This window comes from Meles meles, chromosome 8, assembly GCF_922984935.1.
Source record: "Meles meles chromosome 8, mMelMel3.1 paternal haplotype, whole genome shotgun sequence".
NCBI classification, from domain to species: domain Eukaryota; kingdom Metazoa; phylum Chordata; class Mammalia; order Carnivora; family Mustelidae; genus Meles; species Meles meles.
In genome coordinates this window covers 14,871,805-14,927,894 of record NC_060073.1, presented here as the reverse complement: position 1 = coordinate 14,927,894, position 56,090 = coordinate 14,871,805, and the positions used below count along the sequence as shown (strand labels likewise).

General features: G+C 36.3%; 4 protein-coding genes and 1 pseudogene across 4 annotated transcripts in view; 3 read left to right on the top strand and 2 right to left on the bottom strand.

Moving 5' to 3' along the window:
• Nucleotides 1–7,767: 7,767 nt before the first annotated feature.
• Nucleotides 7,768–8,719, bottom strand: LOC123949579 (olfactory receptor 10AG1-like). Its single transcript, XM_046017113.1, is given in 2 exon segments — nt 7,768–8,371; nt 8,373–8,719. Coding segments are annotated over 2 exon segments (948 nt in total). The 5' UTR covers nt 8,717–8,719.
• Nucleotides 8,720–26,975: 18,256 nt separating this feature from the next.
• LOC123948025 (olfactory receptor 5F1-like) lies at nt 26,976–27,920 on the top strand. Its single transcript, XM_046014425.1, has one exon. The coding sequence runs from the start codon at nt 26,976–26,978 to the stop codon at nt 27,918–27,920; it is 945 nt and encodes a 314-aa protein (XP_045870381.1).
• A 10,411-nt stretch (nt 27,921–38,331) lies between these two features.
• On the top strand, nt 38,332–39,288 carry LOC123949585 (olfactory receptor 10AG1-like). Its single transcript, XM_046017120.1, has one exon. The coding sequence runs from the start codon at nt 38,332–38,334 to the stop codon at nt 39,286–39,288; it is 957 nt and encodes a 318-aa protein (XP_045873076.1).
• Nucleotides 39,289–46,365: 7,077 nt separating this feature from the next.
• Nucleotides 46,366–47,357, bottom strand: LOC123948601 (annotated as a pseudogene).
• A 6,631-nt stretch (nt 47,358–53,988) lies between these two features.
• The window catches only part of LOC123949584 (olfactory receptor 10AG1-like), a 7,443-nt gene continuing 5,341 nt past the window's right edge, over nt 53,989–56,090 (top strand). The window contains exon 1 of the mRNA XM_046017119.1: nt 53,989–54,003. The gene's annotated coding sequence lies outside the window, so the exon portion shown is untranslated. The remainder of the gene's footprint in view (nt 54,004–56,090) is intronic.

Genomic DNA, 56,090 nt, shown 5'->3' with positions numbered 1-56,090 from the left:
TTGAGATAGAGTGAGAATCAGGAGAGGGGTAGAGGGAAAAGGAGAGAAAGAATCTCAAGCAGACTGAACCAGGCTCCGAGCCTGATGTGCACCAGTGCCTTATTCTTTTTTTTTTTTTTAGCTGGACTTGAGTTTAAATCCTAACTTTATGATTTATTATCTGTGTGACATTAAGCAATAATTTGATTTTTTTAAGTTGCTTTCTTATTTGTGATAATTAAATGAGATAATATTGGTAAAATTACCTATCAGTTTTATTCTGATTTATTATTAGTTATGGTCTTATAACTATAATTAATGTGCTATGAATATGATAATATGTTCTTAAGTCCTTTGTCTCTGGGGTTGTAACACATTTATTTTTTTTTTTAAGATTTTATTTATTTATTTGACAGAGAGAGATCACAAGTAGGCAGAGAGGCAGGCAGAGAGAGAGGAGGAAGCAGGCTCCCTGCTGAGCAGAGAGCCCGATGTGGGACTCGATCCCAGGACTCCGTGATCATGACCTGAGCTGAAGGCAGAGGCTTTAACCCACTGAGCCACCCAGGCGCCCCTGGGGTTGTAACACATTGTTTAGCAGAATTGTGTTTAACACAATTATTGCATTACTTGTTGTTGACCATGTCTATTTTTTCATTCTTTCCTTTCGTCCAGGCCAGGACTAAGTTAAGGAGAGTGAGACTGCTCAGGTACAAAATTTGAGAGGTACTCACTCATTCTCAGAGCTGAATCTGTGTTGTTGAATCCTGAGAATGAATGAATCCTTAGATATTTTACTTTCGGAATTTCTTGGCTCAAGATCAGTCCCAGGTCTGCCTTTCATTTCTCCATTCTGGTGGGTTTGGTCTTTGTCCACCAAACAGCACACTATAATGTCATGGATATGGAATCCACTGCCAAGATGGGCTGGATTTAAATCAAGGGTCCATCACCTGCTAGTTCTGTGACCTCATAAGAGATACATAATCTCCTCATGCTATAGTTCACCCAACTGGAAAACTGGCTAAGTACTGTACCAACACCTAGGATGTTTATATTAACGTCCTCATTTCACACATGTAAAACAATCTGAAGTCCTGGCACTCATAAAAGTCTCTCTAAAGATAGCTGTTATCATTGTTATTAAAAACTAAAACCTATTCTTCTGAATTGTACTCTCTGTTCTAAGCAGCATGAAAAAACTCCCTAATTTACTTTTTCTTTGTATCGAGTGATTAATTTGGAAATGGAATGAGACCTCAAAGCAATCATCAGAATGTCATAAAAAATGTCATGTTGTGCAGATACGAATTCTCCTCCAATAGTTTTGTGTATATTATTATCTCTTTTCTGTGAACCTAAGTCCTAGAATACCTATCACTGTTCAGCGAAGATTGTTGCAGTTTGGCTAATTCCTTTTGTAAGCCTTTCCTTTCACTAATAGTGTAGGACCTGGGAAGTAAAGACCGTGACTGTTTTCCCAGTTAGGATCACTTATAGGTGTTAGAAAATGGCTACACACATAAGATCCTGACAAGTATTTGATTCTGAAGTTAAGCATCACACAGAATAGAATAAAATCATATTCTAGGAGAAGGAAAGGAAAAGAAGTGAGGGAATCGGAGGGGGAGATGGACCATGAGAGATTGTGGACTCTGTGGGGGGATGGGTGAGCCTGGTGGTGGGCATTATGGAGGGCACGTATTGCATGGAGCAGTGAGTGTGGTGCGTAAACAATGAATCTTGGGACACTGAATCAAAAACTAACGACGTATTTTATGGTGATTAACATAACAGAATAAAAATTTTTTAAATAAAATAAACAAAAAATCATATTCTTAAAAGGGAGAAATGGATTAATATATGAAAGAATAAAATTCCAATCTTTATGCATCTCTTTTACAAATGACATTTATTTAATATAAATGATTTCATGCTTATTATTGGAAGAAAATTACTAACCATGCTAAATAAAATATAATTTCTAGTTGTACAAACTCAACATTTTGGTGATGAAATCATTGATCTATAACATGAAATAAGACGATTTGTGTATGTATTTCTCAAGAGTGGAGCAAAGCAGAAAGAGCAGAGGTTTGCTCCATGAGCTCTCACAATATTATACTACTTTCTTTCTTATAAATATTTAAGTTCTTATTAATAAAGGGAAATAAAACTTAATGTTGTAAGAGTTTTCTTTAACTCCAAGCCTCCATTATGTGAAAAACTCCAAATGATTAAGAGAAGGTAAAACAGCACTCTACTTCAACTAAATATTGGAAGTCACCCAAGCTTCAGTTATATTTATAGATTTGGTATATATTAGCAACTTAAAACTTAAATTAATTTAAAAACAATATTGAATTTGAAACCGTTTTTCATTATCTTGCAAGTCCTTAATTCTATCACTTGTTTTCTTTAAAATAAATGTTTTTGGGTTCCCCAATGGTTGTAACATGATTTCATGGATTACTGTGCTTTAAGTCTCTTATTACATTATCAGGTTGAATACATAAATATAACACTTCTTAGTTACAGTGTATTGGTGCAAAATGAAATTTCGAATAATATTACATATACCTAGAAAAATTACTTCAGTTATTACAGTTTTCAGTATTTCTAAATGACTTAATCCCATTATTTATTAACATTATTTCATTGTAAATTTTATTTAATAAAATCAGAAATATATAGAAGTCACTGTGACCAAATGATATATGTGTTACTTTGTGTTAAATACAAGTTTTAAATTTAAAAATATCATCGAAGCCTAGTATCAGTATAAATTAACTTGTATTTACCTTTCTTCTTTGGGTTGTTGCTGATTTTTTTCACTATAGAGGGTTGAACGGTTCAGTTACTATATTTGAAAATCACTTGTGTCATCAAAGATATGTAAACCACCTTTATAATAACCTGCTCTTTCTAAACATGAACTGTTCTTTAAATTAAAGTTAGTTAACTCTACCTCAGGGATCTCTTCCCCCGACAAATTTAGATTTCTAATTAGAAGCATCACTATGGCATCTCTGATGTGTTGTATTTTTTTTTTCCATTTTTTTTTCTACATAGTTCTTAGTCTTCCCAGAATACTTTCTCTTCAGTCCCTATACGGACTGTATGGACTATATGGAGCAGACAGCATATTTCATTTCTTAGGCATGGAACATAGCACTGAACACTACCATCTGAGACCATCCAACATAGACACACATCTGATTCTTACCTTATCTATTCTATTATAAATGCGCCATTGGGAGTCTCTGTTCCTATTAGACCAAGATGTCAAATTTGTTTTTCTTATGTTCTCCTCTACGATAGGTTCCTTGATCACTAGTTAGAGCTGGCCTGTGTAACCGTAGTATCAAATGTTTTGATGAAAAATGTTATTTTTATACAAGAAATTATTATACTATTGGTTTCTTCATGGCCACTTGCAGAACTTGAGATTTAGCTGTTGAATGAATTACACATGGTTCAAAAAATTAAAATTTTAAGCTAAGGGTAATCTGAAAAGGGGAAATTTTTCCTTCCTTTGGCAGGCATATCAATCTTTTCCCAATTTCCTTTTACATCTTTAAGGTGTGAATATTTTCAAGCTTTACTTAGGGTAAAAGGAGAATCTGAAATAAATCTAGCTGAGATCATGGGAAAGACTCAGAGCAAAGAGTCTGTGAATTCTAAGCTTCAATTCCAGGAAAGGCAATTTTATTCCAACAGATTGTTTAAGAATCATGGCTTGGGAACAATTTCTCATGTCAACAATAGGATGTTGCTTTCAATTATTTAGTACATAGTGATTTCTATGAGTTTAGGATTTGGGAAGGAAACTATTTCAGAGAGAGAACTCCTACAGCAATGTGGTAACAGGGAATGATTAGGAAATTGACTTGAGATCTATCAGGAGCACGTGCCCCAGATCATGGAAGGCGGTGAGGAGGAGGGTGGCAGATCTCACAGAGGAGCCAGATGAGAGTTCCACAAGGGACTGAGAATATCAGCAGGCTGGAGCTACAAGGATGTATGTCCAAGATATAACTCTACTGAGGACTTCAAAGCCTCAAAATCAGAAGGTGTAATACCAGGCATGGGTACAGAGGTCTGAGAAATTGTCATTCAATAAAGATAGCCTACCAAATGGTGAAGTACAGACATATAAAGTACATGCTCTTGAGACAACTGGGCAGCCAGGTTACAGACAACAGGAAAGAACAATGAGCTTTTGTGACAAGCATATATTATAGCAGGAAAACTTCCAGTGCTAACACAGTTTCAAATACTTTAGTGACTGAAGTAATGAAAACATTCTAAGGAAAAGGTCTTATAATTTTGGAATAATCAAAGTTTATGACTCACAGTTAAGAAAGCAGGACACAAAATTTGGAAAAAAAAAAAAAAGGATGTGTCAAAATAAATAATTCTGCATGATAAAAGAAACAACCTCACAAAATAAAGTCAAATAGAATTGATACAATGGGAAAAATAATTGCAAATAAAATCTTGGGACACCTGAGTAGTTCAATTCATTAAGCATCTGCTTTCAGCTCAGGTCATAATCCTAGGGTCCTGGGATCTAATCCGACACTGGGATGCTGCTCAGAGGGAAGTAAGCTTCTCCCTCTCCCTCTGCACTCCAATGGTGCACTCTCTCAAATAAATAAATAAATAAACAAATAAATAAATAAATTTAAAAAATGATATCTCAAATAAAATGATCTTGGATTGTTCTTAAATATCAAAAAATGTCCAAAATATAAATAGAAAAATGTACTAAACCTAATAGTACAATTGCTGGGTCATATGGTAGCTCTATTTTTAGCTTATTGAGGAACCTCCATACCATTTTCTTGAATGGCTGCACCAGTTTGCATTCCCACCAACAGTGTAAGAGTTCAGACTGCTGACACCGTGCTCCTGGAACTTTTGGTATTTCCTAAGTGATGAAGCACAGTTGGAGCATCTTTTGTTTTAATATTTGGTCTTTGACCCTGGTTCCTGACATGGTGCTCCTGAAACTCCTATAATTTCTTGGGCAGTAGGAGTGTCTTTTTTCTAGCGAGGCAACCTTGGATGGGCTCCTGGATGGCTTTTGCCTGAGGACTGATTGATCAACAGAAGAACCAAGCCATGATTAGAAACTTAGAATTTTCAGCTTTCCTTCCCTCCATTCTCTTTATAAGAGAGAGGGACTGAAAACAGAGTTAATGGCCTGCCTTGCCTGTGTGATGAAGCCTCTATAATATCCCTAACGCTGGGGCTCAGAGAGCTCCCAATGGGGTGAACATATCCATGTGTCTAAAGAGTGACACTTCCCCCTGCATGAGGACAGAAGTTCATACATTTGGGAGCCTCCTGACCTCACCCTATGTATGCACCTTTTCATCTGGCTATTCATCTGTACATAAAATTTATCTCCATTCAAATTCCAGCATTTGATATCCTAGTATCAAAGAGCAAAACTGAATCCAAAGACCAATATATGCTAAATTCTAAACATACCAACATTGTTAACATATATTAGTAGGTTTGAATTTTACAGTGTTCTAAAGTAAGTGAAGAATATTAATACAAAATCATATTGACATAAAATAATTCAAACTTTCAGGCACCTGGGTGGCTCAGTGGGTTAAGCCTCTGCCTTCTGCTTGGGGCATGATCTCAAGATCCTGGGATCAAACCCTGCATTGGGCTTTCTGCTCAGCAGGGAGTCTGCTTCCCTTCCTCTCCCTCGACCTACCTCTCTGCCTACTTGTGATTCCTCTCTCTGTCAAATAAATAAATAAAACCTTTTAAAAAATAATTCATACTTTCTCTTCTAGGTTTAGTTTTAGTTACTTTTTCCTCCCTCAGTAGAACAGTTTAAATACATACATTATATATATATATATATAATATGTAATATATAATATAAATATTCACAAATGCATATATAATCATATATATGGAAGAGTCTTTGTTTTGGGACACCTGGGTGGCTCAGTCAGTTAAGCATCTGCCTTCTGCTCAGTTCACAAATGCAGAATCCTGGGATTGAGATCCACATTTGGCTCCTTGCTCAGTGGGGAGCCTGCTTCTCCCTCTGCCTGCTGCTTCTCCTGCATGTACTCTCTGGACCTCTCTGACAAATAAATAAATAAAATCTTAAATTTTGTTAAATGTATGAGATTATGGATTGTTAACCTTCTTTGTTTTATAAACATAGTTATGTTTTATGCATACATTTACTTTCTCACATGTCAGGAAAGCTTGGAAATTCTTCAGTGAAGGGTACCTAAAACACTGTCTTGAATGTCTGTCTTGTATTATGTGGTGTAGATGTACTCCACTATCTAAGTATGTTTCAACTGAGAGCACCTTCCCTTTGCTTCTTGTTTCCTTTTGCACTATAAAAAAAAAGTCTTATAAACACTCTTGAACAATCACAATTAATAAAACTTCTTGAAAGAATACAGGTAATAATTATTCTTGGAAAATATTATTTCTACAAGATGAGTTTTCATTGATACGGTTTTTAAAATAAAAGGACAAGTACTTTAATTTTTTTTTCATTCAAAAGAAAAAAATGCCAAATTACTTCCCAAAAAAGATACAGAATTTATTCCAGAGGATTCAAATAGAAGAACTTCAATGAAAAGACTATTTACATACTGCAATATTTTCCTAGATCTACTTTAACAAAATACCAGCAATTGAGGAGCTTAAAACAACAAAAATTGAATCTCTCATAGTTCTAGAATGCAGCGTCCAATATCACAGTGTTGGCAGTCTCTCTCCATTCCCTCTACAAGATCTAAGGGAGACTCATTCTTTCTTTCTTCCAGCTCTTGGACACTCTTGATCTCTTTTTGGTTCTTGTTTGCATCACTCCCATCTCTGCCTCCACCTTCACATGACATTCTTCTCTGTGACTCTATTTTTAAACTGTGTTTACCTTTCTGTTTCATAAGGCCACTGGTCAAGGGATATATTGCCCACCTCAAATCAGGATGATCTCATTTCCTTGACTTGATTACATCCACAAAGTCCTTTTTTTCTTTTCTTATCTTTCCTTTCCTTTTTTTTTTTTTTTCAAATAAGGCGCATTTGTAGATTATAAATAGACATTTATTTTAGAGGGACCAACATTTCAATGTGCTACACATCCATTTGGATATTTTATAGTGAAAATTCCAGAGACTTTTAATACTAAATAGATATCATCAAAGCAAAACCTGAAACTACAAGGGGAGGGAATGATGTCACCAGAGTAAAGGGAAAATTCGCAGGATTTGTGATCTTAAAGCAACATGGACAATGACAAGAGATAGACAGAAGGGCAAATGCAAAGAAAATACTGATTCTCCTGCTTCCACCATTTTGGCTGCTGCTGAGATTTGTCACTGGCTAAATTCAATCACAAGTACAAAGAATGGCAGCAAATATATCTGAAGGAATGGGAAAGTTAAAAAAAAAAAAAAAAAGATCACAGCATATGACCCTAATCCTTCATTATAAAACACACCAAGCTAGTTATCATTGTATTGTTCAGGCAATCTCTTTACTCACTAGTTCACAGTAGAGGACAGATGGATCTTCAAATTGGATTGTTGCAATGGAGATAAATTGTGCTTTGATTATACAGAAGCCCTTAACTCAATCATATAAAACTAAGGTTCCTTAATATAATGTGAGGTTGCTATGATGACATTAATGATCATTATTGAGAAATAAAACTAGAAGTTACTTTTTCTCTTGTCTCTACATGATGAACACATAAGCAAATTCTTTCCATAATTTCATGTATTTGAATCACATTAACACCTTTTTTAGTAGTTTTCTCAGTGCTACCATGATGTCTTTGTTCCTCAGAGTGTATATAATGGGATTCAATGCTGGGATCAAAACAGTGTAGAAAAGAGAGATCAATTTTCCAACTCCTTCAGACAGATTTGGTTTGGGCTGTAAATAAGTGATGGTACCCGTTCCATAGAATAAGACTACAACTATCAGGTGAGAAGAGCAGGTGGAGAAGGCTTTAGCTCTCCCTTTGTCTGATGACAATTTCAAAATGCTGGATATAATTTTTCCATAGGAGAAAACAATCAACAGGCATGGAACCATGATGAAGACCACTGCAACTACATAGATTGCTATCTCATTCACAAATGTGTCCCCACAAGCTAGTTTGAGTACTGGAGGGATGTCACAGAAGAAATGATTAATTGTGTTAGACCTACAAAAGGGCAGTGAGAAAATCTGGCATGTTTGCCCAATTACAACTGGAACTGTACTGATCCATGACACAGTCACCAGCTGGACACAGACCTTGTGGTTCATGACTAGAGTATAATGCAGAGGGTTACAGATGGCCACATAGCGGTCATAGGCCATCACCGTCAGGAGAAGACACTGAACCTCCAAACATAAGGACAAAACACATTTGTGCAGCATAGGCAAAGAAAGAAATATTTCCTTTCTTGGTCAATAGGTCCATGGGCATTCTTGGAATAGTGACTGTTACATAACAGATTTCTAAGAAGGAAAAATTGCTGAGGAAAAAATACATGGGGGTCTGGAGAACAGAGTCAATTCTTATTATCAATATTATGATGCTATTGCACATCAGAATAGTTAGGTAGATGACTAAAAATACCCCAAAAAGAATCCACTGGAGATTGGGAATATCAAAAAACCCCAAGAGAACAAATTCCACAATGGCAGTTATGTTCAAAATTTCTGTTTTTAATTTGTCCTCCATCTGCAGATATAGTAAATTCTAGATGGTTAATTCAATAACTTTTTTTTGTTGTTGTTTTTGGAGTAAGAGTGGGTGCAAGTAGTGTTGGGAGGGGGGCAGGGAGAGAAGAGAGAGAAAGAAAATCTCAACCAAGCTCCAAACTCTGCACCCAGAGTAGAGCCTGACACATTGTTCTATCTCATGACTCTGAGATTATGACCGGAGTGAAAATCAAGGGTCAGACGCTCAAACTGACTGAGTCACCCAGGTGCCCCAATTCACTAACATTTTTGAACCACATTTTTCTCTCCTGTTACCTGGAGTAGATGGATGAATGTATTTATGTAATCTCAATTTATTTCCACCATTACTTTAATATTTCTAGGAATGATATGGGAAACCTCAGAAATGAACTGATGTACAGTTAAAATCAATTCAAGAAATAAAATCCTAATACATGGGTTTTATACTTGCATGTAATAATACTAGAGATACTGAGAAGTGTGCATTGTTATTTACCACATAGTGTGCAGGAATAATCTGTAGTTATTTCACCCCTAATAAAAGTGAAATTATTTTTCTATTGTTTTTGTCTGAGTTCATCATATTTTTCTGTATTGCTTGACTTGTTCCATTTCCTTTCAATTTAAATATTTTCTCTTAGAAGTTTTTAAATTCTTATTCAAAATGAGTTTTAAATCTTCTGGTTTATATTCCAATGAGAATCACTTTTTTTAGCCAATCCTTTGTTCCTGAGGGAATAAATATATGCAATATTATTGTTCTACTTTACGTACCTCTCCATCACTTTTGCTAAATACTGAAAGCTTAATCTCATCATACTGCTCATTAACCTTCCTTATTAACACATCCTGTGCAATGCATGATTAATATCAAGTAAGCTTTAATCCAATCCAAAAAATGACCCATTCAGTGCAATCTTTTTCCATATATTGCTCCTTAACTTTGTATGATTCCACTGCAGTCAAATGCAACTCCCTTTCTTTATATTCCTTTTTTTAATTTAACCTATTAAAGTGTAACTTTCATCAATCCTAATTATTATTTATTCTGAGCATGCAAATGGTCAGAGCATAAGAATGGGACTCACACACACACACACTCTATCTTACCTCACTTAATAATGTCATCTAATATTAGGCAGTAAAACTGCTTAATAATTTCATTATACTTTAATATTTGTTCTCCAACTTTCCAAAACAAATATTGTGTTTCCCTACTTCACCAAATCCACTATTCCAATCTCCACCTTATATCCCTGTCAGCTGACATTTTTGCCTTAATACATTGATAAAAAATACTGAGTAAAAATTTTTAAAAAATAAATAAATTTTAAAAACTGAACAAGTTCTCTCATATATTTTTTTAAGATTTTATTTATTTATTTGACAGACAGAGATCACAAGTAGGCAGAGAGGCAGGCAGAGAGAGTGAGAGGAAAGCAGGCTCCCTGCTGAGCAGAGAGCCAGGATTCAGGACTTATTCCCAGGACCCTGAGATCATGACCTGAGCAGAAGGCAGTGGCCTAAACCACTGAGCCACCCAGGCACCCCCCAAATGCTGTCATCCTTTAAAGTGAAGAACAAACATTAGACTCTTGTTCTTTCTTGGACTAATTCTTTTACCCCTTTTAAGAGTGATGATTCTTAAATAGCATCACATCTTCAGTTCATTGTAGAATCAAATATTGAGCACTGTGATACATTTGTTGTATTTTTTTTTTTTTTGGTCTGTATGTATCCCTAATAGGAAAGAGATTACAGCCCTTCCTATCAGATAATTTAGTGTCAGTGAATAAAAAAGCAAACAAAAGGAATTTAGCAAATTGCAGCACTAAATCTTGAACCGTTATGTATCCTGTAGGCAAGGTTGATAGTTCAAAAACTCTACATATTGGCAGAGAATTCAGGAGAATTTGCAACTTGAGTGTTTGATTGTTTGGGATGTTTATAACATTTGGTGATCGCTTTAAAGTCTGACTGCATTTCTCTAATAATTGTGTGACACAAAAAAAAGTTATTTACAGGGCATTTTCCAAGTTGTGTAGAACTCTGAGTATAATGCACAAGAATAAAACCTAGTTTTTAGTTATAATGATCATAACTAGCACTTGGGTTAACTTTTATAAACGCCAAGGCTTCTTCCAGTTTTTTTGCGTATATTGAATGATTTAATTCACATAATGACCCAAAGCAGTGGAACAACAGCAGGATCACTTTTGACTGAGAGAACAGAGTAACTTTTACCAGTCACACACGAGCAGTGGAGTGGCCAGGCTTCAGTTCCATCCACCAGTGGAGGACTGTACTCCTTACCTATGACATTGCACAGGTGTCCAATCCCATCAAGATGGAGAGATGAGGGACAGGCTGGTTGGACCTTGTCAGCTAAAAGACATGAGTGTGCAACAATCAAGGAGGGGCTCATATGGAGATAGATCTGTACAGGCCCAGGAGCAGACGTGAGCATGATTGTGCCCCCCTTCCCCCTTAAAATCACTCTCCAGAGCCTCCTTCTCCTCACTAATCTTGGCCCTGAGAAAGGGAAGAGTGGAAAAGAGTGATCACCAACAAGAGGATGCAATAACTCTATGACATGACATTCTGCTGGCAATGCATGGTGACACTTGAGAATACAGTCAAAGAACAAACTCTAATCCTCGCTGTAATTATTTAATCCCGACTAATAAGTAATCAGCTTAAAGTTGATAGGTAATAATGTGATCAATAGTCTCCTGTTCATTTCTCACAAATGAAGAAGCAACATTTAGAAAGTTTAAATGATTATTTAACATTACACAAATGATAAATCATGGAAAAAGGACTCAAAGATGAAAAAAAAAATCACTAGTTTGCAGTTACAAACATGTGCAACTGGTCAACGACCCACATTTTGTGAGGCCCAATATCCTTATCTTTAAAGAATGGTGAGTTTAGAAGTGGTGATGAGGGACTATGTCTGGAGGGCCAACAAAGATAATGGAGGGTGCACATTGTACAGGGTTAAATGAGATGTAGACATCTTTTCTCCCCGCACCCACACACATACAGACCACTGGTAGTGAACACATTTCTAGCTATCCCTGTTTTCCCAAGGTCGACCGCCTTTAGAGTTTTTTATCTGAATCAATGTTCTCTAGTTAATATTTTTGAGTAAAACCTTCTTATGTTTTCCACCTAGAAGCCTCCTAAAAGATATTTTCATGAGATGATAACAGTTCTAACAATTAAAAAAATCTAATAATTTGAGCTGAATAATAGGGGCATATATGCTCAAGGACAACAAGTGAGGACAGAGGAATGAAGGCCTGAAATAGGTGGCTGAAAATATATGTGAAAAGACACTTTATGAAAAAGTGTTCCTGGGGGCGCCTGGGTGACTCAGTGGGTTAAACTTCCGCCTCGGTTCTGGTCATGAACTCAGAGTCTTGGGATGGAGTCCCACATCAGGCTCTCTGTTCAGCAGGGAGCCTGCTCCCCCGACCCCCGCATGCCTCTGCCTACTTGTGATCTCTCTGTCAAATAAATAAATAAAATCTTAAAAAGAAAAAAAAGTGCTACTAAACAAAACACTGCATGCAAAAGTATAATAGGATTGTCAAAAAGTGCAGTCAGTTAAGAAAGTAAGGTCATATGGCAAAGCTTGGAGTCTGTTTCCACAATAGCCAACGTTCCAGAGCCTCTGCTGAATGGGGTGTAGTTTCTTTATCCTGGATTGTTTTCAGAAAGTGTAATGGAATGACCCTCAAGGAATTTTCAGGGGAGATTTTACAGTGATAATCCACAGGATTTAGTTGTCTATATCCTTATGCTGATGGACAATGGTGCCATTATTTCTAAAAAAGAAAGAACTGGGCCCCATTGTCCAGGTTACCATGTAGATTTTGTTTTTAAACTTTTCCTAATAAAATCTTTGAATTTTCTTTTCCTTCTTGGAAATCTGCTATGTATCCATCACCCTCCCAGAATGCTCATGAATCTTGAAGAGTTCTTAGGTTAGTCATGCAACTGTTTGAGCTGAAGTACTTCCACCTATAATGTACCATGAAGACACCAACATAGAATTCAAGATCATTTTAGACTACGTGAGAGATCTTATTGCACGTTCTTGGTCAACACAATGTCACTTAGTTAAAATCACTTTTGTCCTTTGTTTTCTCAGATATTTTTAATGGTATAATGTTATTGTCTTTCTTGTTTAAATTTCTATATTGTCCACCTATATCTCAACACATGAGATTATTGAGTCTCTGTAGGTCTGTCTTGTTAATTACTCATGATCAAAATACACTTGCTCACTCTCTAGCTAAAGTATATATTCTCTGTCTTTGGTATTTCTGGAAACTAATAATGATATTTTAAAATGCTTTGTAGCATTCCATTATGATTTTTTATGTTTTTCATCGCTGCCATATTATTAAAATGAAATTTGTTCGATGAAAATGGCCAATGGCAGGTAGCAAATCACTGGAAGATAGATTTCCTAGGCAGAGTTTTAGAAATAATATCATCAATGTAATTCCTTTCATATTGTCATTGTTAGTTAAATAATCAATAGGTCCAAAAACACTCAAACATTTACTGCATCTTTGAATAAGATAAATAAAAGATCTTGCATTGTAATACCTGATGACCATGTTGTTTATTTTATTTTGATAAATAAATGAAACCAGGTTTCAAATAAAATGCATGCATGAATAGTAACAGCTACAGCTGTACCATGTGGAAAAGAAAAGCATGCCTTATACTTGGAAGAGTGGAGAAATTACAAAAAAAAATAATAATTTGAAGTATGATGGTAATATACCACTGAGAAAATGTGATGTAAAAGTTTCTGACTCAGCATTCTGCTTTTTTTTTCTATAGTCAGCCTGATTTTCTCATTGACATATGCTTTTTCTATGTGACTGAATCATGACCAGTGATGTTTTGATAATTTCTTACCTTACATTTTATTAATGCAAAAAATGAGTGCACTGTGCTTTTCAGCCATACAATACATATGAGATTGCACTATTTTGTTCCCAAAAGGATTCACCCTTTCTCTAAGATTACTTGACCGAATTTTTTTTTTATTCTTTTGGTGGAACATATAATTGAGATGAATATAGAAACGTTTCTGATATTTATTGCATTATTTTGCCAAGTCTTTCTGGATGAAAGGAGGATACATGAGAAAAGAGAATCATTATACTAAATAAACAAAAGTTACTGTTAAGAAGGAAAAGTCTTATATTTCTTAGATGTTTCCCATTAAAATACAGAAAACACATCTGGGTATATTTTAATTTATTCTTTTTCTTTTTTTTAATTAAAATTTTTTTATAAACATATAATGTATTTTTATCCCCAGGGGTACGGTCTGTGAATCGCCAGGTTTACACACTTCACAGCACTCATCATAGCACATACCTTCCCCGATGTCCATATCCCCATCACCCTCTCCTGAACCCCCTCCCCCCAGCAACCCTCAGTCTGTTTTTTGAGATTGGGTCTTTTATGGTTTGTCTCCCTCCTGATCCCATCTTCTTTCCCTTTTTCTTTTCCTACCCCCCAACACCCCCATTTTGCATCTCCCCTTCCTCATATCAGGGAGATCATATGATAGTTTTCTTTCTCCGATTGCCTTATTTCACTATGCATTATACCCTCTAGTTCTGTCCAGGTCATCGCAAATGGCAAGATTTCATTTCTTTTGATGGCTGCATAGTATCCCTATATATATACATATATATACATATATATATATATATGTATATATATAAATATATATATATATACACCACCTCTTATTTATCCATTCATCTGTTAATGGACATCTAGGTTCTTTCCATAGTTTGGCTATTGTGGACATTCCTGCTATAAACATTCAGGTGCACGTGCCCCTTTGGAGCACCACGTTTGTATCTTTAGGGTATATACCCAGTAGTGCAATTGCTGGGTCATAGGGTAACACTATTTTCAGTTTTTTGAGGAACCTCCACAATGTTTTCCAGAGTGGTTGCACCAGCTTACATTCCCACGAACAGTGTAGGAGGGTTCCCCTTTTTCTGCCTCCTCACCAGCATCTGTCATTTCCTGACTTGTTAATTTTAGCCATTCTGACTGGTGTGAGGTGGTATCTCATTGTGGTTTTGATTTGTATTTCCCTGATGCCGAGTGATGTGGAGCATTTTTTCATGTGTCTGTTGGCCATCTGGATGTCTTTTTGCAGAAAAGTCTGTTCATGTCCTCTGCCCATTTCTTGATTGGGTTATTTGTTCTTTGGGTGTTGAGTTTGTTAAGCTCTTTATAGATTTTGGATACTAGCCCTTTATCCGATATGTCGTTTGCAAATATCTTCTCCCATTCTGTCAGTTGTCTTTTGGTTTTGTTAACTGTTTCCTTTGCTATGCAAAAGCTTTTGATCTTGATGATATCTCAATAGTTCATTTTTGCCCTTGCTTCTGTTGCCTTTGGCAATGTTCCTAGGAAGACGTTGCTGCGGCTGAGGTTGAAGAGGTTGCTGCCTGTGTTCTCCTCATGGGTTTTGATGGATTCCTTTCTCACATTAAGGTCCTTCATCCATTTTAAGTCCATTTCATGTGTGGTGCAATGAAATAGTCCAATTTCATTTTTCTGCATGTGGCTGTCCAATTTTCCCAGCACCATTTGTTGAAGAGGCTGTCTTTTTTCCATTGGACATTCCTTCCTGCTTTGTCTAAGATTAGTTGACCATAGAGTTGAGGGTCTTTTTCTGGGCTCTCTATTCTGTTCCATTGATCTATGTGTCTGTTTTTGTGCCAGGACCATACTGTCTTGATGATGACAGCTTTGTAATAGAGCTTGAAGTCCAGAAGTGTGATGCCACCCACTTTGGCTCTCTTGTTCAATATTCCTTCGAGGTCTTCTGGTTCCATATAAATTTTAGGATTATTTGTTCCATTTCTTTGAAAAAACTGGATGGTATTTGATAGGGATTGCATTATATGTGTAGATTGCTTTAGGCAGCATAGGCATTTTCACAATATTTGTTCTTCCAATCCATTAGCATGGAACATTTTTCCATTTCTTTGTATCTTTCTCAATTTCTTTCATGAGTACTTTGTAGTTTTCTGAGTATAGATTCTTTGTCTCTTTGGTTAGGTTTATTCCTAGGTATCTTATGGTTTTGGGTGTAATTGTAAATGGGATTGACTCCTTAATTTCTCTTTCTTCTGTCTTGTTGTTGGTATTCAGAAATGCAACTGATTTCTGTGCATTGACTTTATATCCTGACACTTTACTGAATTCCTGTACAAGTTCTAGCAGTTTTGGAGTGGAGTCTTTTGGGTTATCCACATATAGTATCATATCATCTGCAAAGAGTTTGACTTTTTCTTTGCCAATTTGGATGCCTTTAATTTCTTTTTGTTGTCTGATTGCCGAGGCTAGGACTTCTAGTACTATGGTGAATAGCAGTGGTGATAATGGACATCCCTGCCATGTTCCTGACCTTAGTGGAAAAGCTTTCAGTTTTTCTCCATTGAGGATGATATTTGCAGTGGGTTTTTCATAGATGGCTTTGATAATACTGAGGCATGTACCCTCTATCCCTACACTTTGAAGAATTTTGATCAGGAAGGGATGTTGTACTTTGTCAAATGCTTTTTCAGCATCTATTGAGAGTATCATATGGTTCTTGTTCTTTCTTTTATTAATGTGTTCTATCACATTGATTGATTTGTGGATGTTGAACCAACCTTGCAGTCCTGGAATAAATCCCACTTGGTTGTGGTAAATAATCCTTTTAACGTACTGTTAGATCCTATTGGCTAGTATTTTGGTGAGAATTTTCGCATCTGTGTTCATCAGGAATATTGGTCTATAGTTCTCTTTTCTGATGGGATCCTTGTCTGGTATTGGGAACAAGGTGATGTCAGCCTCATAAAATGAGTTTGGAAGTTCTCCTTCCATTTCTATTTTTGGAACAGTTTCAGGAGAATAGGAATTAGTTCTTCTTTAAATGTTTGGTAGAATTCCCCTGGGAAGCCGCCTGGCTCTGGGCTTTTGTTTATTTGGAGGTTTTTGATGACTGTTTCAATCTCCTTACTGGTTATGTGTCTGTTCAGGTCTTCTATTTCTTCCTGGTTCAGTTGTGGTAGTTTATATGTCTCTAGAAATGTATCCATTTCTTCCAGATTGTTGAATTTGTTGGCATAGAGTTGTTGATAGTATGTTCTTATAATTGTTTGTATTTCTTTGGTGTTAGTTGTGATCTCTCCTCTTTCATTCATGATTTTATTTATTTGGGTCCTTTCTCTTTTCTTTTTAATAAGTCTGGCCAGGGGTTTATCAATCATTTCAATTCTTTCAAAGAACCAGCTCATAGTCTTGTTGATTTGTTCTATTGTTTTTTTAGTTTCTATGTCATTGATTTCTGCTCTGATCTTTATGATTTCTCTTCTCCTGCTGGGTTTAGGGTTTCTTTCTTGTTCTTTCTCCAGCTCCTTTAGGTGTAGGTTTAGGTTGTGTACTTGAGACCTTTTTTGTTTCTTGAGAAAGCCTTGTACTGCTATATATTTTCCTCTCAGAGCTGCCTTTGTTGTGTCCCACAGATTTTGAACTGTTGTGTTTTCATTATCATTTGTTGCCATGAATTTTTTCAATTCTTCTTTAATTTCCTTGTTGACCCATTCATTTTTTAGAAGGATGCTGTTTATTCTCCATGTATTTGGGTTCTTTCCAGCTTTCCTCTTGTGATTGAGTTCTAGCTTCAGAGCATTGTGGTCAGAAAATATGTAGGGAATGATCCCAATCTTTTGATACCAGTTGAGACCTGATTTATGACCCAGAATGTGGTCTATCCCAGAGAATGTTCCATGTGCACTAGGAAGAATGTGTATTCTGTTATTTTGGGATGGAATGTTCTGAATATATCTGTGATGTCCATTTGGTCCAGTGTGTCATTTAAGGTCTTTATTTCCTTGGTGATCTTTTGCTTGGGTGATCTGTCCATTGCAGTGAGGGGAGTGTTAAAGTTCCCTACTATTATTGTATTCTTGTTGATGCGTTTCTTTGATTTTGTTATTAATTGGCTTATATAGTTGGGTGCTCCCATGTTAGGGGCATAGATATTTAAAATTGTTAGATCTTCTTATTGGACAAACCCTTTGAGTATGATATAGTGTCCTTCCTCATCTCTTATTATAGTCTTTGGCTTAAAATCTAATTGATCTGATATAAGGTTTGCCACCTAAGCTTTCTTCTGATGTCCATTAGCATGGTAAATTGTTTTCCACCCCCTCACTTTAAATCTGGAGGTGTCTTCGGGTCTAAGATGAGTTTCTTGTAGGCAACATATTAATGTTTTTGTTTTTTGTGGGTTTTTTTATCCATTCTGATACTCTGTGTCTTTTGATTGGGGCATTTAGCCCATTTACATTCTGGGTAACTATTGAAAGACATGAATTTATTGCCATTGTATTGCCTGTAAGGTGACTATTACTGTATATTGTCTCTGTTCCTTTCTGATCTACTACTTTTAGGCTCTCTCTTTGCTTAGAGGATCCCTTTCAATACTTCCTATAGAGCTAGTTTGGTGTTTGCAAATTCTTTCAGTTTTTGTTTGTCCTGGAAGCTTTTTATCTCTCCTTCTGCCAATGAAAGCCTAGCTGGATATAGTATTCTTGGCTGCATGTTTTTCTTGTTTAGTGCTCTGAATATATCATGCCAGTTCTTTCTGGCATGCCAGGTCTCTGTGGATAAGTCTGCTATCAATCTAATATTTTTACCCTTGTATGTTACAGACTTATTTTCCCAGGCTGCTTTCAGGATTTTCTCTTTTTCCCTAAGACTTGTAAATTTTACTATCAGGTGACGGGGTGTGACCCTACTTTTATTGATTTCGAGGGGCATTCTTTGCATCTCCTGGATTTTGATATTTGTTCCCTTTGCCATATTAGGGAATTTCTCTACAACAATTCTCTCCAATATACCTTCCACTCCCTTTTCTCTTTCTTCTTCTTCTGGAATCAATTATTCTAATGCTGTGTCGTCTTATGGTGTCACTTATCTCACGAATTCTCTCCTCGTGGTCCATTATTTGTTTGTCTCTCTTTTGCTCAGCTTCTTTATTTTCTGTCATTTGGTCTTCTATGTCACTAATTCTTTCTTCTGCCTCATTTATCCTAGCAGTAAGAGCTTCCATTTTTTATTGCACCTCATTAATAGCTTTTTTTATTTCAACTTGGTTAGATTTTAGTTCTTTTATTTCTCCAGAAAGGGCTTTTATCTCCCTGGAGAGGGTTTCTCTAATATCTTCCATGCCTTTATCGAGCCTGGCTAGATCCTTGAGAATCATCATTCTGAACTCTAGATCTGTCATATTACCCATATCCGTATTGATTAGGTCCCTAGCCTTCAGTACTGCCTCTTGTTCTTTTTTTTGTGGTGAGTTTTTCTGCCTTGTCATTTTGTCCAGTTAAGAATGTATAAAGGAGCAAATAAAATGTTAAAAGGGTGGCACAGACCCCAGGGAAATGTGCTTTAACCAACTCAGAAGAGACCCCAAATCATGGGAGGGAGAAAGGAGATAAAAAAGAAGTTTTAAAAAAATGAAAAGAAAAGAAAAGAATGCAAGTAAAGAAAAAAATATTAAAAGAAAAAAAATATATATATATACATATATTAAACTGGTGACTAGAACGAGGTCACTCACTTAATTTTGGGAGTATTTTGGTCTCTTAGTAGGAACTACCTCCCAAAATTTTAAAGGATGAAAAACATATATAAGGGTAGGCACAATGAAGAGATGGAATAAGCATATAAAGATGAGTTTTGTTTTTTTTTTTCTTTTTCTAAAGAATGAGTTGATAAAGCAAGTTGGTTGGGAGAATAAAGAAAAGGAAAGTGGAGAGAATTTGCTCAGGCTGGAGACTAGTACAAGCCTGGAGCTAGATTTAGGGTATACTTTGATCTATTAGGAGAAGTTGTACCCCAAATTTTTAGGAAGAAAAACCCTATGTGTATACAAAAAATATAGTTAGATACAATAGATGATAAAATGTGACTATAATAATGAAGGTTAAAGAAAAGATTATTATTTTTTTTCTTTGTAAGGTATTGATAAGATAAACTAGTTAAAAAATGTTAAAAGAGGAAAGGCTAAGATCCTTGTTAAAAAAAAACTAGCAGAAGAAAAAAGGAAAAAATATTAACTGCAAGACTAAAGAATTATGGGGAGAAAACCATGGATTCCTTGTTTGCTTTCTCCTCCTCTGGTATTCCGCTGTTCTCCTTGGTAAGTGAAATTGGTCTTGACTGGGTTTCTTGTTAATCTTCTGGGAGAGGGGCCTGTTATAGTGATTCTCAAGTGTCTTTGTCTGAGGTGGAACTACTGCACCCTTATCAGGGGCCAGGATAAGTAATCTGCTCAGGTTTGCTTTTGGGAGCTTTTGTTCCCTGAACGCTTCCCGTAGAGTTCCAGAGGACGGGAATGAAAATGGCGGCCTCCCACTCTCTGGCCCAGAGGAGCTGAGAGCCCGGGGCCCTACTCCTCAGTGTGCCCTCAGAGAAGAGCGCTCAATCGCTCCCATCTCTCTGGCCTCTGGCTGCGCCTGGAGAAAAGCACTCATTCACTCATGCTTGGAGGAAAGCGCTCGGTTGGTCCCATCTCCCCAGCCTCCAGCTGCGTGCTTGGAGAAAAGCACTCGGTCACTCTGTCTCCCCAGCCTCTAGCCGCACGCTTGGGGAAAAGCGCTTGGTCGCTCTGTCTCCCTGGTCTCCGTCCTCGCTCTGAGCTCACCCAGCCTTTGCCCAGTTCAAGGTAACCCTGAGAAGAGAGCTCACTCCTTGGCTCTTGTCTCTACAGCCGACTTCCTGTACCTGTTCCTAATACCTGTGAGTTCTGTGACACTCAGACACCCCTGGTCATTCTGTGACCCCGTGGGAGCTGGGGCTATGCTGTCCCTGCATGGGCTTCACCTCCATTTAGCCTCTGGAGCAATGTCCCTCAGTGGAGCAGACTTTTAAAAGTCCTGATTTTGTGCTCTGTTGCTCTGCCGCTCGCTGGGAGTCGGCCCCTCCCCACGCAGTCTTCTGCGCGTTTGGATTCCCTTTTCCGCCAGTCCTACCTTTCAGAAAGTGATCAATTTTCTGTTTCTAGAATTGTTGTTGTTCTTCTCTTTGATTTCCTGTTGGATTTGTAGGTGTTCACAATGGTTAGAGAAGCTATCTAGTTGATCTCCTGCTACCTGATGTCGTCTCAGCCTGCTACTTCCTGCCATCTTGACTCAGCACCCTGGATATATTTTCAATCAAACTTCATTGGAAAATAATGCAGTCTATATACAGTTTTTTCTTGTTTTAAGGCATTTGTTTATTGTATCTCTTCTCTATAAGTTTAAAGAATATCCATAATTTATACATCAGTTAGTTCTCTTCTTTAAAGAGGTATCATGGCATCAATAAAGACATCTAAAAATACAGAACAATTAAGGTACTCCTTTCAGAGAAGAGAATGTTCAGAGAGCAACTGTGATTAAAACATATTAACCATCTAGAGAAATAATGGAAGGAAAGGTAAGAATGTTGATTTCATAACCATTTGGAAGTGTCCTGCTTCAGTTTTTTACTGTTGCCTTATAAATCACATCCTAGGTTTGTAGCTTAGAACAATATTAGTTTATGTTTATTTATTATTAATAATATTACTAATATTACTAATATTATATATTAGTTTATTAGTTTACTCATAAGTGTATGGGTCAGGAATTGGGGAAGGATCCACTGAATGATTCTTCTGCTCCATGTGACACTGACTAGGTCACTAAAAGAGTATTCAGATGGTAACTGGTCTGATCTGTAATATCTAAAATAGCTTTGTATTACTATATATTATTTTGTGTTACCGTATGATATCATTACAATTGTGGATTTCAGAGAAAAAAAGTCTAGTTGTTATGTAACTTACATATACATGGGAAGAAGCAGTTAAATACTTCGATAAATATGTTAGTAAGAGCGGAGGCTGGGTGCCTAAGTCAGTTGAGAGCATCCAACTTAGTTTCAGCTCAGTTCGTGATCTCTGGCTTAGGACTCTACACTTGGTGGAGAGTCTGCTTGGGGATTCTCTCCCTCTGTCCTTCCCCTCACTCGTGCTCAATCCCTTCGCTCCACAATAAATAAATAAATAAATCTTTAGAAAAATACATTAACAAGATAGTCTAAAATTATGAAGTAAATCATATACAGTGAAGTGATTGAGATTGCATTTGTAATAGAACACTTTTTAATTTAGTTTGGTAATCAGAGGTTAAAGAATATTTTCCATCAGGGCAGGCACTAAGGTTTCCTTTTTTTTTTTTTTTATCTCACTGATAGGACTCACCTACAGAAAAGAATCTTACATATTATTAAGTTAAAAATGATAAGTGAAGACAAGAAATGATAAATTAAATGAGGAGAGGAAGGGTCTCATACTCACTGGCTTATATAAGGCTCAGTAAATATACATGGCAATAAGAAAGAGACATGTTAGTATATGAGCTAATAAATGTAATTATGTATAAAAATATTGAAATGTGTCTTTCTGCAGTTGAGACCAAGAAAAAGATTGTCTCTTACAGTTTGTGTTCATCATTTTACTGGCAATACTAGATTCTGCAGTGACAAAGAAATAATGTGAGATTTGGGAAGATAAGTATAAAAGTAGTTATTGGAAAATTATATAAATGTAGATATAGAAATATTCCAGAATCTCCATTGAAATTACTAGAGTTAATAAATTAATTCTAGGGGCGCCTGGGTGGCTCAGTGGATTAAGCCGCTGCCTTCGGCTCTGGTCATGGTCTCAGGGTCCTGGGATCGAGCCCCGCATCGGGCTCTCTGCTCTGCCGGGAGCCTGCTTCCTCCTCTCTCTCTGCCTGCCTCTCTGCCTACTTGTGATCTCTCTCTCTGTCAAATAAATAAATAAAATCTTAAAAAAAATAAATTAATTAATTCTATATATGTGCTGAATGCATAATCAATAAACAAAATTAATGTATTTCCACACAAAAGAAACAAACATAAGTTAACATTAAAGCACACTATGTAAATAGGATCAAAAATATCAAATTCTTAAGAGAAATCTAGTTAAAAAAAAACCAAACATGCAGAAAGTCTACCCAGTAAACTATAAGATAATTTGAAGAAAGTTTCAGAGAAACAAAGTAAATGGATTGCAAGGACATGTTCATGGATTAAAATTCAATATTTTTCAATAATTGAAAATATTAATAATAATTTTCAGGTGCCAGTTTTCCTCAGTATGAGCCACAAAGTCAATCCAATACAATAAAATCCCATCTGTATGTGTGCAAGATATGTGTTTGTAATGTACCACCTGGTTCTAAAACTGTTGTGGAAATGAAGACAGCCAGCAATAACCAAACCACTGCTGGGGAGAAGTCGAGTGGGAGCACCTACTCTGTGGGGCATCATGACATATTATAAACTGGGAATTCAGACCAGAGGAAAGAATTCAACAATTGATAAAGAGACCAGTGGCACATAATAGAGAGCCCAGTACATACCAAGCTCATGAACTCACTTGAATATGTAAAAATTGCAGAATAAATAGAAAAGATGAGTTTATATAAATTGTACTAATTTAATTAGAAATGAATATATTTTACAAAATAAACCTATACCTCACATTATTTATAAAAAAAATCAAAGTAGTTTGTATACCTAAATATGAAATGCAGCATAATAAAGCTTTAAAGAAAATAGGACTATGCTATGACCCAGCAATGACACTACTAGGTATATATCCGAAAAATGAAAAATACTGATTCAAAGGGGCACATGCACCCCTATATTTCTTGCAGTATTATTTGTAATAGCCAAATTATGGAAAGAGCCCAAATGCCCATTGGCTGACAAATGGATAAAGAAGATGTGGTATAAATATACAATGGGATATTACTCAGCCATCAAGAAGAATGAAATCTTACCATTTGCAATGGCAGGGATGGAGTTAGAGAGTACAATGCGAAGTGAAGTCAGTCAGAGAAAACAAATACCATATGATGTCACTGATAGGTGAAATTTAGGAAACAAAACAAATAAGCAGGGGGAAAATAGAGTGTTCATGAGTGTTCTGTAGTTCCTCGAGTACAGGTCTTTTACCTCTTTGGTTAGGTTTATTCCTAGGTATCTTATGGTTCTTGGTGCTATAGTAAATGAAATCAATTCTCTAATTTCCCTTTCTATATTTTCATTGTTAGTGTATAGATAGCAACTGATTTCTGTGTATTGACTTTGTATCCTGCCACACAGCATGCATTCCTGATTAAAAACCCTTCAAAGTATAGGGATAGAGGGAACAATCCTCAACTTCATAATATCTATCTATGAAAAACCCACAGTGAATATCATCCTCAATGGGGAAAAGCTGGCAGCCTTCCCTTTGAGATCAGGAACACGACAAGGATGAATACATGTTTCTCATGTAAATTTTGATTATTTCTTTAATCAAAACTACTTATAAAAACATTTTAATTATCCTAATTTCTTGTCTATTGCATTTATGTAAAAATGTGCAATTATTATATATTTTATGTAACTCAAGATAAATTTAAACTACAAAAACATCGAGCCTTCTCATTATTATAGAGTGGGGATTTATCATTCTCCTTTGTCTTAAGTCCTTGACAATATTTAGTAAAACCTTCTTCATGAATGTGATAGTGTTTTTGCCTCTTTGATATACGATGTCATTGCCTTTCACTTTTTCTGTCTCCCTCATTCTTTTGTTTTGGTTGAATTTCAATTCAAATTCATTACCCAAATATACAGGTGTCAACCAAAATTTTGCCTCATTTAATGATTTTTGAGTAATTTATTTACTAAAATTAATGAATGATGTTTAAAGTGTGTGCATTTAGGCTTTGTTTTGGCCAGTATTTTCATCAGTGATTAGGTGAGGCCAGGAGAGGCGAGCTTACAAAACCTGTTAGCATCACAAAGTTGAAAAAATAAACAAGCATAAGAAATAGAGATGATGTTATTAGAAGTTGAAGTCCTGCATTTAGGTAGAAAAGATGTGTACAGAGAGTTTAATCTGAAAATGCAAATATTTATTTTGATTTAGTTTGTTAAATGTAAACTAACATGCACAGTGTTATTTTCATGGCTCTATTGAAAATGAGAAGTGTGCAACTGTAAACGGCAAATAGGTGTTTACTAGAAGATGCACACGCACACATTACACATGTATGTGTATATAAGTGATTAGGATAAAAGGGGACTGGACAAGGAAATTAAGAGGCTGGGTATTATTTCCTTCTGCTAGGATTGTGTTCCAGATGATTCTCGTACTTTCTAACAGTTCGTCTATTGAAAAGTCATTTAATAATATGAAATCTCAGCTGCAAAATGCATAAAATAATAATGTCAACCTCCAAGACTGGCAGGGAGAATTAACTGAAGATTTAAATGGAAAAGAGCTATATGTTTTGAGTTCTCAAAGCAAATAGGCTCTCCATGCATATGGACCCCCATATGAGGTTTATTTCACCTAGCTTTCTTTGTATTTAGATCTGGAAAATCTGTCATGTCATCCCCTTCTAGGTACAGAATCATAGGCAATATTTTCAAAATCTAACACAATTCTGAAATCATAAAAACATGAGTTCGTTTTCTTGTCCATTGTATTATTTGCCCAGGGTTTAGTATTTCTTTAAATATTGTGCACTTAAGTTAGTTTCTCCTTCTCATTATTTTCACTCAAGAGAGAGCTGAATGGAGAGATACACTTACTCAGACAAAGGGCGTGTGTGGGGGTGCCTGGTGGCTCAGGAGGTTAAGCCTCTGCCTTCGCTCAGGTCATGATCTCAGGGTCCTGGGATCAAGCCCTGCATCAAGGTCTCTGCTCAGCAGGGAGCCTCTCTCTCTGCCTGCCTCTCTGCCTACTTGTGATCTGTCTGTCAAATAAATAAATGAAATCTATTGTATTGCATGCACACACACACAAATATGCAAAAATACAATTTTACACAAAAGGAAACAGAAAGAATATTCTTTTCAATTACTAAAATTTTGAACAAAGGAAGAAAAATAATTTGGTACTGGATTTTGTATACATTTGGGATAAGCTAAAAATATAAAGGGAGAAGCAGTATCAGCAACCAATTAAAAGTATTATTACTTAATTTTTTTTACTTCAGTAAGACTTTTTTAAAGTAACATAGAGATCAGGAATTACTTTGTGATGCAAACCCCATATAATGTTTGATTCCATATATCTACCTGTGATCATATACTGTGTACTTTTGAGACTGGAGTGTCTGTCTCTAGAGGTCTGACTCACAATTACCTATAATCTAGTCCCATGGTTACTCATTCTTCCTTACGAAAACAAAATAAAAGTGTGGCGGTGTGTATTTACTCAGAAGCCATTTGAAATGTTTACAAAAAAGTAAATTGAATGCTTACTGTATTTCATTTACTTTTAAAAATGAAATTTTCTTCCTTTTTCTGCAAACTCCATTTGATCGGAGAACATCTCATAAAAAAAGGAAATCCTAGACTCCCCAGGTAAGACACTGGGAAGAAAGTGATCAAGATTTTGTGCTGAAAAACTCACTTTTTCCAAAAAACTCACTGAGTTGGACAGGTTGCATGTCTCCTGCTAAGGATGTTATTTAGAAGTGAACTTTGTAATGGGAACAGATTTGGGATCACTTTTAAAACATAAGAAAATCATTTTTAAATAAATGATAGGAGTCTAAATACTGATTATTAGAATTGGTCAGTATGGCTGCTGCTTCAAATGGTAAAGAGTGATTTCTGGAAAGGAACGCATGAATTTTAGAGTTAAAGAATATTCAGAGTGGTTTTGAGGATAAAGGGAAAGGATAAAAAATAGAGCTAAACTCACATACCTGCTCAGTGAATGAGAGAGATGTCAGCAAGGATATTTTTATAGTTTCATTTGGACATAGATTGTACTGAGAGAATATTATCATGTAAGTAGCTTTGGGGAAACTGAATGGGGGTGTGTGGTCCTGCACTAGTGATTTGAGAGATCCCCAATCTTGATTGAATTCAGGCACTTGTTCATTAAATTCAAAGGCTGGTCTATTTGTCACCCAATTTCCTCTTCCTCCATCACTCAATTTACTGTGTTGTATTATCCTAGGTTGTGCTTCTCCCCCATGGGTGAATGACCTCATTAACATTTCTATTTCTTATAAACTTAGGAGAGGAAAATATTTACACCTGGTGCAGGCTTAAGCAAACTATATGTGCAACAAATGACCAGAAGAAACCACACTTCACCGACCGAGTTCATTTTGTTGGGATTAGCAGACACGATGGAGCTACAGATTGTCCTCTTTTTGCTTTTTCTGGTGATTTACACTCTTACAGTTCTGGGGAATGTGGGGATGATCCTCTTAATCAGGATCGATTCCCAACTTCACACACCCATGTATTTCTTCCTGGCTAACCTGTCCTTGGTGGATGTTAGTTACTCCTCCACCATCACCCCTAAGATGCTGGTGGACCTATTATCAGAGGAGAAAACCATCTCCTTTGCTGGCTGCTTTCTGCAACTGTACTTCTTCATCACCTTGGCTACAATTGAGTGCATCCTCTTCGGGTTAATGGCCTATGACCGTTATGTGGCCATATGCAACCCTCTACTTTACTCCCTGGTCATGTCCAGGACAGTTTGCCTCAAAATGGCAGCAGGGGCTTTTACAGCAGGATTCTTGAACTCCATGGTTAACACAAGTTATGTGAGCAGCTTGCCATTCTGCAGTTCCAATGTCATTCGTCATTTCTTCTGTGACAGCCCTCCACTTTTTAGGCTCTCATGTTCTGACACACGCCTAAATGAAAGCATTCTTTCCACATTTGCTGGTGTGAATATGGTGGGAAGTCTGGTGGTCATCCTCACCACCTACTCCTACATTCTCTTTTCTATCTTCCATATGCATTCGAGGGAGGGGAGGCGCAAAGCCCTCTCAACCTGTGGGTCCCACCTGACAGCTATAACTCTGTTCTATGCCACTGCCATATATACCTATCTGAGACCTAGTTCCAGCTACTCCCTGGGTCAGGACAAAGTGGCTTCTGTGTTCTACACGATGGTGATCCCCATGTTGAATCCTCTGATCTACAGCCTCAGGAATAAGGAAGTAAAGAAAGCTTTATGGAATGTAACTACCAGAACAAGGTTCCCTTCCTTTCTCTGATAGGCTTGGTACATTTTCTGAACTAGGTATTAAATGAACTATCTAGGTTGATTGAATCCTACATTTTTCATTAGGATATTTCTAAGTAATTGCTTTCTGTTAATACTCAAGTGCGTGGACCCATTTATGTACAAATAATTTACCAGTCTTATATATGGACTCAGGGATTTCATGTAATTATTGTCTATTTTTGCTGGGTTTTCTCAAATAGGGCTTACTTCTAATGAAATCTTGGTTAGAGAATGAAAGAGACTCAGTGTTTAGAACCAAAAGTCCCAATATCACACGAAACTAACCATATAGAATATTTGCAGTTGTTCACTTATTTTTCTCCTGCATCTTTATTTCACCACTTGTGGTTTGTAAGAGATTGTTATATGTCACTTATGTGTAAAACAATTTGAATTTAAAATAGATTTACATTTTAATTTATTGAGTAATCTTATGGGGGAAAGGCTTAAATCAAATTTCAGGACTACTGTTTTAATTGCAGCTATCAACTCACTATCTTTCTTCCCCCATATCATTCTCTGCATATACTTTTATATTCATTAATAAAGAAGTGTGAGTTTGTCCAAAATATGATATCGGGAGTGGTGTCATCTCATTAGAATGCACCAGTTACAACTCTCATATTCCCTTCTCTGGTCTTCAAAATGTTTAACTTTTCTTTCCCTTCCATTCTCTTGGGCTGACACATAGGGCCAAGTTACATACACATGCATTCAGCTGCTGCTGAGTTTAATCAGTGCATAGCTCCATAGGAGGTACATCAACGTTCAGTGGATGAATCTGACTTACATTCTTTATAATAAGCTTATGGATTTCCTCTTATAGATATCTCTCAATTGCCCAGAGAGGTGTTTGTGATGTCATGGGTGTTGTCTATGCACCTGTGGGCTTTACTTTCACTCCCAGGTCCTGAGTGGTTGCCTGGCCTGGACACCCCGCAGTAGAATGACAGTTTGTTCTCTGAGATCATTTGTCCATCCTCTGAGTAGCTTGCCTACAATCTTCTGCACCAGGTGGCTGCTCATTGGCTAGATTCATTCTACATTCCCCGTCCCCAGTATCTGGTGGGATCATATATTAAGACCAAGATATTTCATAAGTAAATGGCAATAATATATTCCTTCCACTACATGTTTTATTTTCTAGTAACATTAACAATTGAAAGAATGTTTGGGAGAGAAAATCCAGTTATCCTGAGATTGATTTTTAGACATATCCTATTTTAGGTCATGTTCTCTGCTCTCTAATGGAGCTTTTTTACACTTACTTTATCTTATGTACAGAGTCTACAAATACTTTATATTTTGGGGGCTATAATCACTTAATTTTCTTGTCTGCTTTTTAATTACTTAAATATGGGTTTCTGATTATTTCTTCAACCCATAAATTGGTAAAATTATTTTTTAATTGTCATAATTTTTTGTATAGCGTACAACACATTTATGTGAAAAATGTTCCAAATATGGTTTATTTTCATTAACTCAAAATTAATTTAACCTGTGAAACCACTGAGACTTCTAATTATTATATTGAGTGAGCAGACAAGTTGGAAGTAATGAAAAATAGGTATTCAAGAATCATATAGGTCCAAATAAACAACCAAAAGAAGAAATATTGCTGTTATTGAAATCCTGCATTTGGGCAAAAAAAAAATTATACAGTTTTATATTATGTACAAGAATAATTTTGGATTTATTTTGTTAAGTGTAATTTAACATGGACCATATAATTTCCATTAGTCCATTAAAAGTGGCAGGTATACATTTGTAAATGATAATTAAGTAAAAGCTAGGTGCTGAAATAAGTGAAGTAATAATCCATTTAATTTCATGCTGCTAAAATAAAAGATACTATGTTAACTCATAATAAGCCTCCAGAGGATAGAGATAAGTGAAATTTTTCAAGAAGATAATGCCAAAATGGCTGGGTGAACAGGAAAATATTTTTTAAAAAATTAGTTGAGCTGATGTGAGAAGATGTAATCTATAGAAAAGGGATGTACAAAGAGCTGTATTGAAAATTTATAGCTTTGGGACACCTGGGTGACTCAGTCTACTGAGCTTCTGATTCTTGATTTCAGCTCAGGTCATGATCTCAGAGACATGAGATCGAGACCAATATCTGGCTCCACACTCAGTGGGGAGTCTGCTTGAGATTCTCCCTCTCTCTCTGCCCCTCCCCACAAAATAAATAAATATTAAAAAAAAAGAAAACATATAACTTCATGGAAATATACAGCTTTATAGAAACAATTTAAAATAAGTATGTTTATTGAAAACATAGAACACACATCAAATAGAATATGTTGCAACAGAAAGCAGAAGTGTGTTCATTGTTGTTCAATTTATATATAATTTACCATTTAAAAAAAATATATTTATTTGACAGAGAGATCACAAGTAGGCAGAGAGGCAGGGAGAGAGAAGGGGGGGAAGCAGGCTCCCTGCTGAGCAGAGAGCTCAATGCAGGGCTTGATCCCAGGACCCTGAGATCATAACCTGAGCCCAAGACAGAGGCTTAACTCACTGAGCCACCCAGGCATCCCTATAATTTACTATTTTGACTGGGAACATGGTGTGTATTATCTTTAAGGTTCTCTTTAAATTTTGTGATTTTAATCTTAAATGTGAAAACATTGTATATGCCCATGTACCATTCCAAAGTCTCAGAAGAATTCTTGATGTGTTTAAGTCACTTAACAAAAATTATTGCACCCAGATCTTCCCTAAAGAGGAAGGTAGTGAATATGGACCAGATCATGGTGAGTTTTGCAAATAGGAGATAGCTGGATAAAGAACTATATCAAAAGCTGAGTTTCCAAATTGGGCTCCAAACCCTCAACCTCCTGAAGTTTTATGATCATTTTAACCATGCGTTGTAAAGTAAAATTAACAAAATATAACTTATTAGCTAAGGTTGTGCTGAGAGTGTGTCAGATTCGTTTATACACTGATGAGAGAAACAGATAAAAAAGTAACAGATTTGGAGAAGATATGGAAATAGAAGGTTTATTTAGTTTGGAAACAGAAAAAGCCGCATTAAAAACATGCAAAATAAAGACTGAGGTTAGATTTCACACATCATAACATTATCATGCCCAAATAATGTATTGCAGAAGAGAACTGTGTGTCAGAATTATCCTAAATGCTAGATTTGGTGATAGTAGTCAAAAAGAACGTCATGTTTAAGAAGCAAATGCTAGGGGCGCCTGGGTGGCTCAGTGGATTAAGCCGCTGCCTTCGGCACAGGTCATGATGTCGGGGTCCTGGGATCGAGCCCCGCATCGGGCTCTGTGCTCCGCAGGGAGCCTGCTTCCTCCTCTCTCTCTGCCTGCCTCTCTGCCTACTTGTGATCTCTCTCTCTGTCAAATAAATAAATAAAATCTTAAAAAAAAAAAAAAAAAGAAGCAAATGCTAAAGATATCTCCACAGCTGACTGCAGTTACATACTTCAACTTTCAGTGATTGGGTCCAATACAGACACCCAACATGGCTCATAAAATGGTACCAACAGAGATTAGAAGCAGAGTGACAAGACACAAGTTTTATTTTTAAGTGGCTATGGTCAGTGATTTTTTTCTAACATGCAAACAAAATTGTAATACACACTCTTTGCTTATTTTTTACTTTTTATATTTCCCTTTAAAAAATATATGTGTGTTAAATTTATCCCCTACGATAGGCTGATAACTTCATATGAGACCTATATGAAGGACTATCTACTATTGATCTGTTCAGATGCACAGAGCATAATGTATTTGATGTGAAAATATCCCTGATTCTTACAATGATTCTTCAATGGTGAAAATTGACATTCCACCACCAACACAAACAAACAAACAAACAAAAACAATGTTTTACATTTGTCACCAATTCGACTTACAGGAAATCTTTCATACCAATAATATGTATATGAAGATGTTTCTAGTGATGATTACTAAATTAGCTTTCTGTCCATAGCATCAAAAATATATGGATCCATGCGATGATGAATGATATTAATAAATGATCTAAATTTTTTCAATTAAAAAAAGAAGAAATAAAAGGAATACAGAGGACTTCTATAATCGGGGCCAAGGTCCTCTGTGAATCACCATGTCTTTAATAAAGCAAAGTATACACGAAAAAATGTTAAATCAATTTTTAGAGCTCTAGATATCAAGCAAAGGTTAGAAACAAGGTGAGGAGAGTTTACTTTATAAAAACTGATGTTATCAAAATAATTAGCTAATACATTCAGCTTTTCTTTATTTATTAAAGCATTCAAATGTATCTAACCATGAAGGTGTTATGCTATACACTACATGAGGCACAGAAAACTTTGTACTCTCTAGACTACCCAACCTGTGTTCCTCTGTGAAACTGAGCTAGTGTGTCATATCCCATGATGCATGACCCATTTAATTTTTATTTCTGAATTTGACCTTCTCTCCTAGTCATTAGCTCCTTGCTTCCAGGGCGTTTGTGTACATTTTACAAATGTTACTGTTGTTGTCACCTGTGTTTTAAATTAAGAAAATATATGTTATGGTATGCTAAATATTATTCTAAATAGTGCTTTTTCATGCTGGCAAATGCTCTACATCTGCCAAAGTGAACAATTATTTTTGCTGGCCAAAACAGTTCAAACAAAAACAGAAGTAAGCCACCATTTTTTAACATAGTAAAGTTGAAAATTACAGCAACAAAAAATTTACCTTCCTCTCCTAATGGCTTTCAAGCCCTCATAATATCATTTTCCCATCTTCGGCTTCACAATATAGAAAACTTGAGGGGCGCCTGGGTGGCTCAGTGGGTTAAAGACTCTGCCTTCGTCTTGGGTCGTGATCCCAGGGTCCTGAGATCCAACTCCACATCAGGCTCTCTGCTCAGCAGGGAGTCTGCTTCCTCCTCTCTCTCTGCCTGCATCTCTGATACTTGTGATCTCTGTCTGTCGAATAAGTAAAATAAAATCTTAAAAAAAAAAAGAAAACTTGGGGCGCCTGGGTGGCTCAGTGGGTTAAAGCCTCTGCCTTCGGCTCAGGTCATGGTCCCAGGGTCCTGGGATCGAGCCCCACATCAGGCTCTCTGCTCCGCAGGGAGCCTGCTTCCTCCTCTCTCTCTGCCTAGTTGTGATTTCTCTCTGTCAAATAAATAAAATAAAAAAAAAAAAAAGAAAACTTGAAATTCAGTGTATGTCTTGTCAAAAATTCACTTTTCTTCTTATGTATGTATATGTAACTAAAAAATTCCACCTACAGCATGAGCAGAGAAGAAATATGTTAACATGTAAACAACTTAGATGATGCATGAAATCTAGAAAATTTTGAACCCGCATTATTTGAGTTTAAGAAATGGCATTTTAATAATTTCAAACTTAGTATTCTGAGATTTTGTGCATAAATATAAACCAACTTTAAGTCTTTGAATGTCCTTGTAGGGGAATTACTCTATTCTCCAAAGATGAAGAGGCTGGGGAGAAAGGTAGAGAGGAGTGGCCAGGAGGCTATTGTTCCTCAGATTATACTCCATAGGGACAGTACCTTCAAGGCAGCACTGATCCAACCACAGACAAGCCTAGTTATTCTCTAAGTTACCACTCGACAGATTATTGAGCTTAAAAATGCAACATGTCATGGAAAGAAGATGCCTCTTCCATGAATAGGGTGCTCTTTTCTACCAGAGTTCCACTGACCTAGCTAAGTAAAGTATAAGTTTCGCAAAAAAACAAGGATGGCTGGAAACTGTTCCTTGAATAATTCAAAACCAAAAGTTACATCAGATAAGACCACAGTCTTTATAAAAGAGTGACAAAGTGTTTCTTTCATAATATAAAAAGGTAAGCATTAATTATTTTACCCTGTTTATTTTATTGAACTGTATTTTTAATTTAAGAATCAAAAGTCAGGAAACACTTTCTTCCAATCAGATTCCTTTATGAGATAAATTTTCTGAATGTATAATATATACACTGTATAATTATAAGTAATCAATCTTTCATTTTTATAAGAGTAAATGAGGTATAAAATGGACAGGATATCTTTTTGTGATTATGAAAAGTATTATATTTCTTAGTTATATTGATATTGCTAAAATATTAAATTCAAAATGGTATTATCTGTTGAATATTCTATGAAGCCCACTGAGTTTTTTTGAGTATAGTTGACAAACACACAAATTACACTAATTATAAATGTACCATACAGTGATTCAACAGCTCTATACATTGTTCAATGCTCATCACAAGTGTAGCTACAATCTGTCACTGTACCATTCTATGAAGCCCATTAAGTTTTGAATAAGAAAATGGACCATTGAACACCACATCAAAAACTAATGATGTTCTACATGCTGGATCACTGATCATAATAAACACACAAAAGAAAAGAAGAGAAAAGGAATGGAAAGAAGAGAAAAGAAAGAAAAAAGAGAAAAGAAAAAGAGGAGAAAGGGAAAGAAGAGAGAAGAAAAGGAAAGAAGAGAAAATAAGGGAAAAGAAAGGAAAGGAAAGGAAAGGAAAAGAAAGGAAAGGGAAAAAAAAGGAAAGAAAATGGACCCTGACATTACATGGCTGAGTTTGAAGTCAAGTCACATCCTAGCTTCCTGACATGGGGCACATTAACTTAATCCCTGTATGCCTCTTGCTCTTTATGAAAAATGGGAGTAGTAACAGCACCTACTTCATTCAGAATGTAATACATGAGCTAATACGGGGAAAGTCATTAACACGGTGGTTAGCACATAATAAGTGTTCAAAACCTAACAATAATGAAAAGAATTTCAAATGATCAGGTCTCTCAACTGTCCACAGCTATTCCCATTCTTACTAACTAGCAGCAATATCTGGGGGAAAACCACTTTAATTTACTGGACTTTTATTTTCAATTTGGTTTGTTCGTTTTCCCTCTCATCTCTGCCAGTCTCCTGTACTTTGAGCAAATAAGAGAAGTAGGCTTTGTTATAGATGTATAAGCAAAATTAACTTTCAAAGCCTAACTCAAATCCCATTTAATATATGAAAGCATCCTCAGCAATAACTTTTCTTGGCTATTTTCTTTTCTGAAATTGATCTATTCTCTTTATTAACAATGAACAGCCTTTTGCAATTTTAACATGAAAACTTCAGCTCCTTATTTACTAATAGTTCTATGTTAGCATCTATCCAGCATAGAAGAGTCTACTGATAATCTTGGTTTTCCTGCAAAATACTACCCCATACATCCTCTCCTCCCCAGATTAAGAAAACTCTATTCCAGAGAGGATAGAAGATAAGCAAATTTCAAAAGAAGAAAGCATACATAAATTTAAGTCATAATGATAAACACAATGAGGAGGGTACTTATCATATTAGAATCTAAGTAAAGTGATTAATACAATTCAAACTACTTAGTCTTCAAGAGAGCTCCTTGAGTTTCATATCAGCTTTATAGCATATACTTTTGAACAAGGAAAAATGAGCTCTAGTCATTTAACTAAGGACATGTTGCCAGAATATACTTAATTTCCATTGTAATTCACTCAAAATGAGATTGTTTGGTCAGTGAATTTGAATCTAGTTGAATGCAGCATGATTGCTGAGATCAGGAGGAAAACTTCATTTTGCCATTACCCATGAGGAAATATTTAAATATTTAAAAACTATTTAAAAATATTTAAAATTAAAATAAAATTAAAATTAAAAATATTTTAAAAACCCCATGCAAGAAATTGATTAGCTATTGGGATATAAAACTGAGGAGCACACAAGAACCTTTTGTTCCTGGGATATGATTTACTATTTTTACTTAAAAGTAAAAATCACAAAATGATTTTTCTGATACCTTAAAATTTAATGAAGTACTAGATTAAATACCATGTTCATATTCATAAGAAATTGTCTGGTGCTTCCCGAACACCTTGTAATTCTCTCTTCATAGACCGTGCACATTCCCAGTAACACCTGACTGCTGACTTCTGCAAACTCTGTAAAGATGGAAACTGAGCTCATTTATTGGTCATTAGTATCTACTTTGTAGTGAAGACACTCAGTATTTACCCTTAATAAACCACACAATTAGGATCGATGAGAAGTAGGAAATACAAAATAGACATTGGAAATTGTTTTGGTCGACTGGGATCTGTCACAGGCGAAAGGAATCAGGTCTTAAAAGAAGAAAGGGCGGCCACATGGTGGAGGAAGGAAGGCAGATTTGGAGCCTGGGAAATTGACAAAGAGACTTCAAAACCCATAGCAATCTGGGTTTCAGAGTATGTGACAATCTGTGGAGAAGGTCCCAGGTTAGCGTTAATGAAGACTAGATGGAGGTCACAAAGAGGAATATGGGGTCTAAGGTGAACTGCATGGCAGAGAGACCTAACTTAGGCAGTCAAAATGCTTGATTCTTGAAACAGCTAGCTGGGATCTGTCTACACTGCATTTATCCCCATGATTCCTGGTGATTAGTGAGCTGTAGATATTTAGAATACACGTGGCCCTTGAACAACACGGATTTGAACCTCATTGGTCCACTATACTCAGATTTTTACAGTACACACCTTAACTGTTTTCTGTTTCTTATGATTTTCTTGGCAACATTTTCTTTTCTCTGTCTTACTTTATTGTAGGTAGATAGTATATAATACATACAACATACAAAACATGAGTTAATCGATTATTTTTGTTAGCAATTAAATTTTGAAGGAGTCAAAAGTTATATGCAAACTTTTGACTGCCTGGAGAGGGATTGGTGCATTCGTTGCTCAAGGGGCAACTGGATATATTATATTCATAATACACTGCATTAATTCAACATAAACTGGAATATATACTACAAAATCTATATCAATTGGCATGTTAATAATATATATTTAAATGAATAATATAGTGTATATCGATAATAAATATTATATATACTCAGCAACTCAGAGATAAGAAAGGGTACACAAAAACAGACTTCCATTTTGTCTGGCATCAGGTATATGAACCCTAAGATCAAATTCTCTTGCCCATTTTATTTTTCCTTTTCCTCATTTAATTATCCTGTAAATGCCCTAAACATATCTAATTATTCCTATAGCATTTCATAGTCATAGTCATAGCATTTATTTTTTTAAAGATGTATTTATTTGTCAGACAGAGAGAGAGAGAGAAGGAAAGAGCAGGGGAATCAGCAGGCAGAGGGAGAGACAGGCTCCCTGCCAAACAAAGACCCCAATGTGGGACTTGATCCCTGAACCCTGGGATCATGACCTGAGCCGTAGGCAGACACTCAACTGACTGGGCCTCCCAGGCATCCCCAAAGTCATACCATTTAGAATAAAAGCAGAATTACTAAGATTTTGGGTGTAATGATAGGTTTAAGGACATATAATAGTCAAACCTTTTATAATTTGTTTTACATTCTAAGCACATGACTTGCTATGATGCATGATTTCTAATATAACTTTGTATGATATCTTCAATGAAATGGTTTGCTATGACAGAGGCTAGGTAATATTCCTTGTTTTCCTGATCAGAGTCTCAGTCTCTTTCCCAGATAATGAGCATCCCAGGATGGTCTGAGCTGGGCCTGGCTATGCATTCTTACTGACCACCTTGCCCTGTGGTTATGTGAGAAGCAGGTCACAGGGGAAACATCAAACCAAACATAAACTAATCAAATATTCAGTTGCAACAGTGTGGATGGAACTAGAGGCTATTATGCTAAGCAAAATAAGTCAATGAAGAAAGACAATTATTATATGATCCCACTGATATGTGGAATTTTAGAAACAAGGCAGAGGATCATAGGGGAAGAGATGAAAAAAAAATGAAACAAGGTGAAACCAGAGAGGGAGGCAAACCATAAGAAACTCTTAAACTTAGGAAACAAACTGAGGGTTGCTGGAGGGGTTGGGGGTGGGAGGGATGGGGTGGCTGGGTGATGGAGATTCCAGATGGTATGTGCTATGGTGAGTGCTTTGAATTGTGAAAAACTGATGAATCACAGACCTGTACCCCTGAAACAAATAATACATGATAGGTTAATTAAAAAATAAAAAGGTGGTAGGCAGAAAAACATACAAGTGCGTTAGATACCTTATTGACAAGGAAGGAGAAACATTTCTCATTAGAGAATGTCTTGTGTTAACTAACACAGGAGAATAGGCTATTCGACATGTTTTGCTTTTATTTTATTGTTGTCTGTTTTAGTGTGTCATTCATTTATATACACTATTAATATTAGCAGGGAGATTAGAGTTGATTCCTTTCTGTTTTTATCTACCAGAATTTGAGGTATTAGGTTTGAAGTTTATTACCAAAAATACAAAACAAAAAAACTAAAAGCTGAATATCTATCCTTTGTCAGTGGATTTGAAATCATCTATTTAATATGTCCCATTCTGCAACTGGGCCCAGCAACTGAAGTGAATTCTAAGCCTTGAAATCATTTTGTTTATAGATGGAATCCACAGGACAAAATCCTCTGCAAGGGAATCAGACTCCATTAATGGATTTCATCCTGCTTGGCTTTTCTGATATTCCTGACCTCCAAGGATTCCTTTTTGGGGTGTTTTTGACCATGTACATGATTATTCTGATGGGAAATAGCCTCATTATCATAATAACCAAGGTCGATCCCTCCCTCCAGACTCCCATGTATTTTTTCCTTGGAAACTTTTCTTTCTTGGAAATATGCTATGTGTCGGTCACTGTCCCCAGATTATTAACAGATCTTTGTAGACAAAATAGAAGTATTTCCTTTCTGGCCTGTGCTACTCAAATGTATTTCTTTCTGGTGTTTGGAGCCACTGAGTGCTTCATTCTGACCACAATGGCATATGACAGGTATGTTGCTATTTGCAACCCCTTACTCTACCCTCTCATCATGAACAACAGGCTCTGCATGCAACTGGCAGTTAGCTGCTGGATCACTGGAATTCCAGTACACATAGGGTTCACCTACCTGATCTTCTCTCTACCCTTCTGCGGGTCCAATCAGCTGAATGACTTCTTCTGTGACATACCTCCAGTACTTAAGCTTGCCTGTGGGGATACTTTTATGATTGAGATGTTGGTTTATGCGGTTGCTGTTCTAGTGGTCACTATTCCTTTTATGTTGATTCTTGGATCTTATGGGAAAATAATCTCAACCATCCTGAAGTTGCCATCAGCAGCTGGGCGAGCCAAGGCATTCTCCACTTGTTCCTCGCATCTCATGGTTGTGGTTTTGTTCTTTGGATCAGGCATCATGACATACTTGAGCCCCAAGTCCAGTAATTTAACAGGAAATGACAAGTGTCTTTCTCTTTTTTACACCATTGTGACACCAATGTTTAACCCCATAATATATTGTCTGAGAAACAAAGATGTTATGGTGGCACTCAAAAAATTCCTACTGAAATGGGTTGTACTATGACCCGGAAATGGATTGTACTATAACTCGAAAACATAACCTTATAAAATTTGTTTCTTATTTATCACAGTCCCCATATACTCATGCTGGTGCTTCTCCAATTTTTCCCATGACTCTTAATTCTTCTACATAAGTTCTGTCATTCTCTGATCCCCTGTGAAATAAATTTGGCTGTTATTTTGAAATACTAAATTAATTCTAAACTTAATTCCAGGTATTGAAATAGTGAAAATAACACACAGAAGTTATTAAAAGTTGCTGTTGCAGCTGCTTTTTAAGATTCCAGAATATGGGGACGCCTGGGTGGCTCAGTTGGTTAAGCGGCTGCCTTCCGCTCAGGTCATGATCCCAGCGTCCTGGGATTGAGTCCCATATCGGGCTCCTTGCTCGGCAGGGAGCCTGCTTCTCCCTCTGCCTCTGCCTACCTCTCTGCCTACTTGTGTTCTTTCTCTCTCTGTCTCTCTCTCTCTCTCTGACAAAATAAATAAATAAAATCTTTAAAAAAAATAAAAAAGATTCCAGAATATGGCCAACATTTTCTGTTTCACAAAAAGATATTCATTTTTATATCTCCAGTCCTGACATACTATATGAAAAATAACAGACATCTAATTAACTTCATTAGATTGAAAGGATGATTAATAGCAAAGGCTGAGCTACTGATATGTTACCTGCTCATGCGCAACAATTGCATTCTAATCATCAGGCAGGTCACATAAAGAAAGGAAGGATTTGAATCTAGCAGCAGTGAGTGGTGTTGATGTGCTACAGAGTTGACTTTTATTGGTGATTCATCAGCTAATTCCCTAAAACTAAATTCACATATGAAAAAGGGGGGCACATGATCTCAGTTCCAGAATCCAGTCTTAGTCTGCAATACTAGCTAATCCCCTATAATTTTATTATGTTAATTAGGAGACTTGGTTGTAAATTCAATATAGATATATAGATTGTAAATGTACATAGAGGACACAAGTGGGGGGGCAGATAAAAGTATTCAAGTAATCGAAACAAATTTTTTGAAGAATGTTTGTTCTGGGCAGTGTAAGCTATTTTTCTTACCTCTTCCCCCCTTCTTGAAGGAGAAATCAACAATTTCCCTTCTTTCTTTTTTTTTTTTTTAAGATTTTATTTATTTATTTGACAGAGAGAGATCACAAGTAGGCAGAGAGGCAGGCAGAGAGAGTGAGAGGGAAGCAGGCTCCCTGCCGAGCAGAGAGCCCGATGCGGGACTCGATCCCAGGACCCTGAGATCATGGCCTGAGCCGAAGGCAGCAGCTTAACCCACTGAGCCACCCAGACGCCCCTCCCTTCTTTCTTTCTTTCTTTCTTTCTTTCTTTTTAATTTTTCAATTTTATCTTTTTAAGATTTTATTTGTTTGGAAGAGAGAGCGAGAGCACAAGCAGGGGAGAATGGCAGAAGGAGAGGAAAAAGGAGGCTCCCCACTGAGCAGGGAGCCCCATGCAGGGCTTAATCCCAGGACTCTGGGGATTATGACCCTTGCTGAAGGCAGGCACTTTATGGACTGAGCCACCCAGGTGCCCCTCTTCTTCCTTTTTTGAAAATAAAGTTTATAGTGTCTTAATGACAAAGAAATAACTGTGCAGAAAGATAGGAAAGAGTAAAATTGGACATTAAAGAAACAAAATCTGGGGGTCCTAGGTGGCTTAGTCAGTTAAGCATCTGCCTTTGGCCAAGGCCATGATCTTGGAGTCCTAGGATCGAGCCCCTCATCTGGCTCTCTACTCAGTGGGGAGTCTCTTTCTCCCTCTGTGATCTCGCTCACTCTCACTTTCTCTCAGATAAATATATACAATCTTTTAAAAACATAAAAAAGAAAGGAACAAAATTTTATAAAACGTCTATTAAATAGCACTGTTCTTCCCACAACCATTTCTTTCATACAATCCTGAATTTTGTAAGCTTCTGGCTCCAATGATTCCAGGCACTTGAATACTCCCACTAGGATTCCTATCATATTCCATTCAAAATACAGAGTACCTTTACTCCCCTCCACCTGCTGCACCCACTGCTGCATTTATCATGAGTCCTTTAGAAGGAAGAGAGAGTATACATAACACAACTTCTCTACAATTTCCCCTGGCATAAAACCTCAACTTAAAATAGAAAAATGAAGGAAAAAACCAAATATGAAGAACTAATTATCAAGGTCATAATAGTGTTCAATTGTAACAAAAAACTTTGTCTCTGAGAAAGAGAGAAACATATCATAAGAAAATAGATCTTAGAGATGTTCTTAACTTCCATGTGTGAGTGCTACCAAAACAAATATCAGGGGGACTATTCATTTCTATTTTTAGCAATGTCACCTCTAGAGCTGCCTCCTCCCCCAATAAGATCGGAGTTGTCTATCATGTTTGCAATATTAAAATTCTGAAAGGTGTTTGTAGCAGCAGAAGAAAGGATGGGTATCGAGGTGCACAGGGCTGGTATTCTAAACTTTGCATTCAGTCAGTATATGAACATCAGAATTTTATTTCTTTCTAAAAGGTGTGGCTTTACCATGTTGTTGTATTAGACACTACATATGGAACATCCAGTCTGAGAAGGATGAAAGAAATAGGAATATTATAGAAAAGCGATTGAAAAGAGCAAAACCCTTGTGTGGTCTGGAGGATTTCCCTAGTCCTATGAACGCCATGGAGAAAGGTGGGGTTTCTAGCTTCAGCGTGACTTCCTGGATGAGGAGACCAGCCATACCAGAGGGGAGTCCCCAGGTCAGGATGAGCTCTTGAGCTGCAAAATACTGTCAAGTGTTTGGGGACACAGAACATTAACTTATAGGCATTTTTATCTCTGCTGACTCCATGGAGCAAGTGGTACTAATCTCAGGCATTTGAACTGAGCAAGGCCTGTAAAATTTTCTGATGGAATATGTCAAAGCAGGTCGGGAGGTTGTGGTCATTTATCTTTTGAATACCTCTCATGAAAATAACATTTAGAACATGTTTCTGGAGTGAAGAAGCCGGGGACTCTCGGGACATGGTGTCTTGCCACGCTGCCCATACAGGCACACCTCTCTTTAGGGCCTTTGCTTTATGGGCTTCACAGGGCACTGCATTTATACCAGTTGAAGGTTTGTGGCAACACTGCACTGAGCAAGCATTTTGGAGCTATTTTTCCAGTTGCCTTCGTCCACTTTATGTCTCTGTATCACATTTTGTAACTCTTGCAATATTTAAATTTTTTTCACCATTATTACAAATGTTATGGGGCTCTGTGATCTGATCTTTGATGTTACATTTGTAACTTGGAGGGATGCTGTGAACTGTATGCATATAGGAGAGTGAACTTCATCAAATAAATGTTGTGTGTGCTCAGACTGCTCCACTGACCAGCCGTTACCCTGTCTCTCATCCTCCTTTCAGGCCTCCTTATCCCCTGAAACAGCGATATTGAAATTAGGTCAATTAAAAACCCTACAATGGCCTCTAAGTGTTCAGTTGAAAGATGGAGTCACCCAACTCTCACTTTAAATAACAAGCTAGAAATGATTAAGGTCAGTGAGGAAGGCATGGTCAATGCCAAAATAGGCTGACAGGGAGGCATCGCACACCAAACACCTAAGTTGCATATGCAGAAGAAAAGTTCTTGAAGGAAATTGAAAGTGCTTCTCTGGTGAACATACAAATAAATGATAAAAAAGTGAAAGAGCCTTCCTCCCAACTTGGAGAAAGTTTTAGTTGTCGGATAGATGATCAAAGCAGCCGTAACACTCCATTAACCCAAAGCCTAATCCAGGGCAAGACCCTGACTCTCTTCAATTCTGTGAAGGCTGAGAGAAGTGAAGCTGCAGAAGGAAAGTCTGAAGCTAGTAGAGGTTTGTTCATGAGATTTAAGAAAGAAAATGTCTCCATAACATCAAAGTGCAAGGTGAAGGGGCAGTTGCTGAGAGAGGAGGTGCAGCAAGTTATCCACAAGTTCTAGCTATGATGTTAATGACCGTGGACTCACTCAACAACAGATTTTCAATGTAGATGAAGCAGCCTTCCATTGAAAGAAGATGCCATCTAAAACTTTTATAGCTAGAGAGAAGTCAATGCCTGGCTTCAAATCTTCAAAGGGCAGACTGCCTTTCTTGTTAGGGGTGAATGTAGCTGGCGACTTTAAGTTGAAGCCAGTCCTCATTTACCATTCTGAAAATCCTAGGATCCTTAAGAAGCATGCTAAGTCTACTTTAAATGGAACAACAAAGCCTAGATGACAGCACATCTCTTTACAACATGGTTTTTACTGAATACTTTAAGCCCACAGTTGAGACCTAGTGTTCGGAAAAAGATTCCTTTCAAAATAATACTGCTCATTGCCAATGCATCTGATCACCCAAGAGCTCTGACGGAGATGGACAAGATTAATGTTGTTTTCGTGCCTGCAAACACATCATCCATTCTGCAGCTCATGGGTCAGGTAGGAACGACAGCTCTCAGTTTTATTATTTAAGAAATGCTGTTCGTAAAGATATAGCTGCCATATGTAGTGATAGCTTGGATGGTTCTGGACAAAATAAACTGAAAAACCTTCTGGAAAGGATTCACCATTCCCAATGCCTGTAGTGCAGGAAGTACCAGGATCCAAGACTTTAGTGAAGGAAGGAACGCAGTTGTGGTGGAAATAACAAGAGAGCCAGAATTAGAAGGGCAGCCTGAACATGTGATCAAATTGCAGCAATCTCATGATCCAACTAACGGGTGAGGAAATGCATTATATGGATGAACAAAGAATGTGGTCTTTTGAAATGGAAGCTACTCCTAGTGAAGCTGTAAAGATTGTTAAATTGACAACAAGGGGTTTAGAATAGTACATGAACTTGGGTGATAAAGCAGCAGCCGGTTTTTGTGAGAATTAAGTCCAGTTTGGAAACTTCCACTGTGGATAAAATGCTACCAAACAGCATCACCTGCTACAGAGAGATCATTCATGAAAGGAAGAGTCAATCAATGAAGAAACTTTATTGTTGTCTTATTTTAAGATATTGCCACAGCCGCCCTCCCTCCTTTACTACCCACCACCCTGATCAGTCAGCAGCTGTCAACACCGAGGCGAGACCCTCCACCAGCAAAAAGATTATAACTTGTTGAAAGCTGAGATGATGGTTAATGTTTTTTAGAAATAAAGTATTTTTAGCCTGCGGTATGAACATTGTTTTTTAGACAAATGATATTGCACACTCAGCCTACAGTATACTGTAAATATAACTTTTATAGGCACTGAACCCCCCCCAAAATGAAACAACTCATTAGACTTGCTTAATTGTGATATTTGCTTCATTACAGTGGTCTGGAACTAAATCCACAATGTCTCCGAGGTGTGTCTATAATCAACTTTGGAGGAGCTCTATCCTTACAGTGCAAATAAGGCGTGTCGAAAACAGACCTAAAAGTGTGTATGGTAGAGACTCTCTTCTGTGCCTTGGTTCTCAGGCCCAGACACTGAGGAGTGTTGCCATCTGTAAGGGCATCCCGGGCTGGCAGGAAAAGCTCCAAATATGAGTCTGAACCAAGCATGTAGAGATACCTGTCAAGATGGGTGGGGGCTATTTGTGTCAAGACCCAAGTCTGCCATCTGGTTATATCTTACCCTGAATCATGCATGTCTTTTGTTATTCTTGAGTTTAACAATAATTTTGATTAATGCTAAAGCCTGGTCTCTATGTTCTATGCCGATGTAAAAGTGCATTCAATGTCCATGCTCTGAATGAAATAGTAAACGTGGAAAAATGCATTCTCACAAAGAATACCGTAATGACACCAGGCACTTGAACACACTGTCTGTGGACCCAGAGTCAGGCTGGGATCAGATTGCTGCCAACGCACAGATTCAAGGTTAGATCTGGAATCAGATGCGAACGACTCCTTGAAAAGTGAATTGGGATTATGTGAGCGGTGGTTTTGCTATGAATGAAGTGATATTAGCACAAGGTAGTCAGATATAAGTATAACGTTTACTTATAATTGCAACTATGGGTGCCTATCCAATTTGAGTTATATGGAGATGAAAGATAATACTATATAACATGATGTAAAGATGACATGCATATGAGACTCCATGAGCGTGTATGTGTATATGTGCCTGTAAATTGGTAATTGGATTCAAATGATCTTGTATCCAATATGACTATTTATTTACCTCATAAGAAGAAGAGATTAAGACACTGCCATGAGAAGGAAAGATCACTTAAAGACAAAGGATGAAGACTCCCATCTACAAATGTAGAAGGGAGGTCTCAGGATAAATCAACCCTGGCATGGCCTTGATTTTAGGCTTCTTGTATCCAGAAGAGAGAGAAAATAAAAACTTGTTGTTTAAGCAACCTGTCTGTGGTACCTTTGTTATGGTGGCCCTAGCAAACCAACACAACCAGCATCAGCATCATATTTTATATGCATGCATGTTTATGTGCATATATAATTAAGGAGAGCTAACCTTAATCATAAAACAGCTGATTACTTTATAAAATGGGTTTATTCAAGAGTAGCAGAGAATTGCACTTTGGACCATGCAGGCTATGTGAAAACACTGGCAAATCCAGATAAGGAAAGAGAGGAGCTGTTCTTTTGTAGAGGAGGGGGGAGCTGGGAAGGACTGTTATAAGCAAAAGTCTATTGGATTAAACTGAGATTTCCAAGAATAGTGGTTTTGCATTGGCTGGGTTGTGAGAATCTCTCATTGGCTGGGCTGTTGCAGGGGAGGAGGAAACCTCTCTTCCTCTTGCTAGGGTTAGTATAGGGTAGAATTCTTTCTGCTGGGAATACAAGATCCATCTCTTCCCATTTATTCTGTTGCTGACCACAAGGGGTAAGGTGTAATGCTCCTCTTCCTGGCCTCCTTACTCCATCTTAAATGGGTTTCCCTTTATTCCATCCAGAGAAGCAAATGGATGACACAGTTTCTGCATGTGTAAAAACTCCATTGGCAATGATTGACTCTGATCTTTACTTACAAATGTCCATTATGAATAGAAAGACACTAATAAATGAAAACAAAACAATGTAATCATAGTGTTGTAATCATAGAGATGAAGACAATTACATCAGTCTTAATTTCCTTCAGCTTGATGTTTAGCGTGAAAAGCATAATTTACTGGCAAACCAGTTTTTACCAAATACTCTTTTCATTGCGTCTTTCACGTCTTTGTTCCTCAGACTATAGATGATGGGATTCAGCATGGGAATCACAATTGTGTAAAATACTGATACTATCATATCATGATCCAAGGCATAGCTGGAATTAGGTCTCACATACATGAAGAGAACGGTACCATGAAAAATGGACACTCCAGTTAGGTGAGAGCCACATGTAGAGAAGACTTTCCGCCTCCCTTCAGCAGAATGCATCCTCAGAATCGCCAACAGAATGAAACCATAAGAGACCAGGACTATCACGATCGTGGATATCTCAATAGATCCGGCAAAGTAGAAGACCAGAAGCTGGTTTATGTGGGTGTCAGAACAAGCAATGGCAAGGAGAGGAGGGATGTCACAAAAGACATGCTTAATTTCATTGGATGCACAGAAGGATAGAGTAAATGTAGCCACCGTGTGTAAAGTGCCATGCAGGTACCAGCAACATAGCAGGAAATTATGAGTGGCACGTAGACTCTGGCTGACATTCTAACAGAATACAGGAGAGGGTTGTAGATTGCCTCGTAGCGATCATACGCCATTGCAGCTAAAATAAAGCATTCCGCGGTCCCGAAAGTAATAAAGAGAAACATCTCTGCTGCACATCCAAGGAATGAAATGGTTTTGTCCTCCGATAAGAAATTGACTAACATTTTGGGGGTAACAGCTGAGGAATAGCAGGCATCCAGGAATGATAACGCACTCAGAAAATAGTACATGGGGTTGTGGAGCCGCGAATCCCCAATGACCAGTATCACCAGTCCCAAATTTCCTACCAGAGTGAAAACATAGATTGCTAGAAATAGTAAAAATAGGAAAACTTGCAGCTTAAAATCATCTGTGAAGCCCATCAAAATAAACGTGGTGACTTGAGTCACATTTTCCCTCTGAATCCTGTAAAAATGTAAATCTGACGGCACCGCCGACATTTTGATTTTTATTTATAGGTTTTAAAGATAATTTTTTTGAATATATAATCTACTCAGTCATATCCTCATATCCGTCTCTTACAAGGACGTATGGCTACCTTTGGTCCTGAAGGGATAGGCAGGGATGAAAAAGTGTGGTCCAAGTGGATGCATTACCCTGAACAAACAGATTAAATACATTATTTGATTTCATTGTTGGCTAAATTTGCTATGTGAAAAACAGTGGCACCTTACGTGATTTAACCTCCAGTTTATTTTCTGTTAAATTTAATACCTCTTGTTTTCATATTACATCATCTTCACATTCAAAAAGACACTTAAATATAGGAGTTTTGAATACAAAAATATGTACTAGAAAATAGACATCTTGAGTACTAATCCTAGATATTCCATGGTGCATGGAGTGCCTTTCCTTAATGTCCGTAATTGGTGAAATGGGAGCAAAGACACTTACATCACAAGATTGGATTGGGTTTACATGAAAAATCAATGTGAGAATTATTTAATTTCTAAATTTTTCAGATTGCTAGGAAAAGAGACTTATTTTTCAACTTGTCCTATGGGGCAGCCTTTTCCAACCAAACTGTTTTCTGGCTATTATGTCATGTCATTAGCATTTCTTGAGAACAGTGACTGGCAGAACCAAAGACCTTATGAAACTAGAAGTACCTTGTTTGCAAACAAAAACAGGGCAATGTTTTTTTTTTTGTTTGTTTTCCAGTCTTGTTTCCTAAAACACACAACAGTCAGTTGCCCTTGCTTGCCCTGTTTATTATCGTCACTGCTTATTTTACTGTTACTGCTTTTCAAATTTTAACTTAGTGTTAATTCAAGATTTTTCTCTGCACATATAGTGATCATCCCTGAAAAGTCCTTGGGCGTATTTTCAGATACATTTCTATGAAAGATAATTCATGGTCACTCCTCTTCGAGGTTGCAGTTGCTTATAGACTTCCTATACTTACTATAAAATAAATTTCGACTGGTAATAGATAATAAAACTGCTTATAGAAGTGATCACTAAAACAATAAAATCCTTACATAAGCCAGAGCATAGTCGGATAATTATTGCTCTTTCTGGGCTGTCAGATTGTCTCTTACTCAGTGGAGCATGAAGAAAGGAAAGTGTATAACAAACAGTATGTTGAGGCATCACTAGTATCTGAACTAAAGCCTCCGACCCTGAAACATAATTAAATATTGCACCTACCATATTTAGAAGCAAGACTTTAGCATGGTGAATCCTGTTTTTCCTCAGCATGTCAAAGACCAATATTTATAAAGGATTGAAAAATCTCTAGTGCATAGGACTGGGTTGAATTCAGTGAGTAGCAATGATTTATATTCCTAACATGAAACATACTTTATTTTTGTAATATTGAGACACCGTACATCAAGGAAAGAATGAGCAAGTCAGCTTAAAACTATTATAAGGAGAAGAAATCCACATTTCTTTATTTTCTCTCAAAAATTCCTCCCATATTCATGCAGAATTTTTTTAAATATATAGAACAAATAGCTTTTTAAATGTGGGATTACCAAACATACAACAAAAAAATGTTTATCTGCTCCTTAGAGAATTGCAGAGCAAAAAAAAATGTAATTAAGCTAAATATTGACATCGGTGTCAATTCAGATAATCCATAGTTTTCTCATGAGAACACATGCGCACACAAATATTTATAAAAAAAATTTCGCTTATATAAATGGTTATGTGATTGAAATAACTTATAAAACCATCACTATCAACACTAAAATGTATTAATGTATTGACCATCAAAAAATACATTTATGGGGCGCCTGGGTGGCTCAGTGGGTTAAAGCCTCTGCCTTCGGCTCAGGTCATGATCTCAGGGTCCTGGGATCGAGCCCCGCATCGGGCTCTCTGCTCTGCAGGGAGCCTGCTTCCTCCTCTCTCTCTGCCTGCCTCTCTGCCTGCTTGTGATTTCTGTCTGTCAAATCAATAAAATATTTTAAAAAAATACATTTATATTTAATAATATATAATATATTTAATTATTAATTAAATTTATTTAATTATTAAATAAATAAATTTAAATTTATTAAATTATTTAATATATTAAATATAATAATATATTTAATATATTTATATTATTCTTTCCAGAATCTATACAGTGCATACAAAAACATTTACTAGGGAGAATCAGATACAAAATAGGAATCAAGCAGATAGAAAGAAGCAGAGTGAAAAGAAATTAAAATATATAAGCATATTTTTAAAAATGGACTAATAGGTAGTCTACTAAAGGAATCCATTAAAAAATACATGTTGACTGACATACATATGGGAAATACCAGCCTCAATATAATTCTAACCTTTACTTAACTGATGTGTCTCAGGTAGGACACCTGTGGAAGATAAAGAACATTACACTTCGAGTCTAAAACTCTGTAATACAATCTCAGACTTAGCACCTAATATGGCCTAGGAATACTAACTTCAACCTCCTAACCAAAGAATAATTAAGATGGACAAAATTTTTTGTGCATGTCTTGTTCAGCTACATGAGTATCATGTGATTGCAGACTGCTTTATATGACATACACGGAAATAAGTTTTAGTAAAGGGTTTGTTATATGTGGGGGATGCATACATATGATATATTACTTCCAAATTTTATTTAGCTACAACAAAATAAATAGGGAGTTATAAAATCAATTTTTCATCCAAACATTGAACAATGACAGGATCCCAAATATTTCTTCTTTTATTAGGCATATGTGTGTTATATGACACTTACATATTAAAATACCATTGTCATGAGACTAAATCCAGTGAATCCCAATATTCTATGGTATCAGACATCTCAAAAATGCATCTAGGGCACTGCATTCTGACTTTGGGCATTTCAACAAAATAATAGTATGTTTACTTAAATCCTCATAATTTTATCCATAATGATTTCACGTAACTCTTGATGTCAGATCATATGTGTAGGACAGAAAGGTAGTTTATGAATGAAGGTAAATATTATTCCAAACAATGCCCCATTAGAGCAATTACGTAGACACAAAATAGACACACAGTTAGAAACAGACCATATGGACACCCATGAGAATTCTACCATAAACACTAAGCTTATGAAGAAAGCAAACTATGATGGCAACTACCACAAATTAAAAAGTGATCACGAGAGGTTAGGGATTTTGTGTATTTCATCTTGTGTAGCCTTCCAACTAAATAATTTGGATCCTTTTATAGATGAGAACACTATGCACCAGCGAGAACTGTAAATTAACTTAACCCACACAATAAATTACTAACAGAAGGAGGATTAAAGTCCAGGAGTCTCTGTCACACATTTTAAGCTACTTCACTTGTCCATTTTGCAGACTCATGGTGACATGCCCTAATTCTGGAAATGCTTTCACCTAGAATCAATACAATATAACATCTACATGTATTTGAATTTCTTTAAGAAGCCATCAAGCTTGAGTACACTGCGATATTAAGCATGCAAGATAAAAATCTGCAGTGGCTTGTAAATCAACTAGCTAACAAATAAAATACATTTTAAGTTGATTTATGATCTGCAAATGGCATATACTCAATGGGTGGTTGATAATTAATATACTATTTAATAAATTTCCCAAATTTTAAATATAGCCATTTATTTCTACTATCTTCATTCTCACTATTACTTCCCATCACAGAAATTGGAGCAATTTTCTAATTTATAGCTCTAGTGATCTAAGGATAATGGAAGTATTTCCTAGTTCCCCTACTATGTTCCCTGGAATAACCTTCTTCAATTCTTAATTCAAAAGTGAGTTGACTAGAACTTTCTATCTCAGATCTAAATTTAAAATGTAGAATCTAGTTTGAGATTTAAGATCATAGCTTCTAAAATATTTTCTAATTGATGAAAATCCTTTCCTCTTACCTGTGGAAATGAACTGCTCACTCAGCTAAGGTTCTCTATAAATATTAAGCTTTTGGATTTGTATGCCAGGTTCTGAAGCTTCTCCTGAAGTCCACAACAATGCCCTGAGGACAAAACACAATTGTCCTCTTCTGGGACAGAGAAGTAACAAGCTGACTCAATTCTTTTCCATAATGAATAAGTGACTAGTTCTGGAGTAATTAACTACATGAGAAAAATGGCTATATGATGCACTTTGGTCTCTGGAATAACCTGATCCTTAGTGAAAAAAAAAATATGCATAGGGCTGGAATAGAAATCTAATGCAGCACAACATATCTTAGTTCTGATATTAAATAAGTATGTACCATTGGGTTGATGACTTAAATTCTCTGATAATCCAGCTTCCTCTTCCTGGGAATAATACCTGTTTAATTCTTCCAAATTCTGTAAGCATGTACGTAATGAAATAATATGAAGGCGTAACCTAGAACACACTTCAAAATCACTTAATAAAGCTTACCATACTTATTTAACTTTTAAAGTGCTGTACATCTAAGTGGTACAAGATATGAAGTAAAGTTCATTGAAAGTGTAACAGCGGATATAGTATATAAATGCATGAATAGAAAGTATTGACAGGAGATATGGTGCACCATACAGACCATTTTATATTTTATATAGTATGACATTAGAATATTAGAGATCTGGCAGAGATAAATGTCAAATGGTTTGCATTGTATATGGTCTTATGTTGTCATTGGGATCACATATACTAATCTCTATATTAGTACCTACTTATGTATTTAATTTTTTAAAATTGTAAACAATACATGGATGCCCCAACTATATACTCAGAGATTCTAAATCAGTAGTTAAAGAAAGTTGGACACAGAATCTGGGTGAAAAAGAAGAAAGAGAGAAAGGGAGAAAGGGAGGAAAAAAGAAAGAGAGAGAGAGAAGAAAGAAAGGAAGACAGGAAGGAAAGAAGGATGGAAGGAAGGAAGGAACTAAAGAATGAAGGAAGAAAGTAAGGGAGGAAGAAAGAGATGGAAAGAAACGAAAGAAGGAAAGGAAAGCAAAGGGAAGGAAAGAAAGAAAGGAGGGAGAGAGGAAGAGAGGGAGCAAGATAGTGGGAAGGAATGAAGAAATAATGTATAGGCATCCCAGCTGAGAAGATAGTATTTGGAGCCAGTCCAATTATGAACAAAGGATCTATTCATTAAATGCAATTCCAAATTATCCACACATTCAGTGTAACTCTAATTAAAATTAACAACCATTTCTGCATAAGTTGACAGGGTAATTCATATGTAATTTCAAAGGAAATAAGCTAGTCAAAACAAGTTTGAAATAGTACAATAGTGTTAGAAGGATTCACATGAGTTCATCAAGATTTACTACAAAGCTGAAATAATAAAGAGTATGGCATGGGTGAAAAGATAAGACATCTAGATGAGTGGAATGCAATAGTGTTCAGAATTTCATCCACAGAATATAATCAAATAATATTTGACAGTTTCTAAGGAAATCCATGGAGAAAAGAGAGTCTTAAAAAATGATGTTGGATATGAAGAATAACCTTACACCAAAAAAATGAGAAGTGACTCATTCCTTGTACCATATAAAACACCTCATCTCAAAATGGATCCTAGACATTAATATAAAGCCTTATATTATAACATTTGTAGAGAGAGGAAAAGATATTTGTGTGACCAAGGGTTAGCCACAACTCTGTATATGAAACACAAAAGTCAGGAATCAAAGGAGAAGAAAACATGATAAACTGTCCATCGTAATTAAAATCTTAGCTTAGTAGAAGACACTGTCGTGGGAATGAGCCAACCACATACTTGTACAAAACATTTGCTAGACAGCTACCTGATAAAGAGTGGGTATATATCTGGATAGATCCAGAAGATATAAAGATCCTAATAACTCAACATATGAAAATAAAAGAAAAATAAATAAAAATGGACATAAACACATCATCATAGAAGATATACAGATATCAACTAAGTGTATGAGAAATTGTTCAGTAGCACTTGAGATTAGGGAAATATAGCTTAAAACCACAATATGGTCTCATACACCCATTAGAACGACTAGAATTTTTAAAGCATAAAGAGTAAATGACAATAGAAAAACTCACAAGGATGCAGAGCAAATGGAGCCCTCACTCCTTGCTACTAAGAAGTAAAGTGGTGCAGCCATTTTAGGAAAACAATCTGATAGTTTCCGACAAAGTGAAAATTCACTTACCACATATCCCAGAAATCTCACTTGTGTTATATTCCCAGGACGAAAGAAAATATATGTTCACACAAAGTCCTTAATGCAATATTTATAACAGCTTTATTCAATTTATTCCAATACCAGAAATGATCCAAATATCCATCAACTAGTGAATGGAAATACTGTGTACATCCATTATCCTTGCTTGTTGCTTTGTGCTGGAATTTCTGATATATTCACAGTATTTCTGCTGTCCATAAGAAACTAATTTTTTTCATCAAATCTCATATTTAGTGAGCTAGTCTATTCTCCCCAACAAAAAATTCACTGTTAATTCGTCTTTCTTATTTAATAGTTGATGTGCCAATACTATTTCCCTAAGAAAAATTATTGTGAATATCGTTGTTCCTTCCCCTCTGTCATGTACTTTATATTTGTTTCAAAAAATACATCAGCTTATAAAGAATATTGTATGGTAAGCCTTTGGAGAATAACTTCTTGAATGATTCTACCTTATATTTTTAGAAGTTATACCCATTCAAAAGATGGATGTTGCCTCTTTCTGATTTAAAATTTAACCTATAATTAATCTAAGAACAGATGAACAATGAAACCTTAACGAAAATGTTATTTGTGAAGCTTTTGTCATGGAAACACATTATTTAAGTTTCCACCCCTATATTTTAAACTAGTGGAGAGAAATAGCCATTAGGAGAAATTAGAACTAGTTATCTGAACAGGCTCAGAACTTTTTTTTTTTATCTTTCTGTTCTGCTTTTCTGTTAACCATATTTTCCATTTGTAGAAATGATTTGAATATATGGCAGAATCATAGAGTGACATCCCCAGAGTTTTATGCATTTTACTAATGCAAAAATATGAATGCATCCTTGTTTTTTACAGAGAAATAATGAGACAATTTTTTTATATTGCTCAAGAATGGAATCACCTATTCTCTAAATTTTTTTGACTTTATTAATTCTTTTGGTGGATAATATTAATAGGAATTAAAATAATTGTGCTAGAAACATTCACTGCATCATTTTGCCAAGTCTTTCTGTTTGAGAAAGATGACGTCTGAAAGGAGCATTATTACACTGCCGCCCAAAAGCGGCGAGAAGTTCCCATTAATGAAGCCAAATTGTGTTTGTTTTCCTTCAGATGTTTCCCACTAACTACTGCCAACTCATTTGGATCCATTTTCAGTCATACTGGATTAAGTGATGAGTGAGGCATTTTTTAATCTCTCTCTTCTTTAACATAATGCTTGTAGGAACTAATTTATCTTTGATACACGCTAACTTACCTAGTTAGTTCTTTTGTAATCTAAATAGATATGGTTCCAATATCACTTTACAGATACAACACCAATGAATTAAGACCATGATTTCAGAGCTCAGAATGTTAATAATAACTGATGATCAAATGTCTATATGTCGTGCCAATCTAGAGAAATAATGGAAGAAAATTCACCAAGAAATTTGGCTTTGTAACAGTTATGGAATGACTCTGTTCCAGTATTCCATTGCTGCATAAAAAAAAAAAAAAAAAAAAAAAAAAAAAAAAAAAAAAAAAACCCAGCCAACCAAACAAACAAAAAAACAACACAGAATTTTTAACTTAGAGTATTATCAGCTTATTGTATCTCATAAATGTTGAGGTTAGGAATGAAGGCAGGGGACAGCGCGTGATCGTTCCATCTGAGTGAGTATCCTAGGGTTTCTTATGAACTTAATATCTGTGTCCTTTAAACTTGTATTCCTTTTTCTTGAATGAAATTGAATATTCTTTCATATGTTTAAAGGATGATTTCCCTCCCCTTTCTATAAAGTTTTACTTCATTTACTTGACCTGTTTTCCTTCCTTTCTTTCCTTCCTTCCTTCCTGTATTTCCTTCCTGCCTTCATTTCTTCCTTCTTTTTTCCCCTCTTTCTTTCTTTTTGGAATTCTTTATATTTAAGAAGACGTTATTTGTAATGGCAAATAACACTATCTGAGATACTATGTTTTATCAACATTATTAATAGTATTTTGATTTTACTTTTGGTTCAACTTTGTTTCTACCACATAGAATTACTTATTTTTATGTAGTTGCTTTCTGTTTTGTTCAATTTTTATGTCCTGCATTTTTAATCTTTTTTTTTTCTTTGGACAGAGAGAAATCACAACTAGGCACAGAGGCAGGCAGAGAGAGAGGAGGAATCAGGCTCCCTGCAGGGCAGAGAGCCCGATGTGGGGCTCGATCCCAGGACCCTGGAATCATGACCTGAGCCGAAGGCAGAGGCTTTAACCCACTGAGCCACCCAGGCTCCCCATCCTGCATTTTTAATCTTGAGCCAAAGCTACATAAGCTTTCTGTGCTTCAATATTACAAGAACTTAAAATAAATTATAAAATTTTAGAACTCTTTCATTATCTTATCTTCTAAAATATTTAAACGTATGGCTCATTAGAAGATTTCCTTACTGTAGTATGATGTTTTACTGAAAATCTCTATTTTTCCTTCAAAGCTTTCCATGCTGTCCCAGTAACATCTATTTTTTTTTTCATATGCTATATTCTTTTTTTTTGTTTTGTTTTAGCCTTTTCCTTTTTTTATTTCTTATTTTTTATA

Bases quoted from the DNA above. Each gene is read 5' to 3' on its own strand.
- LOC123948025 (XM_046014425.1), top strand. From the start codon at position 26,976: ATGACCAGAAGAAACCACACTTCACCGACCGAGTTCATTTTGTTGGGA.
- LOC123949585 (XM_046017120.1), top strand. From the start codon at position 38,332: ATGGAATCCACAGGACAAAATCCTCTGCAAGGGAATCAGACTCCATTA.